The sequence below is a fragment of the Pseudorca crassidens genome, chromosome 1 (assembly GCF_039906515.1).
Source record: "Pseudorca crassidens isolate mPseCra1 chromosome 1, mPseCra1.hap1, whole genome shotgun sequence".
Taxonomy (NCBI): Eukaryota; Metazoa; Chordata; class Mammalia; order Artiodactyla; family Delphinidae; genus Pseudorca; species Pseudorca crassidens.
This window is the reverse complement of record NC_090296.1, coordinates 8240929-8313017: the sequence shown is the minus strand read 5'-3', so window position 1 is coordinate 8313017 and position 72089 is coordinate 8240929.

Here is a 72089-nt window from a genome sequence, read left to right as displayed (position 1 = left end):
GCAGTGGTTGGGAGTCTGCCTGCCAGTGCAGGGGACACGGGTTTGAGCCCTGGTCTGGGAGGATCCCGCATGCCGCGGAGCGACTAAGCCCGTGAGCCACAACTACTGAGCCTGCGTGTCTGGAGCCTGTGCTCCACAACGGGAGAGGCCGTGACAGTGAGAGGCCTGCGCACCGTGATGAAGAATGGCCCCCACTCGCCGCAACTGGAGAAAGCCCTCGCACAGAAGCGAAGACCCAACACAGCCAAAAATAAATAAATAAATTTTTTTAAAAAAAAGATTACTTGGAGGGTCCTATCACCAGTGGAGGAGGCGTCTCTGACACTGATTTTGCTACAGGAATATATCAAAGTAAGCCCAATGCTCAATCTCTATAAACTAATCCCACTTGTATTTTTTTTATTATGTACATTTATGTGACTATAGAAATTGACTACACGTTATGATTTGGGCTGAGTTTCTTCAGAGTTCTTGACTTTAAAAAATGGTTATGATTTCAATTCTAAGCATTGCTCATCTACGGAGGTTAAGGCCTATTTGAAAAATGACCTTAACATGGAAATTTTATTTAGAAAATGGAATTCAAGTGATTTATGACCTCTGGATTTATGAGCACTAAAAAACACACCCAGCAGAAGCTAGACGGTTTCGAGTTGATATCGGACTTGAAATTTAACTTGTGAATCAGCTTGGAGTTCTGAGTTGAAGAACATAATCTTCTATCTTCCTTTTGCAAAGCCATGGGGACTTGACATTAAATCATTTCATCTTCTTATGATTTATGAAAGAACAATCAACTAAAACCTTAAAGAAAATAAAAACGTTTGTGACATTTATACAATTATTGGTCAAACTCAGTTGGATCTTTAATTCAAGGTACGGCTTGGATTCATATATTATAGAAACATGACAATAGTACAAGTATTTGTCAGTAATAAAATGCATTTTAAGACAATATATTGGACCCTTAAGAATATCAAGAGGGCCCGATGTGAGGGGCCGGCACTGGGGGTGGCAGATTTATGTGGTCCCTTGGCTTACATGATGAAGGGGTCAATGTATCAAGGTAATGCCATGAATTGATCCAGGAAGATATTTTCTAGATTATGGAGAGCTTCAGAATCGAGGAGCATAACTCTTTCTTTCAGCAGGTAAAGCAAATGAAACTCAAAATGGGTAGGTGGAATGTCTGGGACTGCACAGATGATTCCAGAAAACGATGTCAAGAGCAGTTTGTCAGACAGCTCATTGTGGTACCCCGTTTAGGAAGATCTAATGCAATTATCTCAATTTATTTTTCCAGACAATACTGAGCACCTACCATGTGCCTAAATGTGCCAGCCTCAGAGGATGCAGAGATAAATGAGCACAGCCACGCCTGATGTCAGGAAGGATGCAATCTGGTTTATTTATGTCCCATACAAAACTTCAAAACAGAAAATATTATTGTGCGTCTGGCTGGTTGGGAGTGCAGTTTGATGGATGAGAGAGTATCTATACTTCTGGAGATAATAGGTTTGCATAAATACAAATTCAGTGCATGTAAACTGGTTTTGAGATGACTCCGAAGGCCAGTGAGGGTTTTGAAAGGAGACACAGGAGTTGATGTTCCTGGGAAAGGACCAGAGAGACCAAAGCACAGAGTTTTCAAATTAAAGACATGAGTTTAAGATGAACCCGTCGTGCTACGTGGGCAAGTGGAGGAGATGCAGAAGCAGCTGGGAAGTGTGGGAATTAATCCTTGATTAACTGGTCCTTGATTGTCATGGTGAAGAGTTTGGATTCATGTATTAGATCAGGGCTGGCAGCTTATGGCTTGTGGCCCAAACCTGGCCCACCACTTGCTTTTATCAATAAAGTTTTATTGGAACACAGACAATCTTGTGAATTTTGGTATTGCCTGTGGCTCTGTTCATGATACAACGGCAGAGTTAAATAGTTGTGATGGAGACTTTGTACCCAACCAAGCCTGAAATGTTTGCTCTCTGGCTTTTTAAGAAAAAGTTTGCTGCCTCCTTTATCAGCCACTGGGGAGCCACGTGGAATTTTTGAGTGGAAAGAAGAATATGGGGTTATTTATGGGGTACACTGGATGGTGAGGGCTCAGGAAACTGTTTTCCTATAACTCTCTTTCCCTTTCTTCTCTCTGGCATCAGTGGTGTGTGTTAAATGTTCAACAATCTGCTCTGTGTTGGCGGGAACCCTAATCTGATTTATAGAGTTTGCTGATTTCTATGGTGTAAATACTCCCACCGCAGCTGATTTTATACTACTAGGATGAGGTCACTGAATGCACATCTGGAAGAGATGTGTGCAGTCAGCCTGAGAGCCACTGTACAGAGGCCCAGTAATTCAGCCAGCAAGCCTGAAAACCCTCACAGAGAAAAGCCACAGAAAACTCTCACTTCCTTGGTGTCCCTAATACAAGCACCAGCACTTTTCTGGTCAGAGAGCCTTTTGCCAGCAACAGACACTGACGCTGATTAATGCAGCAGAAGAAAAGTGTGTTGGAAGTATAAGGAAGGGTCTACAGGGAGGAAGGAAAGGACTAATGTCTGATTTTCTGGAAAGATCAGAAATGGGGTCACACTGGGACCCAATAGACGATCTCTTTGTTTTGTCTTGTTTTAATTTTATTGTAGTATAGTTGATTTACAATGTTGTGTTAGTTTCAGGTGTACAACATAGTGATTCAGTTGTATGTATACATGTATCTGCTCTTTTTCAGATCGTTTTCCCATATAGGTTATCACAGAATATTGAGTATAGTTCCCTGGGCAATACAGTAGTTCCTTCTTGATTATCTATTTTATATATAGTAGTGTGTGTATGTTAATCCCAAGCTTCTGATTTATTCCTCCCCACCACGTTTCCTCTTTGGTAACCATAAATTTGTTTTTGATATCTGTAAGCCTGTTTCTGTTTTGCGAATAAGTTCATTTGTATCATTTAAAAAAATAGATTCCACATATGAGTGATATCATATGATATTTGTTTTTCTCTGTCTGACTTACTTCACTTAGTCTGATCATCCCTGGGTCAGACGGTCTCTTTGTATGAAGGGTCACCAGGTGATGCTGAATACTGCTGCCAGGTGAGAACCTTTGTGCGGGGCTTCGTTTGGGCAGTACCCTGGCTAAGTAACCTGCCAATCTGAGTGCTATGAATGGATTAAGTTAAATCCTCTATCCAAAATTTCTTACAGAAATGCCTACTGTGTGCTGGGCACTGGGATACAAATATAAGTAAAAAAACAAATGGTACCATTAAGACCTTGAAATCTGAGGAAGCAGAGGGGCAAATACACAAGCAACTGTAGTTCAGTGTGCTGGTAGATGGGGTTGTAGGCTGTATGGTCCTGCCAGTGCAGAGCCCAATGTCCTGTGACCTACCCTGCTCACAGACATGCCTTCTGAGAGCTACATTTTCATCAAGACTTCTAATAAAGGATCACATAAAGCATGGATGAAAAATTATATTTCTGCATCTATTGTTGAAGAAAATATTCATCGAATGGCCTACTGCATAGAAAGTCCCATAATCCATTCCCCTAAGATTTTAGGAAAATTTTTCTCTCTTATTGAATGCTGTGCTGAAACTGTTGTCAGACCATGAGACTTTAGTGACTTATCCCGTTTCCCTTTTTGCCTTGACTGCTAGGAAACTCCCACTTAATTAAATGTAGTGCATCACCACCATCACCATATCTGTCCTGAATTTTTAGTGCAATACTCTGTTCTCTATGACTGGATTCTTTTCTGGTTCCCTTATAACTGCATCTTTTAAAACAAACTGGCTGAAATTCTTTCTAGAAACAAATTATATATAATAATTACAGGAATTAAGTTGAGAATTTAGTTCTCATGGCATCATTTTATTCTCCATCTGATGTGATTCTCTCATGTTTAGAACTGAATTTTCCCCACTGGTGAACAGTCTTAAGTGGACAGCCTATACAATTAAATGATGAAAGTATACAAGTGCTTATGCCACAGTCATTGCTGCCCTTCCCCCATCTCTGTAATTAATCCAGCTGTTCTCCAGTTTGCTTGCTTTGATTGCTGTTCGTAACTCCCTCCTCCCCTCTGAGTCCCTTTGGAATATATACCTCAGCACCCAATATTCACCCCAGGCTTCACCTGCCTAATCAATGGTGAACTTGCTGTCCTGACTCTCAGGGGTCTCTCCAGGACACTGTGCTGGTACTTACCACTCAGTTCCTATAGCTGATACTACTGCTTCCTCCTAGGCCTCACACAGAACAAGTGGGCTGGCACTGCTTCCTATCTGTTTTCCCAGCAAGGTTCAGGCAGGAATAGCTCAAGAAATGCTTTGAAATTATAGGAATTCACACTGGAGAGGTAAAACTTGAACTGGTGAATACCTGGCACCAGCCCCATCTTCAGGGCCAGGGGGAGAGTTATCTCCCTGGATAAACATCAGTTCCAGACACCGTGAAAACCTCACAGCAGGCCACAGGAGGAGGACTAGCAGTTTGAAGAGCTTCTTAGGGGCCTAAAGGGGACGTCACATGAAGCCATCAGAAGCCAACCGAGACATGGGGCTATGGGAACTGTCATTTTCCTCTTTCCTTCCTCCTTAGCCACATTTTAATACTTCCTCCTTCAAGGTCACTGTCTCAGCTTTCCTTTGCAAGGTATTTCCCAATGAAGGACAAAGAAGGGCTGATGCATTGTATGGAAAGTTATGTATCTGGTAATTGGACTGCCTGTAGATTTCCTTCCTGTCACACTGGTGTCCACCATCTCCTACCATCAGGGTGATTTTTTGGGCATGGGTCCTCTATGGGTGAAGGAGAAATAGGCAGAAAGTGTTGTCATCAAACTGCAGGTCACTGTGGTTTCTCTGGTTACCTCACTTGGCAATGAAAAACAGGATTGTTATCTAGCAATGATATACCCCCATGCCCTGGGCTCTAAAATATTAAACATATATGCACACACATACATAGACATAAATAAAAGGAAACCTTCGCTTGCCTAAGCCAGAGACACTGCCAATATATAATCAACCAGGAGATTTTTTCCAGGTGATGTTCCCTTCCTTACAAACATCCACCCATATATTACTGCACTGACAGCAGAATTCATATTACAAGCACTTTTATTTTCCGTAACAGTTATCCAAAGAAGTTTCTGCCTTGCTGAGTGGCAGGTTTGCATGCACGGACGTAAGGCCACGGCTGATTCTCTGTTATGACATCCTTCTACCCTGATGAGGAAAGACAGAATATTTCTCTGGTTTCTCTGTCACTGGTGAGTTTTCCTCCCTTCTTTCTCCATGAAGATATATGTCATAACAGAGATCAACAGCCAGGTGATTTCTCTTTCTCTCTGCAAAAGATAAAAACATTGCCAATTGCTGACACAAAGTTGGTACAGAGAGGGCAGAAGATTCCGCTTTCCACCTGTCAGTTGGAAAATGGAGAGCTTGGAGAAGTGCGTGGTCCGCTCAAGCAGCCTTGGTTCCCTTGAACACCTTCCTCATTCCCGCAGGTGGCCGCTGTCCCGAGCTATCCCGTACTCCTCAAGTCCTCTTTCAAATTCCCCCGCTTCTAACAGAGCTTTCACCTCTGATCTATCACCCCATCCACCTGACTTCTTGTTGGTTGTCTATGCTCTCCTTCTTCAGCTCTCCCCATCGTTTCCTTCCTTTCATGCCAAGTCTTGCCCTTGTGTTCTTTTTTTATTATATTTTAAAAATATTATTGAAGTATAGTTGATTTACAATGTGTTAATTTCTGCTATATAGCAGAGCGACTCAGTTATACATATATATTATATATAGAATTATTATTAATAATATATATTATTTATATATATATATATCCTTTTTCATATTCTTTTCCATTATGGTTTATCACAGGGTATTGAATATAGTTCCCTGTGCTATACAGTAAGACCTTGTTGTTTATCCATCCTATACATACTAATTTGCATCTGCTAATCCCAAACTCCCAATCCTTCTCTCCCCCACCCCCTGCCCCTTGGCAACTGTTGAGTCTGTTCTCTATGTCTATGGGTCTGTTTCTGTTTTGTAGACATGTTTATTTGTGCTGTATTTTAGATTCCACATATAAGTGATATCATATGGTATTTGTCTTTTTCTGTCTTACTTCACTTAGTATGATAACATCTAGGTCCATCCATAGTGCTGCAAATGGCACTATTCCATTCTTTTTTATGGCTGAGTAATATTCCATTGCATATATGTACCGCATCTTCTTGATCCATTCATCTGTTGATGGACATTTAGGTTATTTCTATGTCTCAGCTACTGTAAATAGTGCTGCTATGGCCATAGGGGTACATGTATCTTTTTGAATTATAGTTTTGTCTGGGTATATGCCCAGGAGTGGGATTGCTGGATCATATTTGCCCTTGTGTTCCTGATCTAGTCTCTTCATTCATTTCAGCAACTTGCTTCATTCTGTTAAGCCCATTCTTTCCAGCTCACGTAATCTCTCCCAGTTGGTCATCAGTAGGTTCTAGCTGGCAATTCCAATGCGCCTTGTCTCACTAAGGCATCACCACTCCCCCTTTCTCAATAATCAATCTGTACTCACTTATCTTTTTTAGTCATCATCTTACTTTACCTCCCAGTTCATATGCATTTGATATATTTTTCCATGTCCTCCCTTTCTTTGGCTTCTGGGATGTTACCTTCTCCTGTTTCTTGGGGTTTGTTCAGCCGTGGTAAGAATAAAATCAGTTAATATGAAGTGCTTAGTATAATACTACGGGCTGCTCTCAGGAAAAGATAAATAAAGCTTATCAGTTATGGTGATGTTAAAAAAAATTAAAAAATAAAGAGTCAGCCATGGGACACCAAGATGCCATTGGGACAATACCTTATGTATAGTGTTTTAGCAACTATCAAATCTTTGGATGTTAAATGTTGTCAGTGAGTCACATTTGAGGCAAAGATTCCTCACTTCTATTCTTTGAAGCTTCAGAATCCATTGAGTTGAAAAGAATCCTAAGTGTGCAAAGCAGGTTTCCGAAACATCTAACAACCTGTTACGATTTACAACTACTTAATGTGAATCAGAATTTTTCTCGATTACGTGGGGCGGGGGAGGAGGTAAGACAATGATTGATTCATAATCCCTACTTTCATATTTTTTTTTGTGTTAAAATAACCTGACTGTTTACATTGGCTGGCTTCCTGTTATAGGACATATACCATAAATATTAACTGATGACGATCCCGCTTCATCAGCTGGGTAATTGGGGTCGGGTCCAAGCTTTCATGTGAAGAAGGCCAGTTGGCTGTTTACAAAGGATGACACCATTGGCTTGTAAGAGGAAGTCTTTCAAACTTTTGAAACCTCATTTCCCTGCAATTTCTCATATACCCAGAGCGGGGACCATGTGGATAATATTGCCTTTTCCTTTCAAATCTGTGTTTTTCATGCCTGTGCCCTTGCTGTTCCACGGGCCTGGAATGGCCCCACCCTCCTCAGCCCTCCTTAGACTGCAGGGCTCAAAGCCTGTGTTCATCTCTAATGTAGCTTCATCACTTTGTTACTACTTGTATAGTCGCTTCTACCTGTTAAGTTCACCCCCTTAAGGTAAAGGCCACGTTAATTTATTCACATTTATCATTTATTTATCCATTCATCATTTACAAATACAGATGGAGCCCTCACTATGACAAAATAATAATAATAATGTGCAGGAGCTCACAGTTTTGTGGGAGATAAAAACATATTTAAGCAAATACAATATTGCGTTATTATGTTAACAGAGAGTATGGGAAATGGGGTCCTTGCAGTGATGGTAAGGAGAGCAGGAGTGGGGAGGGACCAGGAGATCTAACATTGTCTCGGGAGTGAAAGAGGCTTCCTGCAGGGAAGGAGATTTGAAGGACAACAAGAGTTAGCCAGTGAAAAGCCATGAGTGATTCCTCTCTACATGCCCTAGCATCTATCACTTGCTTGATATATGCTAGGGAATTACTAAATGCTTAGTAAATGCATAGATATGTGGCTGGATGGTTGAGTTGACCAACTGACGGATGGATGGATGGGTGGATGAGTAAACTAAATGAAAGGATAAGCAGATAGATGGATAAATGGAAGGATGGGTGGATATATGGATGGTGGATAGATGACTAGCCTTGACAATTTCCGGTGGAGGAGAGAGCTGTTTGGAAAATATTTTTTCAGCTGTTATGCTATACAAATCCTCATTCCTTTACATATTGAATATTCTCCATATTAATCTGGACAATGCTTTAATAAAGGAAAGAAAGAGAAAGGTTCTATTTATCCCAGAAGCATATTTTGGGCCCTGAGCCCTGGGCAGGTTGCTAACCTCCTCAAGGAGCTCACCTATGAGCAGAACGATGTCAGCACAGGGACAAAGGCCGTGGATTCAGGGAGTCATGGGAGGAGAGAAGCAGGGTCTCTGGCTCCTCCCGCCAGATCTACTCCCCTGATCTAGGGTCGCTTGGCACAATTTCTCCTCTCTCAGGGGTCTTATCCACAGCTGTCACTGTTCTGTTTTGTTGAGCAACTGTCTCCCCCTGTGGATGTTAAGTTCCATGAGGGCAGGCACCGTGTTTGGCTTTGCTCAGCATTTTATCCCCAGCACTAATCACAGTGTCTGACAGATCGTAGGTTTTCAACCAATAAACCATGATGGACTGAATGAATAAAGTGAACAGAAGCTTCCCAGAGATGAGCTGTGTTCTTGCAGATGAAGCGAGGTTATGTGGGTTGGAAAGGTCAGAAATGATTCCCTGGTAGAAGGAGAAGCAGATGCAAAGGTTCAGAGGGATGGTGCAAGCAGCTTGGACGGCCGGGGCACAGGGGGAGAAGGGGGTGATGGGGGGAACAGGGAGGCAGGGCCGGCCCCTAGAGGCCTGACTAAGAACATGGTGTAACCGAAGGCTTTTAAACAGTGGAGTGACAGCCTCTGCTAGTCCTTTTCCGTGGGTCCTTCTGGGCACAGAGAGGAGGAGAGATAGGGCAGATCCTCCCTGGTTATCACAGAGGAACAAACTCTCCATCACGGTAGAAAAAGAGGTGGTCCTTGCTCTGAACTTCTTGAGCAAAGTCCTAAACCAATCTGGGCCTCCGCTGTCCCATATGCAAGTTGAGAGTTTGACTAGACCCCTCTGAGGTCCCGGCAGCTTCGAGCATGCTATGACCTGAGCGTGAAAGCCAGCTCTCTGTGTGGTGGACCCACTAACGTCCCCCTCAAACACCGCCCTCATGGATAATGGTTCTTTTAACACCACTCAGTGCTGCATTGACAGAAATTAAATTAGCCATCAGTGCGAGCAATCAGTGGCTATGGGGCTGTTAAAGGTAATAAAAGGCGATGCTCTTGAACCCCAGTCAATTATGCCCGACACAGTGAGGGGAGGGGACAGCAGCTTCTGACTGGAAAGGCAGCGTGGAGGCCTGACCCCAAGGCACAGGTTCAAACCCCACACCCAGGCTGTCCTTTGTAATAGGGACAGACACTGGGAGTTGATGTGCCCTTGGGGACACTACCCTTTGGAGGGTTGCTAATGGCCTAGTGACTTTAGGGGTACTGGGGTGGAATCAGGAGTCCTTGGCAGTGGTGGGAGCCAGACAGAATCACAGTCTCCCTCAGAACAGGCAGCTGAGGCATGGCGGGGAAATCCATAGGAGTAGAAACTTCTACTCTGCTCCTGGCTGGCCGTGCAACTTAGGGCAAGGGCGGTCACAACTCTGACCTTCAGACTCCTTATTCCCCCAGTAAGCATAATTGAAACTGGGTCACTAGAACCTTTTGACCATTTTGAGATAATTTATGCTGGGTGCCTAGTTCAGTAAGTGTTATTTGGCTTTCCATAATGAGGGGCAGAGGTGGGTGAGGACTTTGGCTCTGACAATGGCTTTGTTCTATCCCCTTGCACTGCTTCTAGACCAGAGGCCTGGGCCCCCTTCCCCATAGTTCTAGGGATCACCCACCTATTCTAGGGTGGATGAGCAAGAAAAGATCTCTGACCCTCTGTTTCCTCCTCTATAAAAAGGCTTGCAGTGAGGATTAAATAAGACGCATACACTCAGTCTTACTTTAAATCTTGTTTTGAAAACACCAACTTGCCCCAATGCAATTGAGCTAGTAGGGAACAGTGGAGGCCAGCTTGGATTTCATGTCTGCATATACTCAATTTCAGCCCTGAGAAACACTCCCTGAGCATTAGGTGAAGCAGAAAACATTCAGGACCCAGTCTGGTGGAGTCACATAGGAGCACGCAGTGCACACGCTCACCCCTTGCGCATCCCCCAGCTCCCTCAGCTCTCCGTGTGTTTACAGTCACATCCATTCACATCTAACTTTCCTGCCAACTCCAGATAACCACACCCACTGCTCCCAGTTACTCAGAAGCCACACCCCTTCTGACACCCATCTCCACAGGCAAACTTCAGGCCAGTTTTCAGAAAAAAACCCATATTTATTGCAGTATTTGTGCATTTCTGAAGGATTTAACATATATAAAGCTGTGCTATGGCTTTTAAGAATTCTTATCTATAAAAAAAAAAGACGAGACAAATATTATAAGATATCGCTTATATGTGGAATCTAAAAACAAAATATGCAAGTGAACTTATATACAAAACAGAAATAGACCCACAGACATGAAAAACAAACTTACGGTTACCAAAGGGGAAAAGGAGGAGAGAGATGAATTAGGAGTTTGGGATTAACATATACACGCTACTATATATAAACTAGATAACCAACAATGACCTACTGTACAGCACAGGGAACTATACTCAATATCTTGTAATAACCTATAAGGGGAAAGAATCTGAAAAATAATATATATATATAATATATATATATATAAATATATATATATATGGTGTATACCTGAAACTAACACAACATTGTAAATCAACTGTACTTCAATAAAAGAATTAAATTAAAAAAATAAAGGCAAGATTCACATAACATGCAGTTAACCATTTTTAAATGTATAATTCCATGGCATTTATTACATTCAAGATGTTGTGCAACCATTACCTATATTAAGTTCCAAAACATTTTCATCACCCCCCCAAATTTCACCTTATCTTTTTATTATGTGTTATTGACAAAATTTGGGGGCCTGCAGCTTTAACCCCCTTTTCTCTGCAAGCCCTGTTGTTTTTATCGTGTGATTTTGTGAAGTATCAATAGATGGTTTTGTAGCAAAACTGATTCTACATAAGGCTGTACCTACATATTTGGTGACACTGACTCTGTTAGACTATTAGTCTACATTCCCTAGAGTAACAGAACCAATAGGGGATAGAAATAGATATATTAAATACTGATAGATTATATATAGTAAATACAATTAATAAAGATCATATATACAATGGTATATTAGCCATGAAAAAGAATGAAATCTTTCCATGTGCGGCAACATGGATGGACCTAGAGATTATCATAATGAGTGAAGTAAGTCAGACAGAGAATGACAAGCATCATATACTATCACTTATATGTGGAATCTGAAAAATAATACAAATGAATTTATTTACAAAACAGACTCACAGACAAAGAAAACAAACCTATGTTTGCCAAAGGGGAACGTGGTAGAGGTGGGGTATAAATTAGGAGTATGGGATTAACAGATGCACACTACTTTATATGAAACATATAAACAATAAGAATTCACTGTATAGCACAGGGAACGATATTCAACACCATGTAATAACCTATAATGGAAAAGATTTTGAAACAAACAAACAAACAAAATATATATATACATAACTGAATCACTTTGCTGTACACCCAAAATTAACAAAATATTGTAAATCAACTATACTTTAATAAAAGAGATTATATTATAATTTTTATTATATTAATTGTATAAATTATTATATACATATATTAAATATTCCTATATCTATCTATCTATCTACTGTAAGGAATTGACTCATGTAATTATGGAGCTGAGACGTCCAAGCTCTGCAGGCTGAAGACCCAGAGGAGCCGACGATGCAGTTCCTTCCAGTCTGAGTCCAGTCTGACGTCCCAGCTTGAAGACGGTCAGAGCGAGAGAATTCCTTCTTAATCAGCCTTTTGTTCTACTCAGACGTTCAGTGGGTTGGATGAGGCCCACCCACAATCTGCTTTACTCAGCACAAGCATTCAAATGTTCATCTCATCCAAAAATACCCACCCAGACACACAGAATCATGTATGGCCAAAAGTCTGGGCACCTCGTGGCCCAGTCAAGTTGCCACAAAAAGTTAACCATCACACTGGCTAGTAACATTTCAACACCAAGGAAAGCACTGCTGTAGATGCCTCTATGAGTGCCCTAAACCCTCAGGCAAAAAAAGGGGAGCAGGCCCTGACTTAATTTCTTGGTGTCTCCCTCGTGCTGCCCTCCCCTGGATGCTGACCTTGAACTCAGGTGCTACCTCTGGTCATCCCTTCCCCTTTCTCTTCAACCCGCCCCAATATGACATCTGCCTCCTCCACTCCTTTGGTATCTGATAACCTCCATGTTGTCACAATAAGTGAGCACTTTTCTATCTTTCCATTGACAAGCACTCTTAGAGTCTGAGGCACCTCAAACCTTGGTGTCCAAAACTGAGCTCATTTTCTCCTTCACCAAACCTGTTATGCTCCATAACAATAATGGTTGTAGATGCGCCACAGTGGGAGCACGGCACTAATCAGGTATTTGGATGTGCTCTGGAAACTCTAAATAACTATTAACAATATGTTTCCTGACAAACACTGAAAGAATTATGCAGCCCCATGGTGACCTGTCTTGTGGTTACTTTGTGTGGTCCTTCATCCTTTTACATTCCAGCAGCCAACCCTGCAGCCACCGTGTTAAAAAAATATATTCTTAGCTTTTATCACCTGGAATAATTTATTCTTTTCAAAGCCACAAAACTCATTTCAAAGTGATCTGGCCCCAAGCTGAGTGTGACCATGGTATTTCCAAAAGGACTAGAGTGGGAAGGAAAGTTCGATTGTTTGGTTCAATTCATTTCCTAATTTGGGCAGAATATTATCATTGCTTGTCTTCCACCACTTGGAGGTAATAGCTTAGATCATAATAATGGTAAAAACATTAACATTAATAATGATTACTATAGGTCAGGCACTATTCTGAGTTCTTTACCTATACTAACTTATTTGATTCTTGTGACAGAGTGATCACTATTATTATGTGCACTTTACAGGACATGAAAGTTGCCTAAAATCACACAAGTGATAGGCGACAGAGCCAGGCTCTGAGCTAGGTGGAGTGAGTGTTCTGAAGCACCATGCTTTGCTGTCCCATTGAAGACCTTCTATTACACACACACGCACACACACACACACATGTTATACACTTGCCTCAGATGCCCCCTTCGATTCCCTGGAAGTTTCCTGGTTGCATCTGCCTCATTCTGTAGCACAAGGCAGAAAGGCAGCATGGTGGCCGTTACCTATCTCTGGGTTTGGGTTTTGACTCAGCCACACCTCATGCATGTGACTTTGGGTGAGTTATTTATCATTTGAGTCTTAGTTTCCTCATGTGTAAAATGAGAATAATGAGGTTGTTGTGAGGGTATATAAAATTAAATGTGGGCACTGCACTTAGCAAGGCGTCTAGTCCACAGTCAACTCTCTATTGATGATGTTAACTATTATGATGGTATTATTGTTGCAGTGTTCACGCTGTGCACTGTCAAGGTCTTATGCCAGTCTTCGCCCTAGGGACCTAGGATAAGACCTAGCATTTTGCAGGCAGTCAATTAAAGGTTTGTTGGATGGAACTGAATATATTTGGGTAAACTCAAACAATCTTTCCATGTCTCATTCAAGGCAGATGACCATCCTTTTCAAAAGACAACGTTAGGTTGGTCATTTCCTTTATAAATGAATGTTAACAACAGTTGAAAATATGTGTTCAATATATTTTTTTGGTGCTGCCAGTTCTTAGTCATCTTTTAATTAAAAGTACTTTTTATTGAATGTTAAATTGTCAAGATTTTGTGTGAAGAGTGGGGAGGTTGCCATGGAGAGGTTCATGTTGCTATGTGACTCGTGTCAGAACCGGAATCAAAATGGTAATGGTCATGTCAGTTCCGATAAAAAATGGATCCCCAACAGCTTCATTAAAAAGGGGAACTTTTATTTCTTCCTTTCTTGTCATTGTGCCAAGAATAACAGAAGGGGAAATATTGGATTTTGTAAAGAGGCAGACAATGGGGCCAGCTGCCCGCACTGTCCATGGTGAGAAGGTTCATACCAATTTGCTGGACGAGTCATGATGGCCCCCTTCTCCAGATCTGCTGCTCCATGGGAGGGCTCTTCCTTTCTTTCATCCTTTCTTTTTTTCTTTCTCCCTCTCTCTTTCCTTCTTTCCATCCTTCCTTCCTTTTGGAACCTGGTTGTTTTTGGCTTTGACCCAACTCTCAGGTGGGTTTAGAGACCATGTCCTTCAGCGCTCCATGTTGGATTCATCCTGCCAAGCAAGGTGCAAGTTCTTATTCAGGTCCTGCAGATTACAAACAAGTGCAGACTCACCTTGGGTGTTCCCAGCTAGCCACCTCTGGACAGAGCCAGAACGTTGCCTCAGAACATGAACTTTTATTTTGTACATGTAGATGCAGGGGCAAAGTGATCATTGTGCTCCGGAGGGTTTTGCTCAACATCTCTATTACTTTCCAGTCAGTGCACCTTGGCATAGGTTCTTTCCTTCTCTAGGAATACTCTCCCTTCTCCTTGCCACCTAAACTTTTTCCAGATTTAGTCTTTAATTATTCCTTGCAGACTAGAATAGTGGTCAAGTGTACAGACCCTGGAGACAGAATGTTTGCACTGCCATGTACCCGCTGAGTGACTTCTCCGTGCCTGGAGGCTCTGAGACCTAGAGGGGGAAGGGAAGGTTGTCATCTCCTCTCTCCATTGCCTGGTCCAGCAGGCTCTCACAAATGCACTGTAGTTTTCCGGGTGCTGCCAGGCTTTATTATTACAGCTTATCAAGGGGTCAGAGGTCAGAGTTTTCGTAGCAAGGGAACAGAGACTAGGTCATCAGATCAGTTGGTGTTCTATGTGGGAAAGTATCATTTGTCCAAATACTGGCTTTTAATAGGACCGCATCTGAAAGGTTACTCTCTTTTGAAAAGGGTTTTGCTCTTAGTTAATATCTCAGACTGCCAGTGTCTCCTGGTCCATCTGGCTGGATAGAATCATTTCTTTTTTTGAAATGGTTTGGAATTGTGTTTCAGTCTTGGCTACCTTAATGGTTAGCTAATTAAGTAAACCTTTGCTAAGGTCCTGTGACATGTCCAGCACACATGTGTTGATAGATCCTGCAAGCTACACGATGAGTATAAAAATGGAGGCAAAGTATTTTGGAGCTTGGGTCCAGCAGGGCAGATGTCATGGGTCAAATTCCGTCCACCCCAAAAATGTCAAAGTCCTAATTCCTGGTACCTGCGAATGTGACCTTATTTGGAAATGGGGTCTCTGCTGATGATTAAGTTATTATGTGGTCATTAGGGTGGGTCCTACTCCAATATGACTCTGTCCTTATAAAAGTCTGAACATAGAGGTAGACACGCACAAGGGGACAATGTCACAGGAAGAGGAAGGCAGAGACCAGGTTGATGTGTCTACAAGCCAAGAAACAGCAGCGATCACCAGCAACACCAGAAGCCAGGGAAGAGGCCTAGGATAGATTCTTCCTCACATACCTCAGAAGGAACCAACCATGTTGACCCCTGGAGCTCAGACTTCCAGACTCCACAACTGAGACAAATTTCTGTTGTTTGAATCACTTGGTTTGCACTACTTGGTTATGGCACCTAAGAAATAATAAGTAAGGCCTCATACAGACCCAGCAAACCCTTATGCAAAGTGGTAGGTGTTAATTACCCTGTGGAATTCAGTGTTCCAAGAGCAGGTGAAAGGACAGGTGACACCCAGGAAGGCTTCCTGGAGGAGGTGGCACTCTGCTGGGCTTCCAAAGATGAGTACGATGGAGATCTGTAGAGATGAAGTGTGGAGTTGAGTGGAAGATATCAGGGCTAAGGATGTGGGTGACAGGACTTTTCAGTCTGGTTTATCTGACGGAATTGCCTTCCTCTGAAGTTATTTGTTGAATTAGGTGACAGTGCCTCATCCAAAAAGAAACTGCCCCTTCCTTCCGGCAACCCCCGCCCCCCACCAGTGAATTCCTTGATACGAGCTAACTCAGTCTTCCCCTGGGAGTTTTTGACTTGAGAAAGCATCCAGTTCAACAGAAAGGTGAGAGTATGCGCATGTATTTCAGGGCTTGAATTCATGGAGTTGCTGGTTCATCTGGAAATTTCACCTCCTGTGGGATGGTTGGAGATTAGTGCTAATGAGGGACCAGGTTCCTCAGTGGAACATTTCACTGGCACACAGTGGCCAGCAACAACAACATCCCAGGCTGTCAATTCTAGGACAGAAGCTTCCGAAGAGATGTCTGGACGCTTGCTTGTTTGGAATGATTAAGTGTGAAATCATTGCATCCTGGGGGTGGGGGTCAAGGGATTCTCATCACAACACTAAAAACCAGAGTCAATACTGCTTCATTGATTGTGACCAGTGGACCATATTAACGTATGAAGTTGATGGCTGGGAGGCTGGCTGGGGGGGACATGAAAACTCTGCAATGTCTCCCCTACTTCTCTCTAAATGAATCTGTTCTGAGATCTAAAGCTCATCCAAAAAGCCAAGAGGCACCTAGACTGTCTTCCCCTCCCCACCTTTCTCCCGCAGCCATGCTTTCCCCGAGCCCCGCTCCCTTGGCCGTGGGTTTGGTAATTTCTGACGCATCCTGGTAATTTTATGTGTCGAAGGCTCTGTTGGTGTGAGTTCCCCACACGCCCGCCGGTACCAGCTGTGTGCACGTGTTGGTGGCGTGTCTGTAAGTTACGTTGATGTGTAACTGCGTATTTGTCTGCAACGATGTATGTGCTGGGCCCGTGTCGTTATATGCACGCAGATAGGCGTTCCCACGTGCAGGAGTGCATGGGGCGTGCGGTGTACTGTGGGGGTCTTAGTGTCGTACCCCTGCTGTGTGCCGGGGTGGAGGCTAGTCTTGTGTGTGTTGGTACATGAAACTTGTGTGTTCCCTGTGTCTATGTGCAGGGGTGTGTGTGTGTGTGTGTTATGTAGCACATCCTGCGTGTGTGTTTGGATATGTCTGTGGGGCATGGGGGATTTGTGTGTGTGCGTGCATGTATGCATGTGTGTGCGTGCATGTGTATGTATGTGCGTGCATGCATGTGTGCATGTATGTGTGTGTGTGCATGTGCGTGTGATCACGTTAGGAGGTGTTAGTCCACCTTCACCTTAGATCATGGTCTTTGAAGCACCACATTTTCCAGATTGTTCCAACCTTCACCCAAACTGAAAATTGCAACTTCATCTTTCTCCCTCTTGTCCTCCTTTTGAGCTGCTGCGTTCCTTTTTCCCCCTTTCCTGTCCATGACATTATCCAAACCCTCAATGAGGGAAAGAGGAAATTAAGAAAAAAAAAAAAGACCTCTCTGGCAACCAAAATACCTTTAAGTGTAGCATAATTACCACTGCTCTGCCCCTTTTCCCTCCCCTGCTGGGACAATTCCACAAACCCTACAACATACACTTAAATCTTCAACTTCTCAGAGACACTACACGCAGATGGGAAAGATTTGATTAAAATTACAGTGCTTTAGGTTCAATTTCACCTATTAAGAAAAAAAAACGCAGATGGGGTGCTGGACTTTTTTTTCCCTTCCCAGAAACAAGTAGGCCACAGTAATTACTCAGGGGCCCGCTGTGCGCCCTCAGAAGCCCCCCTGGTGGTATTTTCCTGCTACCTGTCTTTGTAGAGATGTTGACATCAACACGAACGATAACTATGCCAGTGCGGAGGAGGCTGAGCTCTTTCTTCCTCTCTCTCTTCTTTCTCCTTTCCTCCCTTCCTTCTTTCCTTCCTTCTTTCCTTTTTTTCAAAAAAAAGTATTTATTTATTTTGCGGTACGCGGGCCTCTCACTGCTGTGGCCTCTCCCATTGCGGAGCACAGGCTCCGGACGCGCAGGCTCAGCGGCCATGGCTCATGGGCCCAGCCGCTTCGCGGCATGTGGGATCTTCCCGGATCGGGGCACGAACCCGCGTCCCCTGCATCGGCAGGCGGACTCTCAACCACTGCGCCACCAGGGAAAGCCCCCTTCCTTCCTTTTTAAAAAAGTTCTTTTCTTGTTGGTTTTTTGAAAGTCTTCCCAAAGCAAAGGGGAGGAGGAGGGAAAAGCCAGTGCCTCCCCCGTCTGCATGTTACGTGCATCTCTGTGAGCTGGTGATGCGCTCATGCATCCCAGTACCTTCCTCTCCATCTGGGGCTGCTCCCTGAAAGGGGGTGGCTGCGGGGCCTCCCCTAACCTCAGGGCTGCAGTGCCCACTTCCTACAGGAAGCCCTCCTGAGAGCCCCTCACTCCCTCCTGGGAAGCCCTCAGAGCTTTCCCTGTTCCTGGGGGTTGGCGGGGTAGCGCTCTCTGTTATTTGCTGTTGCCGTTATGTCAGAGCACATCTTCCCTCTGCTCTGGCCTGAGAGCTTTGGGTCTTTGAGAGCTTTTTGGGACAAGACTGTGACTTGTTCACTTTGGAAGCCCTGCATCCTTTGCACACGGCGGGGCTCGGCGGGGTGACTTTAATTAGGTGCAATCTTCACATTGTCTGGGGCAATTTTAGGGGCCCACAGAAATATTTTAATATTCATTTATTTTAAAATGAAAAGAAAAAATAATGACTAATACAATTAATAACATAACATTATACCAACACGGACAAAATATATCTTACAATATGTTTTTATGGAGGAAGGGGCTCAAGGAGGCCCAAGTGCCCACAGCCCATGAATGTTGCATGTGGCCCTGGTGCTCAGTGGTCCTGTGGCCTGGCTGTGTAAACCACACCTCCCCTACCCGCTTCTAGGGTCATCTTCCAGAGCAGGCATTGCTGCCAGTCAGGGACCTCTGTCCAGGCCTCAGAACCTTTCTGTACACAGACCCAGCCCAGCAGGGTTGGTAGATCAGGGTTAGGGTGAGTTCACAACTTTGGGCCTCTCAGGACTCATTGTTCCATTACTTCTTCTATTCACTCAGGCCACCTCTGTTTGGTATCGCACTTGAAGGTCAGTATGAGGTGGGGTGTCCCCAGGTGTGGAGTCAGAGTATGCTTATTCCAGGCCTGGGGCTGTGATTCATTGGCTGGTGATCCTGGGGCTGGCACTCAGTTTCCTCATGTGTCAAATGGGCAGCATCGGTTCTGCCAGTGTTTCACTCCGGGTTACTCTGTAGCCCAGTGGGTTAAGTCTGGGAAGGCCCTGGCTCATAAGAGGCGCTCACTCAGTGCCATGGCGATGGTTTAATGTTTTGTCAAAATGCAAACAGTGGAGACAATTCACGTAAAAATGGGGGAGAGGTTCAGCAAACAGGACCTAAGAGGAATGTGGTCACCCACACCTGGCCCAGGTACCACTCTGGCTGGAACCAATGGGGTCCAAACAACCTTTCAACTGATTTTGGATCTTCTTTCCAATGACCTTGCTAAGCAGCTGCCCATTCAGTGCTTGAATACTCTTACTGATGAGGAACTCACTTCTTGATTGTGTTGCCTTCCCAGTTAAAGCTCTGAAAAGATGAAAAACTTGACTTGTATCCCTGAAAGATAAGGGAAGGGGGATAAACTTGGTTGGAAGGCTTTGAGCTCTGTGTACCTCAGACAGGGCACCTGAGAGTTCTCAGGCAAACAGCACATAGAAATGTCAATGTGAGTCACTAATGACTCTCTTCTGCGCTGGGAAAAGCAGAGCTGTCTTTGAACCACCAAGGAGCAACATGTATTAGCTATGCTTGAACCTCGATCCATTTGACTGAGCTCCCTGAACTTAGCCCTGAGCTGTAACCTCCGTACAGGGGAGCTGAGAATCACCATTCCAGGGGAATTCCTACAAACCAGAATGCATCTTGTTTCTTGATTTTTCTTTCTTTCTTTTTTAACCCCAATGGGAAGTTTTATTTTCCCTTCCCATTTAAGTTTTCTGTAAGTTCTTTTGGACAGAATAAGAAACTACAGGGAACAAAATTGAAATGGACTTTTTTTTTTTTTGTCTTCAAAAAAACAATAACAGAGAGGGAGAAAGAAATGGAAAAAAAAAATAAAGTCCATCTGGATTTGGTTCCAGTTTCAGTAAAGTTTCAGGCCTGTGCTTATTTTAACCAAGCCATTTGTCCCATCCCTATTTATACAACAGGATGCAAAATGAGGTGTTCCTTCCTTGGGTCCTGCTACCTGTCAAAAAGAAATCTGTCTTGGAGGAAAAGCCAGCAGCTCAAACGTCTTTCATTTGGATATGTTTTACTCGCCCCAAAACCCTATTCAACATGGAACTATGGCACCTGGTTGGAGTGCAGGGCAGAGCCCATCTGGTCAGCATGGGGAGAGATAAGCTTGGAGGCAGAAGCCCTGGAAGCCAAGCTCTGTCTCTCTTTGGCTCTGCAATCTTAGTTCAGTTACTTTCCCCAGCCTTCTCCTCTGATAAATGGGAACAACAGCAGTCATAACACCCACCTCTCAAGACTGCAAGTTCAGCAGGATTATATCATAATAGTAATAATCACAAAAACAACCATGACAATAATAGGAGTTACCACTTTTTATGTGGCAGGCACTGTGCTAAAAGTGATCTATGTGTAGTAGCTCATGCAAACCTCATTATAACCTGAGAAGAAGTATTATGATTGTCCCCAGTTTACAAATGAAAAGTTGAGCCACTCAACTTGGCTCTTTCTACAATGTCTAAAAGACACCTTGTAGGTCCCAGAGTTATATTGTGGAGACTTCACCATCACGCATCAAGGATAGCCTCATGTGACAAGAAAAAAAAAAAGTTGCTCGGAAAGTCCAGCCATGTCCCTCAGGGACCAGCGCCAACATCCAAACATGAGTCTCTTCAGTTGACTTGTATTATTTAGGGTATCACTAACTGCCCTAACAGACCCCAACCTTTCAATGGCTAGGACAACAGAAGTTTATTAGAAAAAAGAAACCTCAACAAACACCTTATTGAGTGCTCACAAAACAGACTGGTGTGGGTGTTTGTGCTTGGCAGTGGCTCTCCTCCACTAGGTGGTTCAGGGACCCAGGGTCCTTCCACCTGGTGACTTGGCTCTCCTCCACCCAGCTGGTGGATCAGAAGAGGTAATACAGAAATGCACTGGCTTCCAAACGGCCACTTACACTTCATTGGTTGAAACTGGTCACATGGACCCACCTAGATGCAAAGGAGCCTGGGAAATGTAGTCCTGAGCCAGCCTGTGACAATTCTCAAGTCTGGAAGTAAGTTGATAGACAGCTTATTATCTCCGTCACAACATCTGGACTTCTTCCTGAAGGAAAAACACTGTGGGTCACACATCAAGTTATCTAAAGTCTTGGAACCAGTCCCACATGGACTTCACTGCAGGCATCATGGAAAATTCCAGAACACTCCCTTAGAAGCAAGCAAGCAAACTCCTCCCCCACAAATGATCTTCAGCCTGTGTCCTGAAAGCTCCGCCTTGTGTCTCTCTTCTGTGTCACATTTTATGTAACCTGGTTTTCCTTTTTAGAATTTCACACAAGAATAAAAATGCAGTGCATTCTTCTCACGTCCGCTCCACCTCTGCATTGCTTGGGCCCAAAGATTTTCAGGTGGGATCATTATTTTTGATAGGAGAGCTGTAACTTGGAATGAAGATGACAAATACAGAACATTTTTATTTGCAAAAAGAGGGAAAAAGGGAGAAAAAAAATATCAATCTTAGAAGCAAGATACCTAAAAGGACATCCAATTGGGATATGCTCGGGTGAAAGCATCATTTTGTTTAAAAACAGGGACTTTTTCCCCACAGTCGATATGTAGGGCTCATAGCTACTCATTGAATAAAAGCATAAACTAGATCAAAAAAATTTTTAACTCTCTATCAGAGAGAAAGAGGGAGAACATTTAAGTTACTTACTGATATCTTCATGTTTTCAAATTTTAGAGCCAGTCGCAAATTTCATAATCAACTCAACCATTCCTCTCGTTTTATAGATGAGGAGACTTGCAGTCAGAGCTGTGTCAGAACAGTTTCTAAAATGCTTTCCCCAAGCTATTTTCCACGTGGCTGCCAGATCTATCTTTCTAAAGTAAACATCCAACAAATTGCATCATTGCTTGAAACGTTTCCAATTACCATCACCTACCAGATGACAGCTGACTGCCCTCCGTCAGCTCAACCCTGTCCCCTCTGGCTCCTTCTCATGCCACTCCCCGCCTCCCGGGCTCTTGCGGGGCTGAACTCATCCACCATGCCAGTCAGCTCAGAAGTCAACTCCAGTGAACAGAAGAAATTCCCTTTCCTGGTTCACTGCAATACTACTTAACCAACCCAAGCCCAGAAATTACTGCGTGGTACTGAAACAGGAGGGAAGGGGACAGGGCACAACCTCTAAAAGAATGGCATAGCCATAGGACGTGACAAAAACTGGTTAGAACCAACTAGGTCCAAGATGGCAGAAGATTCAACTTCCAGTGGACCTTGCGCCTCATTATACACTCATTGTAATGCATTAGCTAAACGACACACCCACCAGCACCATGACAGTTCCAAGGATGACCATAAAAGTCCAAAAAGTGGGTGGTGCCTCAGTTCCTGGAAATCTTCACTTTTTCTCCAAAATAGTTGGAATAATCCTCCCACTCATTAGCCTGTGAAATTACCCAGCCCATGAAAACTAACCACCCCAGATTTCGGGGCCTCTCACCTTCTGAGATGGCCCACACTCTGTCTGTGGAGTGTGTATCTCTCTAAATAAATCCACTCTTACCTATCACTTTGTCTCTCACTGAATTCTTTCTGCAATGAGACATCAAGAACCAGAGCTTCAAGTCCTGAGACCAGGTGTGTGATCTCAATTAAAAGACAGTGGGTTCGGGCTTCCCTGATTGAGTGTCCGCCTGCTGATGCAGGGGACATGGGTTCGTGCCCCGGTCCGGAAGGATCCCACGTGCCGTGGAGCGGCTGGGCCCGTGAGCCATGGCCGCTGAGCCTGCGCGTCCGGAGCCTGTGCTCCACAACGGGAGAGGCCACAACAGTGAGAGGCCCGCATACTGCAAAAAAAAAAAAAAAAAGACAGTGAATTCAAGTCCCAGTCTAAGTTGTACAGTTTCAGTACCCAAAAGAAGCTCTTTGTATATTGATGGTTTTTCTACTCATCCTTCTAAGACTTTAAGCCTGCCAGATGCTCTCTTTACATGATGATCCCCTCACTAAACTGTGGGCTCCCGGAAGAAGCAGAAGCTGTGTTTTATTGTTTTATTGATTATTCTCTTTCCAGGGTCTGGTGTAGTACTATGCTCTTACATAGATGTGCCAAAAACACTTGTGTGACTGTTGCCTCTGACTGGGCTACGGTGTCCTATTGGCTAAATCCAGAGCCCCCGTCGAGTGCTCTTTGCTTGCAATTTGCATGACTGGGCTTCCTCATCACCTTGGGGTTTGAAACATCATCCATCAGAATGGCTTTTCCTGACCTCCTGGTCTAAAAAATGTCCATCAGTCTCTGTATCAGTCAGGGTTCTCTGGAGAAACAGAACCAATAGGAAATATAAAATAAGGAATTAGCTCATAGGATTATGGAGGCAGAGAAATCCTACAATCTGCTCTGTAAACTGGAGCCCAAGGAAAGCCAGTGGTATAGATTTGGTCCAAGCCCAAGGCCTGAAAATCAGGACAGCTGATAACAGTCTAAGTCTCAGGCTGAGTGCAGGAGAAAACCAACGTCCCACATACATACACTACTATGTATAAAATAGGGAACTAATGAGAATGTATTGTATAGCACAGGGAACTCTACTCGATGATCTGTGGTGACCTAATGGGAAGGAACTCTAAAAAAGAGTGGATATATGTATATGTATAACTGATTCAGTTTGCCATACAGCAGAAACTAACACAACATTGTAAAGCAACTATACTTCAAAAAAACAAAACAAAACAAACAAAAAAAACACCAACGTCCCAGCTTGAAGACAGGCAGAGAGAACAAATTCTCTCTTCTTCCATTTTCTTTTCTATTCAAACCCTCAGTGGATTGGATGAGGGCCACCCACATTGGGTAGGGCCCTGTGCTTTACTCAGGGTACTGATTCAAATGCTAATCTCCTCCAGAAAAGCCTCTCAGACACACCTGAAATAGTGTTTAACCAAATATTTGGGCTCCCTGGGACCCCATCAAATTGACACTTAAAATTAACCAACACGTTCTCTGACTCTTTAACCTGCTTTGTTTTCTTTGTAGCATTTATCACCATCTAATAGAGTAAATCTGGATTTCTTTACTTATTTATCATCTGTCTTTCCAGCACTGGAATGTGTCATGAGAGCAGACCCTCAGTCTGTTACGTTTGCTGTTCAATTCCCGTGCCTAGAACCAGGCCTGGCACCTAGTAGGTGATCAAGAATTATCTGCAAAGTGAATGGATGAATCATGTAACTAACAAGTATACTAATCCAGGATGGTCTCCCAGAGCAGACCTCTGTTTTTTTCTTTGAAAAAAAGAGAGAGAGAAAAAAAACCCAAAATCAAAAAAAACACACGTTATACTGAATCTTTCCCAAAAGTTTAATGTCTGGGAAATACAAAAACAAACAAAAACAAAATATAAACAGTTGAACCAAAACCTCCCCCAAGCCCCCAGGGATTCCTCACAATACAGCCAACACGAGTCCTTTGAAATCTTACTCAGGAGATATGTGCTGTGGGAAGAAACGAGGAAGAAATAGCAGATTTCTCGGTTTTATTTTTATGACCAACTTGCTAGTTAACAGTGGGAGCAATCAATAAACTTTAATAGAAGGCTATTACTTTAGGGTTGTAGTAAACTGAAGAATAAAGAATAATAGCTTTTCAACCTTTTATCAGTCTGGGGAGCTCATTTAATATGCACGGGAAAATACATTATAATAATTTTTATAACTGTGCAGTCCACACCTCTCTAAAGATTTTCCAGGAAGTAAGTCATGTGCAAAGAATCCAACCCAAATAGATGGTACAGAAACTGTGTGGCTACCGTGGGTGAGGGCAGCCCAGCTAATTCTATCAAGAATTGGATGTTTATATTAAAAACGCCACTGGGTTCTACACTGGCCGGAGCAGCTCACTGCTGACGTGTTAAACCAGTCTTCCTTAACGAAGTGGACGGATCAGTCCCATTTGGAATCATTGAGACTTGTAGACAAACACGTTCAAGCTTTAAGTATATAATTTTTAACCTCTTAGAAAGGTTGCATGATGTGTTATGAAACTATTTCTGTGCGGAGCTCAAATGCAAGGCTCCACAAAGGAGCCCCATTAATCCTAATTTAACGTGCATCTGGTCACCATTTGGAAGAGGAAATAGGCCAAGAACTGAAGAAACAACCTGTGTTCGTGCACAAAAAAGGCTCTGAGTCCATGTCAAGGACCTTCGAGGCTCCTCCAGCCTCTCAGCTCTCTGAGCCCACAGGACTATTCCAGGTACAACCACGTCCTTTGACCCACCTGTCTCTTGTCTCCTTACTGACCATCCTGGCCTACTCTCCACTCTGCTGAGAAAGCGATTGCTGGGGTCTAGAACGAGCTCCCCAAATGAGTCACTTTTGTGTAAGGGTTATAAGGAGAGAAAGGCAATGGAGACCCTGCAGGTTTAAAAGAAACGACTGCCCCTCCCAAACCTAGCTAGAAAAATTTAATTTGGGGAATTGTCCCAGCAGAGAGTTATAACAGGAGATATATTTATCTGAATGGCCCCATCTCCGTGGCAGGGCAAACATCTAATTACCAAATATCTGTTCTTCCTCTTATTGTCCTGTGAATGACCCTCCTGTCCTTGGAAGCCCCAGGCCCCATCCCCTTCCTTAGCTCCGGTTGGCATATAAACCTCATTTTACCTTTCTGTCTCTGACTCTCTCATGTATGGGGGGTTCCTGTACATACAAAATTAAATTTGATTTTCTTTTATTAATCTGTGTTATGTCAATTTAATTCTTAGGTCAGCCGGGAGAACCTAGAAGGATAGAGGAAAGTTTCTTCCTCTCAATATGATCATTCTACACTGACAATCTTGTCTGTGTCTCCCCTGGGACTACCAAAGGTCCACAGAAGAAAGTTCAAGTTCAAGGCCCCAGGGAACAGGGCTGGGACTAGCGTGAGGCAAGGGAGGTATTCTCCTCAGATGCAAAATTTAAGAGGGTGCAGAAAAACCCAGCCATCCAGATAAATAACATTTAACGCACTATGTTTGAAGTTAAACTTAATGCAAAAAAAAATCCATGATGAACAAAAAGATCAACATTTTAAATAAATATGGGATCAGGCCTGCTGGGCTCTATTGGAACCTGAGGCCAAAGGTAAAAAACGAGTACGACTGATCTCGTACATAAGGTCAAGTATGCTTTTGATCTTTTGTTTATCATGGACTTTGCATTCATTTTGAATCTTTAGACAATATTGCATTAAAATATTATTTATCTTAAGGACAGAGTTTCTCAAAGTCCCCTTAACAATTCTGCAGCCAGTGTGGGTGTCTGACTCATCCCGCCCCCGCAATCTTAGCCCTGCCAGAATTAGACCCTTTCGCCTCTGCAGTCCCACTGTCCTTTGTTTTGTCCCGTGACACCAGGGAGGTGGATTGTGGTGTGTGTCTCCTCTCTTACACTGGGAGGACGGGGCTATGATTTCAACTTGTGTTTGCATCTCCCAGGCCTCACCCAGTGCTCTAGGCACCGAGATATTGAACTAGAAGATGCAGGCTGCAGAGGGTGGCATTCGAAAACTTTCATGCTGCCCCATGCCTGTCAAATAGCCTCACAGCTATGCCTTCTCCACCCCCCTTCACCTTTCACACTGGACTGCTCAGTGTTTCTTGATGTCACCCTGAAGCTCGAGACCTTTGCCGATCCTGTTTTCTGTCCCTGGATTTCCCTACGTTTTCTCCCCTGCCACCATGCCAGGAAGAGGCTGCGTGCTGGTGACCCACAGCCTGGATGTACATCTGGATTCTTACCTCTTAGCAGGTGCATAGCCTTGGCAAGCTGTTCAGCCTCCTTGCACCTGAGTTTCCTCATCTGTAAAATAAGACAAGCGTAGTGCCTCCTGGAGAGGGCTTTTGAGGGTTCTATAAATTAATGACTATAAAGCCTTTAGAACCAAGCAGTGTGAAATAAACTAGAGAAACCAGCCAGGTATAGTGCAAGAGCTGGGCCGAGAAATAGTGGGTGTTCCCATGTCTGGGGCAACGAAAGACAATGCTTGGATACCCAGACCCAGGCAGAGTGCTTGTAAGGAAAACACTAGCTTCATAGACAAACTGTGGCATCCTGGGGGATAAATAAGTACCCTGTCCTCCTCTCTTTCTCTTGCTATGGTTCCTCTAACTGGATGCAGGACTGAAACCAAGAAGGACACTGTGGGGCTCCTGGGCATGGAAGCCTTTCTGTCCCCCATTTCTTGTTTGTAGGGAATAGACTACAGCCTCCATGACATTTCCTGAGTTCCAAAGGACAGATTCGAACAGTCGCTAATCAGGGAAGGGAGGGAATGCAGGGAAAAGGGAGGAGCCGCCAAGAAACAATGGTACAGACTTGGAGCAGGGTCCTGGTTCTGCCTCAAGGGGATACACAGTGATATCAATGAAAACCCCAAACAAATGGAAGATGTTAGCATTCTTCATTCCAGATGAAAGGAACCAGAGAGGCTCTGCCAGAAGACTTCCTGAGGCCTGATTAAAGGAACCACAGAAACTCATCAGATTAGCTGAGACCAGATTAAAGGAGTGCAGGTCCTGCACACACACTAATTTTATCAGCAACCCCACCCTTGAACCATTGCTGTAAAACTCCTCACCAAATCCTCCCGGGTTGGGGACACACAGTTCTGGTGTGCAGGAACCTGCTGTGTCCTCCTTTGCCTGGCAAAGAAATAAAGCTATTCTTTTCTACTGCACTCAAATCTCTGTCTCTGGGATTCAATTCGGCACTGGTGCACGGAAGCCGAGTTTTGGCATCAGGACCACAGGGCCAGGGGGCCCACTGAGGCCATCCACGGAGCTCAGCCTGTGGGGCTCAGCACAGAGAAAAGAGGGCTGGTCAGCGGGCTCGGGGGCAATATTCCAATTAGGGTGGCATCTTCCTCTCCTGGGTGTGGGCACCGAATGAACCCAACTTCTTGCTGAACGTGATGTACTCTATACCGCTGTGCACGTGGCAGCAACTTCATCCTGCAAAGAGGCCGTGCCACCCTGCTTGCTCTGGGGTCTCCACAGCCTTCTCAGGTTTCTCTGTTTTTCTAGAGAAAAAAAAGAAAAAAAGAAACCTTGCTCACTGGGGCAGGTTTCCCCAAGCTCTCATGGTTCTGATGATAATAGGTTTGTGTATGCTGGTGAATTAGTCTGCACCCGTCCAACCATCTTTAGCTCACATTAATCACACCCTTTTACTCAAAACACTACAACTCTGATCTAAACCAATTAAGCCTATGCTGTTTAGACAAAGAGATTAATACAGCTCTGGAAAGCATAACCTTTGGCCATAGAGGTGTCTTAAGATAATGAGCTCGGTTCAGTGGGCTGGCTTTGTGGAGAGGTATGTTTTGGGAGAAGATATCTATTTGCAGATTCTAAATCAGCAGGAAAAGAAGTGCACGCCGGCAAACCATTTCTGGTTGTACACAGGCAAGTATAAAGGAGGTGATGGGAGCCTGATTTAGAGCCGATGGCTTGGAAATGCAGATCCTCTTTCCTTTGGAAAATCCAGCTGACTCTGACAAAGGAACAAAATATAAAATCCAGCAAAAGTAATTGCAGCTGTCATATGAGTCTCAAATATATAGCAGGTATGAAGCGTTGCTCGGTGTGTAATCCTTTCTGCTCTCATGGGAATGGATGGAGGACTTCACAGTGGATGTGTGTATGTGTGTGTGTGTGTGTGTGTGTGTGTATGTGTGTGTGTATGTGTGTATGTATGTGTGTGTGTGTGTGTGTGTGTGTGTGTGTGTGTGTGTGTGTGTAGGAAGGAGCACTGGAGTAGGAATCCCATGTGTGGAGGTGGGTTTGGGGTTGAATCCTTGAGAGTTGGTACAGGCTACCGGTCTTGATAGATGCTGAGGATTGAGGGAGAAGTAGAGCCTCGTCCCTGCCTTCAACGTGCATGCCATCCAGTGGGGGACAGGGACCCACGAACAAAAACATCAAGAGTGAGGCTGTGGAGAGGTGAACATGAGGTGCCTGGGAGCCCAAGTTCGGGAAACTGAGTCCACAGGTGGCCAAAGCCTCTGAGATCAAGTAACTTTGCATTGAATCTTCAAAGATACAGAAGTCTCCTGGCTGGAAAGTGTCAGAAGGATTCTAGGCAGGTAGAGAGAGCTGTGGAAGCAAAGGTCTGAAACAGCAAGAAAGGCGTTTGCCATACCTCTGAGCCTCTGGAGCGTGAAGTGTGAGGTTGGGGGAGGATGAAGGTAACACAGGTGAGGCCAGAGCATCCGGGACCATGGTTCCTAAATTAGGATGCTTGGAGATTATTTTCTAAACAATGGAAATAAAAGGAATTTAAGCGTAAGACTCAGTCTGCTCTATTTCTGGAAGGTCACCTTGGTCACACACCCCGTTGGCAGTGAAGCCCTAATCAAGTTATTTCACTTATCTGACCTCAGATTTCCCATTAGTGAAATAGGTATTTGACACTACGGTTTCTGAGGTCCTTATAAGCATGTATTAACCATGCCTTTTTCTTCTTCTTCTTCTTTTTTTTTTTTTTTTGCGGTACGCGGGCCTCTCACTGTTGTGACCTCTCCCGTTGCGGAGCACAGGCTCCGGACGCGCAGGCTCAGCGGCCATGGCCCACAGGCCCAGACGCCCCGTGGCATGTGGGATCTTCCCGGACCGGGGCACGAACCTGTGTCCCCTGCATCGGCAGGCGGACCCCCAATCACTGCGCCACCAGGGAAGCCCTCTTCTTTATGTTTGATGCTTTGATATGTCGGGGCCTAAGGATGCTGCAGGAACTGCCCCTCCCAGGGCTGGCTAATTCCTAGAGATGACCTTTCATATGCAAACCAACCAATCCAGAATACCACCCCAAGCACCTCCTCTATTGGTCCTCACACTCCAGGCCACTATTCCCCTGCCCCAGTCACCCCAGGGCCAGGGACCAGCCAACTAGGGGCAGCCCCTAGGCCCCAGAGCCTACTGAAATTATTCAAACTAGCCCATCCAAAACCTGCTCACCCTGTCACCGTTCCTTCTGTGAAACCACAACGAAAGCTCACTTTCTTCACCTCACTCCCAGCCTCCTGACCTTGGTACTTCCCAGGGGGGTCCCACCATGGAGTGGGGTGCGCCCTCCTCCCGGAATCTGTGAGCATAACAAGCTCTCTTTCAATGACAATTGTTTCCTGGTCTGTTGGCCTAAAATAAATCATAAATAAATAAATAACAATAAAACCTAGATTTTAAAATGATAAATAATAAATAAAATAAAATAATTAAACCTAGATTCTAAAATACAGCAGGATTCTTTTTTTTTTTTGTTCTTTTAATTCATTCATTTATTCATTCGTTCAACAAAAGCTTACTGAGTAATAACCAAGTGGCAAAAAAAACATTCCAGGTTATAGACGATCTAGAGAATTAGACACCAGTTTTTTTCCCCTAAGAATTCATTAACTAATAATAATAAACATTATGGAGTACTTCCATGAACTTTCCTATATAAAATACAACAGGATTCTTTTTTTTTTTTTGGCGGTACACGGGCCTCTCACTGCTGTGGCCTCTCCCGTTGCGGAGCACAGGCTCCGGACGCGCAGGGTTAGCGGCCACGGCTCACGGGCCCAGCTGCTCCGTGGCATGTGGGATCTTCCCGGCCCTCAACCACTGCGCCACCAGGGAAGACCTACAGCAGGATTCTTGAATGGTGAGGACAAGCTGGGGTCCTGGCCAAGCCAGGTCCCAGCAGAGGGGTGAGTGCGTTTCCGGTTTCCGATTTCCACAGAGGCCCCCTGTGTACTAGCAGTAGCCTTGTGTCAAGTCTTTTCAGTTCTTTGAACCTCCGCGTTCTCATTTACAATGACCGCATATTGGGCTAAATGTTGGCTGAGTTTTCCAGATTTGAGATTCTGTGACAGTAGAGTTACTCTCTGGGAGATCTGAGCCGAACCTGTGCTTCAAGTTTGCCAGGTGTCAGCCAGGCCTAAATTCCCCCACTCTGTCCCTCCTGGTCCTACGGACACAGAGTGGGAGAAACTACCTGAAGTGCTTCATAAAGTGTCAAGTGCGGTTCTGCCGGTGGCCTGCTATTAGCCTTATTGTGGAGGATGAACTGGTACCCCGGCTGTAGGTGTGTGAGACATTTAGGGCAGTGGTATACGATTTAGCAAATTATCTCTTCAGTGTGCTAAAGTGTCCGCCAGGAGTTTGCTCGCTGCAGGATCTGGGAACACTAAGGCCTCGCTATATTCAATAACAGTGGCTTAATTATCATGATTATCTCGCGTTTGTATAAAGTCTTTAGTTTCAGGATCTCAAAGTACTTTATAAACATTCAGCCTCCTGGTCCCCCAGGGGAGACATTAAATTGATGCAGAGTTTGCAGGTCTCTCCTCTTCCTGGCTCGGAAGTGGTTTCCTCCCATCCAGGTGGGGAGAAGAGGGAATCTTTGCATCCGTTGTTGTGTACGTTTGACCTGAGAGGCTTAGGTTTTGTGGGTTATGGGCCAAGGTGAAAAGATTGAGCCTGGAAATAACCATGGATGGAGAGTGGACCAGACCCTGGACGTGCATTAGATTCTGTCACAGCAGTACGTACCCCCCACTTCACAGATGGAAACTGTGGCTCAGAGAGGTTGAGTTGCATACCCAAGGTCACACAGCCTGTGAGAGGTAGACACACCTAGGTGGGACCCAGATCTGTAGGTCTCGCGAAGACCAAAATTGCCATTCTTTGCACTGAACTTGCTGTTCCCCTCTCTCGCCGCCATGTGAGGACACAGCAAGAAGGCCGCCGTCTATAAGCCAGGAAGAGAGTTCTCACCAGAGCCCAGCCGCACCTGCCCTGTAATCTTGATCTTCCAGCTTCCGGAACTGTGAGAAAATAAATACCTTTCATTTAAGCCACCCAGTCTATGATATTTTGTTATGGCAGCTGGAGCTGACTAAGACAGAAGCTGTGTAGAGCCTTTTCACATGCACAGTTTCTTTTGCTTCTCAAAAGAGCCCTGTGATGCAGGCAGTTTTACCTGAGTTCACTGAGGCTCAGACAAGGGGCGTGGCTTGGCAAAGTCACACAACCAGTGGGGGGAGAACCCTCAGGAATATCTTTCGTTTTTGAATAGCCATGCCCAGCTCAGGCCAACAGATAAACCTTGGCATGTGAAGAGCCCTTGGTCATTCAGAAAGCGTAGCTCACCAGGATGGAGGACCCACTGAATTATCCCAGCCCTGCAGCCTGGAGGAGGGGAGTCCTTTCATACGTCAGTCAGTCACACTCTCTGAGCCTAGTGTTTTCATTTGTAAAATATAGGCAATAACAGTGACTCACAGGGCAGTACAGAAGCCTGGGGAGGCCAGCATCCATTCACTAGAAGGAAATTAAAAACCTGTTGAATGAATGGGTGAATAGATGGATGGGTTAGGATGGTCTTTCTCTTCATGGGCAGCCAAGTTGTTAATAATTTGGACGCCTTTCTATACAAATAGCTATTTTTGTCATTTTCATCTTTTTTTTTTTCAGAGGAAATGAACCTTATTGGTGATTTATATTTTGATAGCCTTATAGGGATTTTCTGAATTGCTGGAGGGCTGGAGGGGTCCATGAACTTCAGGTGTCTTTTAGCACTAACACTATATTTTTTTAAAATTTTGATCCTATGGTCTACTTCTGAGACTAATGATTTGCTTTTTAGCTTAACTGTATTTATCGATTTGCTCTAAAGACATGATCGTTGTAAGCAGCTTCCATCTGGAGGAGCTGTGAATTCGGAACTCAAGTCTTTGGAAAATACATCCATGTGGCCTCTGTGCTGGGAGGTATCACATGTGCGTTTGTAAATATCACATCTTCATCAACATCCATTTGGTGTCATCCTGGTTTAAGTTAGAGGAGGATTCCATCAGCAAAGTGATTAGCTCCAGGGGGCAGAATTCCTTCCAGTGAATACTGTTTTTCCCATTTGATACATCTCCAAATTGATGTTTCCATCTCATTGTTTTTGTATTTGTTTTTTAACTTTATCTAAAGATTTCTTTAAAATGAGAATTATTTAACAAAAGGAAAACTCTACCCGCTCTCTTATGTAAAGCTAATATGACAATGCAAGTGTCAACAAGGGGGCAAGATCCGTCTCAGGGAAATCTTGAAACCTCTAAGTGGAATTTGCATAAAATAGTTCTGGTATTATTATTCACTATTCTTTCCATGACAGATATGTCAGGGCCTTGAAACCTAAAAGAACAATTATGCTATTGTATCTCTCGGAGGATTCAAGGGGTGTGTCTTTGGTGGAAAAAGTGCTATTAGAGCTTTGAAAGCAGTTAAAAGACAGCCCAAGGGACTCTTTAGCTAGTCATTTTATAAAGAATGCCTCAGCTTTAAGTGTCTTAAAATACGTTTATTCAACTCTTACTTTCGGCTTTAAAAAAAAAAAACCTACTAATAATTAATGGCTCTACTTTTTTTTTAACATTTGCATTAGCTATAAATAAAAACTCTCGATGAAGTTATTGTTGATTAAGTTAAACTCTGATTCTTATGTGATGGGACCCCTATCTTTGTCAAGCTTGCGACGGATTACCTGTAAATTTGTTTTGTTTTTTTTTTTTAATTTACCTAACATTGCAGAAGTCATTGTCTTTGCCAATTATGGACCAAACCGGAAACTCATCAGGAAATCCTTCCCTTGCACAAGCTGGCTTAATGTAACATGTCTGCACATTAAACACCGAAGCATTGATAAGGCAGGTCTCATTGCAGCTGGATGTGGGTGCGGTAGGCGGTGATCCGACTTTAATTTCCTCTGAAACTTGCTGATTACGTTATTCTCCAGTTCGGCTGGGCTTCACTGAGAAAAGGCATGCCAACTTTTGATGGGAATAGTTTTGAAATTCAAGAAAGACACAGAGAAGCACAAAAATACCCCTGTCACATTGGATGATAAGTTGGTATGGAAAATGAAGGAGCTGGGAAAATTTCAGTCAAAATGCTGCAAAGACAGTGGGGTCAGGGGAGTTTTTGTTCAAAGGTACAAGAACTAATATGCACAGGCGTGGATGGGTGATCTGTGTTTTTAACAAGCTGTAACGTGGTGCTCACTTCATACACTTCCTAAAATCAAAAGACAATATACGTTTATTTTTGTTCACACATTCTTTCACTTTGTATTTATTTGGAGCTGGGAGCATCCCTTGAAACCATAGTTTGACTTGTTATTTAATGGATGAGCAAAGGAAGTTTCAGAGTGGGGAAAACTCAGTCCAATCATTCCATCACAAAGGGAGGAAGAGAACTGTATCTTCCAGAGTTGCAGAATTCTGGCTGGCACACGGACACCTTAAATAAAGATCACATTTCCCGTCATCTCATGCAGCCACGGGTGCCCTTGGGATAAGGTTCCTGACCCCATGGAGTACCATGCCCAGATTGGACTCCCTGACACTGTTCCATATGTGAGAGAGAAATAAAGCTCTGTCTGTTTAGGTCACTGTAGTTTTGGGTCTTATCCCTTGCATCCATATTCAATCTTAAACGAATAGAGTTAGTACTACAAATGCTCGCTAGGCTCCAAGCAGTGTGTGCTAAATGGATTATTGAGGCCATTATTAATAGGCCATCCCATTCCAAGCAGGACGGCATCCAATCTGGTTGTCTCGAATACCCTGCTAGACTTGGCACCCCCGTGATGGGTGACTGTGTCATTCACTTAAAAATCTCAAGCACCCAGCACAGAGTCTGACACACTCAGGGGGTGCTCCATAAAGTTTTATAAGCTATCAGCGGACAAATGACACCGTGAAGAGATGAAAAGGAGAAGCTGGTCAGTGCCTCTACCACAGTGTGCCTGGGTATACTCGGTGGAGAAGTACAAGTCTAAGCCTGCTGTTTTGGCCTGACCCTACATTACCATGTATTGTTTGATGACGAAATGATTTCTTAAAATCTCATGGATTTGTCTTTCTCTCTCTGTCTTTTTCCTTTCTGCTACTGTATCTCAACATGATATAAACAGCGTAAATCTTGGCTCTTGCCAACTGCTGTTTGGTTAAAATTGCCTGTATTGTCTTGGCATGTGTTGGCGTCTTTAAATTAGCAGAGGAAAGAATTGATTTTAAAAATGACATTTGCATTAAGGGTTATGAATGGGCAATTCGGGAAGCATGACGATATACATGGGAAGTTATGCACAAATATTATAATGAGCATAGCAGTGGGGTTTTTACTCATGAAATACACATTCTTGTACACCCACCGTGGACATATTTTATGCTGCAGAAAGTGTCTGTGTGGCACAATTCACATATCCAAGTCCAGGTAAGGTCACTCTCAATCTGGACAAGCTATGGAATTTTGGATTCTGGGTGCATTTTAGGCATTTTTTGTTTTTCTTTCAGACTTTTTGAGCTTCTTAATACCATATTTTAAAAAAAAATTCGATCAAATGGATTTAATAAACATATATAAAACATTCCATCCAACAGCAGCACAAACATTCTTCTCAAGGGCACACAAAATATCTCCTAAGATTGATTATATATTAGGCCACAAAACAAGTCTGAACAAATTCCAGCAGATAGCAAGTATAAAAGTAACTTTTTTTTTTTTTAACTTTGTCATCATTTTGGACATCATTTATTTTTATGTGATTCATGTCTGGCCCCTTTAAGGATCTCAACTTAAGCAAATCACACTACACTCCCGGAGAGGAAAGCACGGCTAGGTTCCCAGATTATTAAATCAAAACTGGGACTACCTTTCTCTGATTACTTGACACCTTCATTCTCTCAACCCCCTTGGCTGTTGACCTCTTGCCTCAGCCTCTAACTGTGTGTTTGTTTAAACGCACTGGTGGCCTGATGCCTCTTCTTCTGGCTCAGGAGTTCCCTGGATTCTTAGCAACAAATTTCTTCCCTCAATTATCCATCTGACTATTGTCCACCCATCTGTTTTCTAGGTACTGTGCCAGGTGGGGGACAGAGAGATGAATAGGATGCAATCCTTCCCCTTAGAAGAGCTCACAGTTTGGTGAAGGGCACAGACAGGGAAAGAGGTTAATTCCAATATGGTGGAGTCAGGTTGGTCAAGGGAAGCAAAGAAAACCTTGATGACCTAGTAGTAGTTAGCCAGGGAACGCGTGGGCTCCTGCAGTGAAGGCAAGAGAAAGGGTAGGAATTTCAAGTAGGACACTTTAGAAAAAGTTTCAGGAAAACAAATACTGATTTATACATGCAGATCTCCAAATACTTAGCAAGATGTGTGTTTTTCATTATCATTATCATTGTCATCATCATCATCAACATCATTGGTATGTATCCAGTAAGAGAAACTCACATCTTTGAAGAAGAGCTCAAATGGCTGTTCTGGGTGCACAGAATGTTTATTCCTGGTGATGAGCTTAACATCTATGAGTAGATATGGGGCCTGGATGGGTTGTGGCAAAAGTCAATGATTTATGCTCACAGGTAAGCTGGTTTATTCTCTCCTGTTTTAATCATGCAACTCTAGAAACAAGTTTCTATGTCAAAGAAATTATTAAATTTGAATACGAATCACATGCCAATGTAGAGGCTTAATTCCCTTGATTCTTGCTTCCCGCCTCCCAAATATAAATGTTTCCATTGCATGTTTACCATGATAAGTACAAGCATTGGGAATAATAATAATGACAACACACATAGTTTTTACCTTTTGATAAGTACCACTCCAGGGCTTTTATTGCTCAGTTAGTATTCTCTCCAGCTCTTGGAGATTGGTATCATTGTTATTCCCATTTTACAGATGAGAAAACTGAGGTAGAAGGAGCAAGATCCCCTGCCCAAGTCCACACAGTAAGTGAGGGGCCAAGATTTGAATGCGGGCTTCTGAGTTTGGGGCCGAGCCTCTGACCCCCTGTGTACTGTGGCAGAGAGATGCTCTGATTTTGCACCTCATCTCCGTGTTACAGATGAAGGAACTAAAATCAGCAACTTTGGCCAATAACCGGCCTCTGCTTGTGCATTTGGAGCCAATGTGTGGCTCCAGGTGAAGCCAGAATGATCCTCATTCTCCTTCCCAACTGCGAGCTCCTTGCAATGCCAACAGCACATTATTACATTCACGTTAATACTGCAAATCACCTGGGCAGCTTTTATGTGGGGAGATGGGGAGATGGACTCCCAAATTAGGCTGATATTTTCCACCTGAAAAGTCTGAGGATTTGCCACTGTTGGGGCGTCGTCTGCCCTCTGTCCTCCCCTCCTGTGCTCTGACTCATCTCTGTCACTCTTTCTATTCCCAGCTTCTTTACCCTCCCAGCCCCTTTCAACCACACGACTGGGGACCCATCAGCCATCAGACTCAAGTCCCTTCTCGTTTCACAACGTCCCTTTGACCCTGGGACGTTCCCCCCAGCTCAACTTCTGTTCATCTTTGCTTTTGAAAGCCACATCCCTTCCCGTGGCAGCAGGAGCCTGCAGAATCCCATCCAAGCTGTCCAAGTTCAACTCTGAGCCACGCCAGTCAGACGATGAAGTGTCTGCTATGATGGGAGATTGAAGCTATTGAGTGAAAGGAAAAGAACTCTTAAGTGGGCTGACTGTGAAATTGTTGGAGGAATAAAAAGTGGCAAAGGAGATGGGAAATGGGCAATCTGCTGAGTCTAAGCACCCCCAAACAAAGGGGAAACTGTTTAATAGGGTTTTAGGAAAGAGGTCGACAAATGAGGGATATGGAATGAAAAAGCAAGAATTTTGAGAATATTAACAACTGTGCCACACTTGGGTCGAGCAAACCTCACTGAGTCTGGAGACCTTGCTTCTAGGACAATTTCTGCCTTTACCTGTGTTACGTGGCATCTACATCTTGGCCATGTGGACGAGGTCAAACACAGCTCTTCCCCTCCATGAGCCTCTCTTTTCTTTTCTTTTTTCTTTTTTTGATGTGAACCATTTTTAAGGTCTTTATTGAATTTGTTACAATATTGCTTCTGTTTTACGTTTTTGGGTTTTGGGCTGCGAGGCTTGTGGGATCTTTAGCTCCCCGACCAGAGATCGAACCTGCACCCCCTGCACTGGAAGGTGAAGTCTTAACCACTGACCCGCCAGGGAAGTCCTGAGCCTCTCTTTTCTTATTTGTAAAAGTATAGGATTAGATCAGGTCACCTTTGCAGATGTTACTAAATTCTGTTATTTGGAATAATAGTAGAGCTTGGATGGCTTTAAGAAAGCCCTCCTTATAAGAATCATTTTATGAAAATATTAATTTATTTTTCATTTCTAAAATTTATAGATACTCAAATTTGAAAGTTTAAAATACATTGGAAAGTGGAAAGACGAAGGAAAAAAACTCTGCAAAGACCCACCATGCATTGGTGTATTTTATTCCAATCTTCTATATGTGGTGATCTGTTGTTTAGTAAGCTGTTTCATGCACAGGACACCTTGCGGTGTGTACTTTGCATTCTGTGTACTTCATGTTAATGTGATATCAAGTTCAAGTTATTGTGAACTCTTCCTGTGCACCGTTTGAAGACCGCAGAGCAGGTCATCTAGAAGCCGTGACATAATCACCAGCTCATTCCCGCAGAGATGAACATTTTATGCTATTTCTTTTCTGCCCTCTCCCGTGCCCCTACTTTTACCTATCATGCTGCTTCTGCACTGCGTCCTCCAGCAGGACTGCGAGGGATGCTCTGGAACCTGGGGCAGGTCTGGCAGGCAACTGAAAGAGGTCAGTGGAGGGACTGTTTACCATGACGTGGGCGGAATTCAGAAATCGGCATGAGATGGTGACATGCCCAGGGACCAGTAACTGAGGAGAGCTGGTACCCTGCCAGGACCGAAGGGGTAGAGGAGGCTAAAGCTACTGGAGAGGAGAGGGCACCCCTGGCAGGAGGGAGCCCCCAAATTGCAGTGTGTCCATGAATCTTCCATGAAGATAACTCCTAAGGCTTTTGTTCTGCCTTTTCTTTCCACTGTGGTTCGAAACCAGCCCCGGGATTTAAGACTTATTCTAAAAAAAACAAGAGAAAACAAAAGGAGCTCAAGAATGAGGGCAGGGAACAGATGTGATTCTGTCCCCCCCTGCATTTCTCTCATGCTCCTTCCTTTCTCCTTTGTATTACAAGCTTCTGCTTCTCTCCACCCTCATTTATACAATGGGGCAAGGAATGGGGTTATCGTGGCAAGGATTAAATGTGAAAATAGCTGCTGCAGACAAGGTGGTTCAAGAAGGTAACCTGGCGTTTCTTAAAGGATAAATTCTAAATGAAAAGTTGGAGCGGGGACAGCAATTCTCAACACTCAGCCCTGGACCACCCACCTGATCTGTGGAATTCTACTCAGGAAATGGCATCTTACCAAGCGCTCCCATTTCTCAAGCTTGTCCAGCACAGCCAGTCTGAAAGCCACTGAGACAGAAGCCCAAAGGGGAGAGAGAGATCCTCCAAGGTATATCTGGTGACCTCAAATGACAATAGCCGGTGATCAACAATCCTGGTTTACTCAGGACAGGGTCCCGAGAGTCAGGACTTTCAGTGCTAAAACCAGGAAAGTTCCAGGTAAATGAGCTTGAATTTTTCACCCTGACCCCAGGTCTGCCCAAAGTAACCAAGCCACTATGCCATCATGTCAAGCTACTCTCTGTTCACCATATCTTTAAGGCACTTAGAGCCTCCCCAGGTCTTACCTCCTGTGACCTTCTCAAGATACACAGGGGTTGAGCTCCACCCCCTGCATTTTCCAGGTGAGAAACTGACACATCAGGAGATGTAGAGACCCATCTGAGGTAGGATCAGAATGGGGCCAGTCCTCACTCAGGTGAGCTCCATCCTGACCCCAGCAGCACTGGTCAGTCCTCATGAGATGGTATCCTACTGATCAAGGTCATCTATGCCAAGAGGGGGTTCTCTTTCAACACACACACCAGAATGTGCAGACTCCTTGAATACAGGAGGTGCTCAATGAATAATTGTTGACTCAACAAATGGACGAATAACTCAACAAAGTCTCATGGAATATGCACAAGGGTAGTTATTTTTCTGTATCTGTCTCTCCAGTAGACTGCATGCTACATGTGGGTTTGGGTCATACCTGCCTGTGTCTGACTTACTTCACTTAGTATGATAATGTCTAGGTCCATCCATGTTGCTGCAAATGGCATTATTTCATTCTTTTTTTATGTCTGAGTAATATTCCATTGTGACACACACACACACACACACACACACACACACACACACCCCACATCTTCTTTATCCATTCCTCTGTCGACAGACATTTAGGTTGCTTCCATGTCTTGGCTATTGTAAGTAGTGCTGCAATGAACATTGGGGTGCATGCATCTTCTTGAATTATGGTTTCCTCCAGATATGTGCCCAGGAGTGGGATTGCTGGATCGCCATGGCATTATAATAGTTCACCCTCATGGGAATTTCTTGGAACCCGTGAAACAAAACCCTATTCCCAGACTGACTTTTCACGTGCGGTACTGGGTAGCTCTGAAGAAAATCAGACAGAGATTCCCACAAGGAAAAGGGGTGATCACCCCCTTCAACTGACAAATTTTTGTCCATCTCCTGGGCACAGCTGGGACATTGACTCTTGGGTGCCCATGGCAGTTGACAGCTTGTTGGAGATCCCTGAGAAAGAACCTGCTTTCAGATGCAAGGGAAATGCCCACCTCTGATGCTCCCCAAGGTTTTCCAAACAGATCTGATCTGTTCATCCCCAAGAAGGGGTGCTGGGGCTATACCATCACCTCTATATCTTTAATCTCCATCTCTGGGATAGCTGCTGAGACCCAGATGTCTCAGCAGAGTTGTGAACTTGAACTAATGTGACTTCTGGTTCAAAGATGAGTTGAGAGAGGCAAGCCCAGTTTATGACAAGAGGTGTAGAAAGAGAGGAGCACGATCAAAGCGTTTTCAAGGAGAAAGCCAAGGAGACGTCTTCAGCCGGGTAACATGTTCTCTGAAAAGGAAGCAACTGCTGGCGTGTTCAGAGTTAGAAGATTCCCACGGATGGGACCCTTATCAGCCTGGATGGTTCTGAGCCCTCGTGATATCATGCTGCAAACACAGATGGAAGAGTAAACATGATTTCCTTCTTCCAAGGAAGGCTGGACAATTTGTGTCTTATCGTTAAACTAAAATTGTTGTTTCGGTTTTTTAATGTTTTGTTTTGTTTTGTTTTGTTTTGTTTTTACATCTGGAGATACACAATGAAATTCCAGGGTAGAGCTTTTAGATTTACTTGTTCATATATTTATTTATACACTCATCAAACAGTTATGGTGCCCTCAAGAGGCTATGACCAGGCACGGTCTCAGAGACATCTTTGCCAAAGACATCTTTCTTTGCTGTGAAGAAACCAAGGGCCTGTGAGTGATCACAAAAGAGTGAGGCTTCTTCTTCTATAGAAGGGTGGTTTTCTTCCTGATACCGGCAGGTCCATTGTATGGTTGATTCCCTTGAGTTCTATAAAGGAAGATGAAGTGCAGTCCCTTCTGTGAGCTTGCCAGCCATACCTTTTTCACCACTTAAAATTTCTCCTATACTTGAAATTATACGAAGCCACCCTCTCCTCGGTGTCTATATTTTTGAATTCTCTGCTCCTCTCCTGAAATGCTTTTCCTTCTGAAAAATTGCTATTCATCCTTCAACACCCAGGTCACTTCCTCCATGAAGACTTCTCTGCCTTGCCTTGGTTTGGTACCCAGCTGGATGAGGGCTCACTCTGCATTATTGTTTGGCCTTTTCTCCTTATCTCAAATGTGCTGGTATTGTGCCCCAGGTCCTTTGCACCTGTCATTCCCTCTGCTCTTGGTCATGTGCTCCATCTGAATCCTTCTGACCTGTGTTGATGTCTCAGCTAATAGGTCACATCTGTAGGGGGCTCTCCCTGTAGCCCTCTGAGAACTGGCCTGTTCTGGCTGCTACCTGAGTCTGGATTTTCCCGGGGGGTGAGGGGAAGCCTCTCACGTCGTTGAACTTGCTCCTGCTAAGATGAAGCTGTCTTTAGGCCTCCAGATATGGTATCGTTACGTCACAGGCAATAACTAAATGTGTTTTCACCTTTGCTGAGTCAAGAGCCCCTTTGAAATGTAAACACAAGATCTACCTGAAGATCAGAATTCCTGTTCCCTACACACAGGTCTCTGCTGAAAGCTCCCTTCTCTGAGCATCATTTAACTAGTACTTCATTCTAGGATTGCACCATCTTATATATGTCTGAATGCTATACATCATGTAAAAAAGCATAATAACCAGACACATAATCGGTGTCTTGAGCACCAATTTTGTCAGTCATTCTTCTAAAGAATTCCATGCATACCATCTCTGTTATGCATCATCATAGCCCTGGGAGGGAACTATGAATTTACTGGTTACATAGATCAAGGATGGCCAAACTACAGCTCCTGAGCTGAATCTGGCCCGCCACCTGCTTTAGCAAATCACGTTTTCCTGGAGCACAGGCCACTCCCACTTTTGACATAATGTTTATGGATGCTTTCAAAGTACAGCCCAGAGTTGAGTAGTTGGGAAGGAGACTCAAATATTTACTCTCTGGCTTTTTAAAGAAGTGGTTTGCTACCCTCTGATATAGATGGCAAAGCTGGGCTCAGAGAGGTTATTTACAAACTGTGCTCCGACCAAGTCCACGGCTGGGGGTTATGGCGTTGTATCCTGGATGTCATAGCTATGCTTGGCTTCAATCTGCAATGGATGCAGAGTTTCCCATCTGTTCTTGGGACCTCAGTTTCCCCAGCTGGGAGATGAAGCGGTTGGACTTGATCCAGTGGCCCAGGCAGCATGGAGTAGATTCTGTGGCTGGAGGTCTCGGGGTCTGTGTGTTCGAAGTGCTGGGGATGGTTTAGGGGAATAAGAGGACCAAGCTGGGATTTAAACCCAGGATGCCAAGTGAAGAATTTCCCCCCAAAGGCAGCACCGTCCAGTACTGTTTGCATGTCTGTTCTTGCTGTCTGAAGGAGGGAAGTCTCTGGAATCAGAGCAACAACCATTTATAGGGCCAAGGACTGGAGGGATGCAGGCCACTCTTGGCACTTTCTCACCGTGTGCCTCCCTGCAACACTCAGGGCAATAATTCTCATCTATAAAGTGGGGCAGTGGGATCTGAGTTCTTGGTGAGTGAGGCGCCTGCTGGTCTAGCGAGCAGCTCTCACCACTGGGCAGAGCCTTGAAGCCGCCCCCGTGGATGCTGCCGTCAGCCTGCTCTGGGTCTAGCCTGGATTTAGATCCACTGTGTTCAGGATGACACAGGTCACGCCCCCACCTTTTATCTCCTTTCTCCCCCAGAGGTGGAAGTCCTTTTACTCGGCATCTGCTCCTTTAAGGAGCATTTCTTCAAAAAAATAATAAGTCCGATGCACACACATGCACACAGACACACACAAATGAGAAAAACTGGGGAAATAAGAATATGATGGGTAGATTGTCAATTTCCTGTCTCTGGTTTGATCCATCCTCTAGTGACACAAGATATAGTCACTGGGGGAAAAACCAGGTAGAGGGAACACTGGATTTCTCTGCATTTCTTCTTACAACTGCATGTGAATTTACAATGATCTCAAAATAAAAAGTTTAATTAAAAAAATAAGTTGGTACTTACTGTATATTCCCAGGAGTTGTCATTTTTATTAAGTCAGGATATCAGTGGATAAGTCTGTTTGTCAAAGGAGTCAGTGGGACTTCGGTAGCAGGATCAACATTACATATTTATTGAAGGTTTGATTTCTGTTAATTTGGGGAGAATCATAAATCTCTTTGAGAATCTGTTAAATTCCATGAGCCCTTTCCCCGTCAATTATATACATGTGTGCGTGTGTGTGTGTGCGTGCGTGCAGCTATGTGCGCACGTGGGCACCTGCATGCATGTTCACACGCTCAGATGTAGGTTACCCATGGAGTTCACTCAAGGGCCCCACAGAACAGGGAAACACGGAGCAAGGGGTACTTCTGGAGCCCTGAACAATCGGCCTGCCTTCACTTCCAAGCACGAAAGCCCTGCTTTGATCTGTTTCATATTTTGGATATTTGTTTCCGATTTCATTTGGAAAAGGATTTTCACTGCCTCAAAAACAATTTAGCATTGACGGATATCTTGGGGAGAAAGAGCAGAGGATGAGATGCGGGGAACAGAAGGCCTGCTTCTGAGACCGAGGTCTGTGTAACTGTCATCACTGGGCTTTTGTTTCCTCATCTCCAGATTGGTTTGGGGGGGCAGGTTTTGGGGTACTTCACAGGGGCACTGTGGGGATTCGGTGCCCGTCTTGCCTCCCTCACTGGGTCTGGCCTGTTGATCCTTTGGTGCTGGACAGGACTTTGCTATTTGCCAGAGGGTGTCCGGAAGACAGGTCAGTGGGCATCTCAGAGCTGGCCCACCGGCTGCCTTTCATCTGCGCCAGAAGGAAAGCAATGATCTAGCCCAGCTCCTCTCTCTCTCTCTCTCTCTGTCTCTCTCTCTCTCTGCCACCAAGAAAGAAATGCTGACAAGTGGGGAGGGAAAAAGAATAACACTTGTAAAACTTTCCCTAGTCTAGGGGAATTTACTTTGAAATTTGTGCCGGATAGAGTAATTAGTAAACTTGCTCTTAATAGTGTTTCGAAGACGTAATTTTTTCACACCTTCCCTGACTTTGACACTGCGCTTTTGAAACTTCATTTTGCACTGTGCTTCATTGTTCTTTAATCTGCTACACTCTGCACTGAGTATCACGGAAATTTCGCACTTACTATGTCAATAACATCTGGCAAAATTGCCACCTATTAAGAGTAAGTGTTCTTTTTTCTCCGGTGAGAAATGTGATGGTGTATTATATTGGTTTCCCTTGAGAGGCTAAGAAGACAATTTTAAAGCAGACAAATGCATTAAAGAAATAACCTGAACTCTAAGAAAAGGTTACAGAAAGTCAGAAACTTTTTTTTTCTTTTTCTTCTTGGGTTTATTTATTTATTTGGGGGGTGAGGGTGGGTTTTACTGCAGGGAGACACCTCTCTGATCTCTCCTTTGGGACAGTGTTTCTCCACCCAGCTCCTACTCTAAATCGGAGACCTTTTGCACCAAGCCTTTGCAGGACAGGCCAGTTAAGGGTGCCAGGACCCTGGACCCCCGGGCTACAGTGAAAGAGCTGTGCCGAGCACCCTGACTGGGCTCCACCACCCGGTAGCTGTGTGTTGTTGGGCAACTCACTGAACTTTAGGACCCTTGGTCTCTTCTTATGGGCAATGGAGATCATCAAGGCTGCCTTTTGGTGTTACCCTGAAGATGAGTGGAATTTGTCAGGGTGTCCTGGATAGAGGGGCCGGCAGATAAGTGGTACCTGTTACTGTCATGACTACTTAGCAAGGTTAAAACTCCGTAGGTGTTTATTTCTTTAAAGTCTAAACCATTGGGGGCCACAGATACCTGTGAGTCATAGATCCGTATCCCCAAATAACACGTCGAAATGTCCCATTGTGACTGGAGCAGGCAGGGGATTGTGTGTCCTCTCTCTGCAGGCATCCAGCTTGTCGTCCCAGCAAGAGGGCCGTCAAAGGCAGAGCAGCCTCATTTTCTATAAGCTGTTCACTGGGAACACAGAGTGAAGGAGACCCTGACAGAGACCCTGGTGCCCCTGACAAGGTAACAGTCTTGGGAACTGGAGTAATATCACTCGCCTGGCTACTTTCTGTATCCAGGACTGGCTGGTGTGGCCTGGGCATGCTCTAGGGCAGAGGTAGGTCAGTGCTGACAAAATAGTGACATAATCGTGACAATGGCCATGCAGTACTGGGCACTTGACATACAGCAGGCCCTGTTCTCACTTATCTACTCACGGGGTGGTCACGACAGCCCTGTGAAGTAGGTACTCCAGCTGTCCCCAGTTCACAGCTGGGGAAAAAAAAGGCACAGAACAACTGGGAAACTGGCCTGAATTCTTGTGCATCAATTTCAGAATAAAGTTCACTCTTTCTGGTCTGGCGTTCAAGGCTCATGGCCTGATCCCTATGTCTTTCTGATCTCAAATTCCGTCATTTCCCCATTTGCATCTATAATCTAGCAGTTTCCTGAATACCCATGCTCCCATCTACCTGGCTTTCAGGAGTGCAATTTCCTCTGCCTGGAACCCCTTCCTCGGCTCTGCTGTCTGACTCATTGATTCATTGATTCATTTTTTCATGGAGAAGGATGTGGAAACACAGGGACATGTTTATCAACCTCTGGGCACTTCAAAGTCCCCATCTCTACAATTAACTTTTGTAGAAAATCAAGGATGATAATGCAGACACAACTGGTAAAGTTCCTAGGACTTAATAAATCAGAAGTTACAAACTGGCAGCCCCTGAGCCACAAATAAACCACAGATCCATATTGCTGAGCCTTCATAGGGTGTTAAAAAATGGAATCAGTTGCTGACATATACAAGTTGGGAGATTTCATAAGACAAATGTAGACTTTTAACTTCTATTCAATAAATTGAGAGCTTTGGCCACCCTGAGCCCACATTGGCGCGTGGAAGCCACAGGCTCTGTTCTTAGGGGGTGTGTGCTCTGCAGGTTGCCACAGTCTCCACCCCTCCCTGGCACCTCATATCTGATCTCTTTACTCATTAAAGATACCATTTTGGCCTCTGGAGCCATTTGAGTTACAGCCCTTTTGCAAATAGTAACTTGAATCCTCAAGTGTTCATCTCTTCATACGTACTATATTTTGAGCACACCCGTCTGGTGCCAGGCCTGTGCTAGATGCCAGGCATAAAGAAGCAGATGAGCTCAATCATCAAGACTCCTTTCCGATGTGATCTCTTCCAGGAAGACTTCCTTGATACATCTGACTGGATTGGAGGCCCAGGCCAAGTCCTCCTGGAGCCTTGGGTTTACCTGTCTTTATAGTCATCACTCAAATGGAAATGGTCAGTTTGTCTGTTTCTCACAGTAGATGTGCAGTCCTCAATCACAGGATCTGTGTCTTATTTGTCTTTGAATTCCCAGCCCTTCCTCAGGGCCTGGTGAAGAGGCGGGCCTCTGGGCTTGTTTATCTCATGCATGGATGGATGAACAAATAAACAAACACAAAAACTGAACCTACCGGACCCTCTACCGCTCATCTTTGAACAAAGAAGACTGAGCAAGGTATGTCTTAAGCTGCTTCCTGCTGGAAAACTCCAAGTCTCAGTTAAAAAACATCAATATTTAGATGGCTATATTTTCTTTCCAAATGCCCACAATATTTTACATCCTGATAATATTTACGGGTTGTCCTCAGAGATAACTAATTGGATTTGCCATCCAGCTCTCAGGGAAAACGTATGGAGGATGGTCCCTCATTACTCACACAGGAAGGTGATAGCTCACTCCCCAAACTTATATCGCCGTGATTCAGAGAACACAAACGGGACGGGAAGGAATAATGTCCCTGCTGTCACCCCGTCTTTCTCATGCATTTACCACTTGGACAGAGTTATTTGCATCTGAATTGAACCTGCGTTAAAATTTCGAGTTTATGTACTGCCGGTTATAAACAAAGAAGTTCCAGAAAGGAGGTTGGGCTGCAGAAGCTGATCCTCATTTTCCGAGGGCTGCCTTTCTCGCTGACCCCACGGTTCTGAAGTCACCCATCTTTGGTGCCCTTGAGGCCAAGGGCACATTCCCTGTGAGGGGCAGGGCCCGCACTTGGTGAGATGCAAAGGTAGAATTACAGAGCTTCCATCATCCCATTTCTCTCTGCATTCACTCCCTCTCCCCAGTTTTCATCCTTGTTCCTTGACCTTCCTTGTTTCTTTCTAAGCTTCTAAGTTCTTTTTTCTTTTCGGGGGAGTGGGGATAAAATCTAAAGTGCTGTGTGGAAGTAGTCCTTTGATTCTGTTTCCCTCACTGGACTTCATCTCTCTAAGGGAAGGGCCTGTGCCTAATTCACTTTCATTTTCCCGGTGTGTCTAGCCGAGTATGGCAATGTGATCAACAAAAGAAAGAAGGAAGGAAGGAATGATGGAAATCTGACCTTGGCCATTGACCAGGTGTCTGTATGAGCCAAGCACCACACTAGTCTTGCTGCATCTATGATTTCTTTTAATCCTCACAACACTCTGTAGCGATCTTGTTGTTATTATTGTTACTGTTACCATTGCTATTTTATAAATAGGGAAACTGAAGTGCAGAGAGGTTAAGTGACTTTCCCAAGGTCAATAAGAGGAGTCAGGACTCAAACCCAGAAAAAAGTCATCAGTGCTCATTATAGAAATGTTAGCATCCCATTGTGTGTGTGAACGTGTGTGTGTGTGTGTGTGTGTGTGTGTGTCTAGAGCAATTGGCCATAACTTGAATGATATAAAGCCAGGATCTCTCTGACTCCAAAGCCAGTTATATCATGGAACTGCTCACTTTCTATGTGGCCATCAGAGTAGACACACCATCGGGGCTGGTACTGGCACATCTAGAGCACTGTGGTGCAGGGACCTTGTGTGATGTGGTCCACTGCTCCAAGAACCACATTTACTGATACCTGTTTCTCGGGTGTCCCATGTTATCTCTACCTGTTGACCTTTTCCCCTAAACTCCTGCTAAGATCTATCATGCTCTGGGGTTTGCTGCTTGGGGAGCAGAATGACCTTTCCTTCAGGCTAGAAATGCTCCATGTCCAATTTCTGTCAAACTCTGATGGGAAAAGACAAAGGGAAAAAATCTTTTAAAAATGTAAAAAAAATGATTTACATTTGGAGGTGCAAATACCCTTTGGCCTCAAACATAAAACTTTCACAAAGCAACTCTTGGCTAAGTGAAGCGGGGTTCTGCATCACTCTACATAGTGAGGACGGTGGTGGGCAGCGCTCTAAGATGTCCTCCCTCCCCCCAGTTCCTGCCCCTGGTGTACACACATTTCATAATCCCATCCTCTTGAATACGATGGATGTCACGCCCATGGTCAGGTCACATGTAATATATTTTTTGCAGATGCAATTAAGGTTCCCAATCAGTTGACTATGAGTTAGTCCAAAGGGAGATTATCCTGCATGGGCTTGACCTGGTCAGGTGAGCTTTTAAAAGCAGAGAGATTCTCCTGCTGATCTATTTCCGTATTGTGATAGAAACTATGGATGAGGGCATGTGACGAAGATCTGATAGAAGCCCCACAAACAGAAGGAACTGCATTCTGCCAACAACCAGTGAGCCTGGAAAAGGACGTCAAGCCTGAGATGAGATTGTAGCTCCAGCCAATACCTTGATTTCAACTTGGTGAGACTGTGAAAAGGTCTAGCTAGTTGGTACCCAGATTCCTGACCCAGGGAAACTGTGAGTAATTAATTTATATGGTTTTAAGCCTCTAGGTTTATGATAATTTGTTACATACCAGTAAAAAAGTAATTCAGGGATGCATCAGTTAGTTGTTACCACAGTAACGCTGAGAAACAAGCAACCACAAGCCCTTATGATTTACAACAATAAGTATTTACTGCTTATGCATCTGTTGGCTGGGACAGCCCTGCTCCTTTCCTCCGGGACACATATGGTCCTCTCTTTGTAGTGGCAGAAGAGTAAAAGGACAAGTGGGAACACACAAGGTCCCTGGGGCCCAGACTCAGAATGGACACTGTCACTTCTGCTCATACAATATTGGCCAAAACAAATCTGATGGCCAAGACCAAAGTCAAAGGCAGACAAATCCATCCTACCCTTGATAAGGCCGTAGAAGGAGGGAGGGCAAAGAATCGCAGCCAACAATGCAATCTAGCACAGCAAAGAAATGGCAATGGTGACAGACATATTTATTGGTGATGGTAAACAAGGCCAACGGCCCCAGGACTTGTCCACTCAAACACTAAAGATGACGGGAAACTGCATTTTGCTAGGACAGGATTTAGTTAACACCAGTGCCACTCACCCAGATGACACTTTCCTCCACCTCCTCGATAATCTAATTCTAATTTATAATCGAATGTGGGAGTTTGACTTTTAAGGAGCATGATTGTCATGCCATTTCCTTGATTTACATAGAGTGTTCATCACGCTGGCGATCCAGGGAGGATGTCTCATCCAGGGACAGGGCTTTGGCTGCTCTCCAAATTCCAGGAGGCTGCAGGTCAAAGAACACATCTCAGCCTCTACTTTGATATCTTAGGATGAGGACAGACCGGTTCAGGGTGGCTCATCCAGATGGCATCTTTGTTGAAGCACGATTGCATTCATTCATTCCTGGAAATATTTACTGAGCACATAGTATATGTCAAGCAGTGAACTGTCCCCGGGGATGGAGATGCAAACAAGACATCATCGGGGTCCTTGAGGGATCACCCTCTGGACCAGAGGGCTATGTGCCAGGTCCCGGGACCACTCAGAGAAGGAAGGGAGGGCAGGAACAGTTTCATGGACAGAAATACTTGGTCTTGGAAAATGAGGAGCATCTTTAGGGGAGGAGGTGGGACTGTCTTGACCAGCAAAGGAAGTAATGTCTACGGATGCTCTTAATGTTTTGGACATCACAGACATTGGAGCATCTGTTGAAAACTATAGCTCCTCTCCCAGGACCGGGGATGCTTATAAGTCTGAGAACATAAATGCTTGTCTACAATTTCAGAGCATTTCTCAAACTGTCAGCAAGAGTGTTCTCTTTGGAGATGCTCTTAGAATTTCCATTCATTCTATATTCTTGTCAGTAGAGCCTCGTCCACCCTGGGAGCCCTGGGCAGAGCCTGGGCATACCCCAGCACCCAGGGGAGGATGCAGCCTGCTGTCTCCTGATTGGCTGGGCGTGGCCCACACCTGCCAGGATGCTGGCTTAAGTGCCAGGTATTCCCAGGGGCCTCGAGGGTGAGGCAGGGTTCCCTCCAAAGTTTCTCAGCCCAGGCATGTCAGCCTCTGAGATGCGGGGGAGGCAGACTCCGTGTCACCTCCTGAGGGACATGAGGTTGACTCTCCAAGCACCAGCTCAGGGGCGTACACCATGCTGTCAGTCACGGGTGCCTTCATATATATCCTGCGATTACTTTTCTCTTAATTTGTCTGAATCTCTCTCTCCCTGTCTGTCTGCTGATTGCTCAGTTTCTGCCAAGCAGGAGAGACGAGCCCGGAATGAACTCAGAACTTCTGCGATGGAAAGCAGGAACTTAATTTAACTGGTCTCAGAAGAATCCTGACAGCAGGCCCATTACTTAGAGGCTCCGTCAAGGGTATGGGAGCAGGTTCCTGGGTTACAATGCTGACCTGAGTCTGCCCCAGAGTCGTCCTTGTCTCCCCTCCACCAAATGGCCCAAATTTCACCACAGGACTTCTTTTATTCTCCATAGCACAGAAGAGATCAGGCTCATCACCGACAGCAACAAGCACAGCAAAAATTGATGAAGGCTGGGGAAGGTGACTGTGAAAAGAAGAAGAGTAATTCTACAACCTGACATCCCAAGCTTGCTCTTGCCTTAAAACCTGTGTACTTGCTGCCCCCAGCCCAGAACTCTAACCCCTGATCTCCACTTGCCAGGATCCTCCTTGACGCCTGGGTCTCCCCTCCAAAGCCACTGTTGCCCATCCCTGGGGCTAAATTCATCCCAGCTGCTCCATGGCCGACCCCAAATCACCCTGCATCACTCCCCTCCTAGCGCTTCCTGCACACTGAAACAGTCTTGTGCTTTGATCTGTTTGAATCTTTATTTTCTCTCTTCTTCCAAATAGAACGTAAGTCTGTCTTGTAGCATGCGTGCGAGACCATCAAGAATAATTTACTGGGAAAAAATGGTGTGTGTTCTGGGCTGCTCTCTGGGGCTCAGAGGCCCCAGACTGGCCTTAGGATTTTCTTATTTAATTTCTCAGTACTTACCTCCCTACTTTTTAACTTGGCCTCTCTTTTCTACACACAGACCCCCACATACAAATGTGCATATATGTGTATCCACACATTACATGCACACATAAACACACACTCTCACTCATCCAGAGGAGGGCACCTTCACCATTTTTATCAAGAATTATGTCAGAGAGCGACTGCCCCGCAAGGACCTGAACTGGGGAAAGTGGTGGATGGTGGGGTGGGGAAACACTCTCGCAGAGCCAACGGGTCAGGGACACTTAAAGACAAAACCCAAGTCAACTTCTTGAGGTTCCCTGGCAATAATGATAACCTAAGACCTCAGTATTTTGGCCCGGAAATTATGGTAGAAATAAAACCCATGTCATGTGCCAACCTTCTTACTTTGCTATGAATGGAAGAGGCTGGACTGAAGCATGATGAGCAAGAGTGTTTCAGATGAACTTCCAAGGTTTAGAGGCGCCATAACGATCTGTTTATCCATCTCTACCAGCCTCCTAATAGGCAACTAGGGGGCCAAGGCTTGAGCCTTTGACATCCCATTATGTGTCCTGGTCATTATTGCTTAATTACACCTTCTTTGTCTTCGAGTGACTTTATGAGGCCATAAGAGGAGCCTTTAGGAACTCCTTGGTCATGGAGGGTCCTGCCTTTGTGAAGCCTGGCACCAGTCCTGCCCTGACAGTAGCTGCAGTGGGCAGAGTTGGGGGACGTGGGGCAGCCAGGAGGAGCCAGTGGCGTTTAATCTCTTTCACAATTGGGCAGAAACTCTCTCATCCGTGTGGCTCTGGTGGTTTTCAGAATGGCTTTTTCGAGTGACTCTTTTCAGGATTTCCATCTCATATTACCTCTTTCCAAGTGTTTCCTGTGTGCGTTGTTTTCCTGTGTGGTGGGATGGTGTCTGAAAGGAGGGCTGAATGGGCACCCACATCACTGCACCTGTCTGTGCCTCAGTTTCCCCAGATATGAAAGCAGGACAGTGAACCTTACCCTGCCTTCGTCGTGAGCCCTGCAGATGGCTGAACGATATCACTGGTGTGCAAATATTTGTGGGTTACATTTTGATGAAAGTCAAAAAAAATAGCATTCACTCTTTGTAGTCGATATACACCATTGTGTTTGCACTTGTCTCCCTGGGAGGGCACAAATACTTGCCCTTTCCTACTCTCCTGACCCTTTCACACACAGACTCTCACCGCCTGCACACCTAGCTCTCTCTGATTGATGACACTAGACTGACTACTTGATCACATGCTTGGCTACTGATCCCCCACGGGACCCTGTGCTCCTGAGGGCAAGGACTGAGTCTCACTCACCTCTGTATCCTCAGGGTCCAGCAGAGGGTCTGAAACTTACCACGTGCACTGTGATGTGTGGAATTGTGTGCCGCCTACATCCGTATGTTGACGTCCTAACCCCCAGGATCTCAGAACGTGACTGCATTGGGAGATAGGGTCTTTACAGAGGTCATTAAGGTAACGTGAGGTCATTAGGGTGAGCCCTAATCCGATAGGACTGGTGTCCTTATAAGAGGAACTTTGGACACAGACATGTATAGAAGGAAGACCTTCCAAGGAGAAGATAAAGGGAGAAGACGGCCACCCGCAAGTCCAGGAGAGAGACCTCAGAAGGAAAGAATGAACCAACACCCCACCTGCCCTCCCTGACCCAACACCTTGTCTTGGACATCTGGCTTCCAGAATTGTGAGAAAATAAACTTTTCTTTAAGCCACCCAGTTTGTGGTATGTTATGGCAGGCCTCGCAGACTAATACATGCACCGTTTTGCTACAAAAGAACCACCTAAAAAAAGGGAATTCCCTGGTTGTCCAGTGGTTAGGACTCCATTCTTCCACTTCAGGGGGCACTGGTTCAATCCCTGGTCCTGGAACTAAGATCCCACAAATGGCCAAAAAAAAAAAAAAAAAAAAAGAACCACCTGCATGCATGGGTGCGTTGGATTGTGGGGGAAGGAGGAGGGGAAGAGATAGCACCGTGTTTGGAGCACCTACTATGCGCCACTGGGCCCTATACTATGGTTTTACATCATCGCCTTCTGAGTTATTTCTTTCATTTCACAGAGGAGAAAACTGAGTGAGGAAGATTGAGTAACTTCTCCAGGTACCTATGAGTACCTACCTAGCTCTCTTCCAAATACCACCCTCCTCTAGACAGCTGCTTCTTCATGTGAATTCCTGTGGATTTCTCAAGGGAACTTTAAGATTATCATGTCCAAAAGTGAACTGTTTGTCTCTGCTGCCCTTCACCTCCAGCTTCTCCTGCTACCTTAAAATGGGATCTCCATCCACCTGGCATTCTTTCATGGCAGATTCCTCACCTTCGGTGCCCAGTACCGAAGTCCACCCACTCCTCTCCACCTGAACTGCCTCACACTCACCCAGGCCGCCAGCATCACTTCCCTGGGCTCAGATATCCTGCCTCCTCCCTGGCCACCCGCCCATCCCTCACTCATACCACAGTGATGTTTTCAGAGCATAAATCAGGTTAAGTACTTTCCTTGATCACGTAAAACCATTCTTCCCACAGATCATTCTTCTTGATCTTTTCCCATCTGGCATGTCCCACGTCACTCTTCACCCTGCTAATGCCACCAGCCACTCCGATCCTTTCTCCTTTCCCTGCCTCACTTCTTCCTGAGCTGTTTTGCTAACTGATGCTATTCCTCACTCTTCAGTGTCATTTCCCTCTATCAGTAATTTCAGAATTAGGAAAGACTTTTTACATAGGACACGAGATCCAGAAGCCATTAAGGTAAAGATGGATACATTTTACTTTTTATAAATTTAAAACTCCAGTTTACATCACGTGTGATATAGCTTAGACTAATTTCCTTAATATATAAAGAGCTCCTGCAAATCATTAATATAGAAGAATTATCCAGTGAAAAAATAGAGAAAGAAAATTAGACAATTTTTAAGAAAAGGAAACACATGGGACTATTAAATATAGTTTCTCAACTTATTCATAATAAACAAAATGCAAAATGCAAATGAGAATGGGGAAAAGCACTGTGCATACATGATCCACGTGCGTGGTAAATCAGTACATCCTCTTTGTACGACAAGTTGGCTGTATGTATCAAACTTAACATGATTCACACTCTTTCAGTTGAAAGTTCCACTTTAGCCATTTATCTTTCAGGTGCATTGACACATATTCACAAAAATATGCTCTTTGTGGCTTTGTTTGGGGTAGTGATTAGAAACAACCCAACTTAGATTTTTACATTAAATGAAATATAAAATACCTTTACAATTCAATACCACACAACCATTAAAAAGAAAGAAGCAAGTCTATATATCTGTTGATATGGAATGACCAGTATGTACTGTTCATCAATAAGAAGAATCATTTCTTTTTTGGAGGAAAAATGGTAGCGATAGGGGAAGACTTTGTTTTGGTATTGCTGATTTTTTAACAATATATGTGATTTACTTATATAAAAAAATTAAAATTGGTACTAATTTTATAGTAATATATTCAGTGATGTAAATCTGCATTGGATTTATATGTAAGCATATTTCTTTTTTTTTTTTTTTTTGCGGTACGTGGGCTTCTCACTGTTGTGGCCTCTCCCGTTGCGGAGCACAGGCTCCGGACGCGCAGGCTCAGCGGCCATGGCTCACGGGCCCAGCCGCTCCGTGGCATGTGGGATCTTCCCGGACCGGGGCACGAACCCATGTCCCCTGCATCGGCAGGCGGACTCTCAACCACTGCACCACCAGGGAAGCCCTGTAAGCATATTTCTATGACCATATAAAATAATTTGTAATTCTATTATATATTATATCTATAATGTGACATAACTATGGCTATGTTATGCTGTAATCATTCATCCAGCCCCAACTAGGTACCAAGCTCCTCAAAAATCCAAAATGGTTCTTTAAGAGCACAGAATAAGTATCACGCCAGTTTCTTTTTTTTTTTTTTTAATCTCTCACCTTGTTCCTGGGACAGTACATGTGGAGAGTCAGCCTTGGATAAAATGGAAGAAAGATAAAGCAAGTTGCTAGCTTATGCACGGTTAGTAAGCTCAATGGGTCTCAAATTCTTGTAGGTTAATGAATTAGGAAACATCGGTTTCTTGGTGCAAATATGCTCCCAGCTTAGTGAAGAGGTTCTTCAGTTTGAATTTGTTTGGATGAAAACAAGATGGTTCCAAATTTCTGTGTAAATCTGAAACCAGAGAAGTTTCACACAGTTGCACATTTCAAAAAAAAAAAAAAAGTTCTGCTCCCGTTTGGTAAGTATTCTGTGTATCTGAAAGGAGAAAAAAAAAAAAATCCCCTCGTATTTTCCAATTGCAAAATGATTCTTGATATCCTCTCCAAAGCCCTTTTTAGTGCAGTGAGCTTGGGAGTGTAGACTGGCTTCCTGGTATGTGTGCACGATTCTGGGACGCCGAGAGTCACTTTTGTGACATGTCAGCTCCAAGGAACACCATGGAACCTGTGGGAGCATTCATTCCATGTCAAGACAAAATGCTCTTTCTAACCCGTGTGACCAGAAACCTTGATATGAGGCTTAAAGCACCAGGCCTATCTGAACCTGGGTGTTCTGAGCTGTTTCTCCACACACACACATACACATTTCTTTATCTTTCTGTCATTCTCTGCATTAACCACATTCTTTTTTTTTTTTTTTTTTTGTTCTGTACGCAGGCCTCTCACTGTCGTGGCCTCTCCCGTTGCGGAGCACAGGCTCCGGACGCTCAGGCTCAGTGGCCATGGCTCACAGGCCCAGCCGCTCTGCGGCATGTGGGATCTTCCCGGACCAGGGCACGAACTTGTGTCCACTGCATCGGCAGGTGGACTCTCAACCACTGCGCCACCAGGGAAGCCCAACCACATTCTTAAAACCTGCAGGAATGCCAATTATTTTTTCTGCAAAAAGAAAAAAATGCAAAAGTTTTTCGGTCATTGAAATTCATGACAAATTACAGACAGTCGTTGTCTTCCTCTTTTTTAGAACCACTTGTTCCTAGAAAAGTAAAATGGAGAAGTGTGAGAGCCAAGTGTGTCTGTGGTCCTGGGGTACTGTGATGTCGTGACTTGTGGCCGCCCTGGGCTGAAAAGAGCCAGGATCTGGCCTCTGTGTTCCAGGAAGATGAGGGCCGGATGCTAGGTGCCGTGGCTATAATAGGAAGCAGGTGGCCCTTTTGTCATGCACCTGTGTTCTTTTGCTGTCAGCAAGGTGGGCCCAGGTAGAGCCAGCGGTGTGAACCTGGTCGAAGTGTCCTTGGTTTTAGTTGATTACTTATTCCAGCAAGAAGATGTGCTCTGTTCACAGCCCAATGTGGTGGCCTCTGCCAATGTATCCCCCAGGCAAATTTCAAGGACACCCTGAAGTCTCATATAATCTGTGGTTTACTATCCAAGACAAGGTTTTGTGTATTTATTTTGCTAGAATGTTCGCTTTTGGACTGATATTACCATTGCTTTTAATAAGTTCCTTTGATACATTTTCTCCTCGCAAGAGATGTCTTTTTCTTTTCAAGGCCACGCCGAGAATATAACTTTGGCTTATTAATGGAAACCTGGTGTCTTCTGGCTCCTGGTTAATTCGTTACTGCAACGCACAATTTTAAAGGTGTGACTTTTGGGTATTAATATCTTTGCATGTATGTTTGTGTCCACGTGAGAGCATTTCTCCACCTCAGTGAAACATAGGAGAGTCCTTGTAGAATATTAGACTTTCACCTTCTTCTCATGCCCGTTAAATTCGTAAGTAAATATGTATAAATTGGGGGATAATTATACTATTTCTAGTTTTCTAATTTCTTTCCTCCAGACTGCCTTAGGAATATGGCAGAGATATTGTAAAGCCACCTGGCAGGGCTGTAACTAGAATAAGGCAAGTGAGGCAAGCACCTCGGGCGGGGGTGGGTGGGGGTGGTTGGGGGGGTGGGGGGGCGGAATTTTAAGGGGTGCCCAAAATTCAGCAATCAAGAGAAATAATCATTTAATTCAATGTTTAAAAAAAGAATAAAAAATGAATGCACACAAATGTAAGATGAACAAAATCCCTCAATTTATCATAAAGCACCTGGTCCCGCTCACTGATATTAGAAGAATGAAATTTATGTGTGGGTTTCTGATAACTCATCCATGATTTGGGAAAGCACATTGCAGGGAAACTATATCACAGATTTTTATTTTAGGATCAAATGTGACAAGCCCAGGGGTAAGTTCTGAAAATCAAATTCCTTCCTCCTTCCTCTTGAGGTTACCAGATCAGAAGCTCAAGCATTCGTAGCTGAATCTGTTTTCCAGTCCTGGACAAATACTTTTTATTTCTTAAAGAATCTCGCAGGGGGAGCTAGGGAGTAGCACGCTGCTGAAAGGAGCTCTTTATAAAGGGACTTTTTTGTTGTTGTAGCTGAATTTTGATAGCAACTTTTGAGCAGGGCCCAGATGGGTGGATGGTTAGTAAAGGTCATTGTCAAGGACGTGGGTTCAATTAGTATGCAGATCAGAGCCAGGGAGTTCAAAGGTATTGTTCCAATTCAATCCCATTAGCCAGGGCAGAAATGAACAAACAGCTTGACCTTAATCACCAAGCCTTACCCATTCATCGTGTGTGTGTGTGTGTGTGTGTGTGTGTGTGTGTGTGTGTGTGTGAGAGAGAGAGAGAGAGAGAGAGAGAGAGAGAGAGAGAGAGAGAGAGACGTGTGAGAGAGAGAGAGAGACATGTAAGGTCTGGTTGACTGTGTGAAGATATGAGAAAGCCCTACCCCTTATTATTTGTGAAATATAATATGTATATTTCCTTCTGCGTATATTTCAGGGATGATTTAATTGAAGGTGAACAAACTGGATCTGTTTTTCAATGCATACCTTCACACATACCCAGACACATTAAAACGCCTTGGGGGAAAAAAAAAAGTCTCACTCACAAAATGCCAAGGTAAGTTTTTTTCCCCCTTACTTGCAGACAATCCTATTCAAAATGTACAGAATTCTTTCAAGTCCCGCAAGTGAGAGGACTTGAAATTCCACATTCTCAAAAACAATCTCTGCAGCCTAAATATACCTTTCAACTGTGTGGTAAGAGCGATCATGGAGATAAATGAGGAAATTTTGAATTTTTAAAACATCACAGGAAGAAGAATTTTTTCCCCCCACTCTTCTCAAAGGAAAACCCAATTATTTTCCTGATTTGCTGGTGTTCCACTTTGGGATGTGGGCAAACCAATAGACGCCACGCACTTCCCATGTCCTTAAAAACATACAGCAGGGGAGGACAGGAACGCAGATGCATAATGTGAATAAGGTGAGCGTCCCATCTATAATTATATCTATAGCACACTCGAGATACTTTTATGGTTTGGGTGGAAAGGAGGACCGACCTGGGGATTAGCCTCTTACAAAGTGTGACATTTAAACAGGTTCACCTAGTTCTGAGACACTTTGGCCTCCGAATTGCTGTTTATCTGCGTTCACGTGTAAGTTTGCTGCATAAATTTGGTTAAACATTTGCTAAACTCAAGCATGACTTCGGTGGGAGAGGATTCCCTGGAAGCTAGAGGCTGCAGTGGCGGAGAGTGCTGTCTCCGTATCTCCATTTCCATCTCAAATCAAACATGATTCCTAACTAAGGTTTTCCGAATCCAGTCTCTGCCCCGCACCTCCGGCCCTGGGAAGACAGTTAATCATAGCTCAGGAAGATGAAAGACGTGCAGAGAAACGCAACTCTTGCAGGCAAAGCTGCACCCCAGGGGGTCATGAATACTGGGGGAGGGACCATGATTCCTCCCTGCAATAACATATTGAGACACTTTCCGTTTTACACTCACTCTCAAGTAAATACAGGACATCTCACCCATGAAGGGTGATTATCGCTCCTGAATTGAGGAAACGATTTATTAAAATCTTGTTCGGGGAGGAAAAAAAAGATAAGAATCATTATTGCTAGAAACAAACAATCCGGGATTTTCCCTACGGAAATATATTTCCTCTTAAAGCTGCTTTGGTAGTTGGGTTATTATTATTACTGTTATTAATTTTGGTCTGAAATGGACTGTGTTTCCAAAGCAGTGAAAGAAAGTGGAGGTTTCAAAGGATGCTATTCCCATGGCATCTCTCATCATGTATTTTTGGTAGTACTTTTTATCTGCTACACAATTAAAGACTTTTAAAAATGTAAATCTTCCAGTCCCATAAAAAATATTCATTCACTGTTTGGTATTTTCTTTGAAACTATAAGCCACTGAAATACACCAAAAATCAAAATTAAAACATGATTCTTAAAGCCCAGCGTTTACACAATTATTCACAGAGGCACCGTTTCTCCTTTGATCCTACTATTGTGATGTTCTCCCTGAATTTTGATCTAAGATAAGGTATTTTCCTCTTTTTTTCCTTTCTTCTAAACAAGGTCATAGATTTCTCCCCCGTAAATGAGAACCAGAAGCCCCCCGTACAAGATTAAGTAAGTCCTTATAGTGTTATAAAAGTGAGTGCTTCCTTCCTATAATAAAAGGTGTTTAAAAGGTTCGCTACAGCTTTAAACAGAATTACAATTTACTTCTTTCAAGTGTCCAGGCCATAAATTCTTCTCAATTCCCTCTCTCTCTCCTTGTCGGAATTAATGAGATCAGATCTGATCAGGGCGCTGATGTGTTCAGCGCCAAATCACACAACAGCGCGCGCACCGTAATGGAATTTGCATCTAATGCATACATAAATCAAACATCTTTCTGGACATTTTCATATGCATAATGTCATTTCATCCAGTTCTCTCTGTGCAGAGGGGGAGATTTTTCTCTCTGAGAGAATGACTTTCTTTAATGCTTTCATTTTATTTTCGCTGACTGCAGTCCCGGAGAATGCGCTTGGTCGGAGAATCTTTCGGGGCGCGGTTGACAGTTCCTTTTCCAAGAGGGGTCCTTCACATTTATCATGCCTCTTCCTCAGGGGCTTTGTTATGCAAATGTAGCTGAAATTGATAATTCCAAAGTGCTTCATTTCGGCTCCTCGGCGGTTGGAGATGGTAGATAAAAAGAAACTGACAAGACACACTGATTGCCCTCAATGCATGTAACTCTCTTGCTAACAAGGCTGGATATTGTTAAAAATTCCTATTGTTATGAGGGTGGCGCTCCCATTATGCAGGCCTCGCAAATTTCTGATTTGAATATTAACCCTTAATCACCCAACCCCCATAGCCCCTCCAAAAAAATATCAATTGCTATCAAATGGCTTAAGGACCCCAAACATCAAATTATTCATCTATTATGGTGAACAGCTGGGATACATTGAAAACACTTCATTAATCATTTGTTCCCAAGGTAAACTTTACCGTTTATTTTCAAATGCAAAGAGAGGGGGTTATCTTAAGCAAAGGGGGACTCCCCCCCACCCCCCAGTGCTAGTAAAGATGTTGAGACTGTATCTCCTTGAGGGTGGACAAAGGATGGGAAATTAATAATTGAGAACAACAGTTTGTAAAAGGAATCTGGCCTTTTCTCCCACTTCTGATCTTCTGCAGACAGCATGATCAGTATTTTAACTTGCCCACACTCCTGCTTTTCTGTTCAGACCAAAGAAAGCCTTAGGGAGGGGATCTTTGGTCACTGAGCTAAGTATATTTTACCTGTCTGACCAGACAGAGGAAAAAAAAAATCTCGCATACTCATCCTACCTCGGGACTGGGAAATCGGAATAACATTTCCAGGAAGGAATTGCAAATTGAGGCAGCTCTGGGCATTAGCATCCCAATAAGGTGCTAGGGGCACGGGGGGTGTGTGAGGGAGCGCTGTGAGCTTTGGGCCGAGGGCTGGGACTGCCACAGGGGCCAAAACGCAGCGCTGGGACATTTCTGCTCAAAACCAAGGCGGAGCCCTTCCTGTACCAAGACCAGAAACCAATGTCCTCAAAGGTCTCCTGTTTCCACACAAACACACACACGCACACACACACACATACACACGCACACGCACACAGTTACAATTTCCCCAGAAAGTGATCAGACCCAGTCACAGCTTCTCTGATTGAAAAACAGAAATCGAACAGGAATTTGTCAGCTAATTAAAATTTTGCCATTAGCATTTTTTCAGCAGCTTTCCCATGGTGGCTGTGTCCCCAGAAATGTCCACCAGGTCATGGGCCTGGCTGTTAAACCTTGGAGCCATTTAGAATTCCGTTCTCTTTTGGAAATGTTGCTAGTTTAGGGAAAGATAACCTGCTGATTGGTGAGTTACACTTAAAAAAATATTTTCCCCCTCTCAAACGAGCCCCCCCCCCCCAGCTTGGAAGAGAAAGTGTCTTGGGGCTTAGAGGCTAGAATTACCCTGATGGTGCCCTGTACCCGACGCTCATTAGAGGCTGCATCAGAGTGATGCATCTTTTCAGTTCTGCAGCCTCGCAGAGCACTACCTGCCAAATTATGGCAAATAAAAGGGATGCCGGACACAACAGGCCCTTCTTACTCCCTGGACTTAGGAGGGAACACGCAGGGCAGGAAGGAGGTTTGCAGCACGACCCACCTCCTGCACACCCAGATGCAGACACATGGATGCCCTTGCAGAGGTGCAGAGACATGACACCGAGGACATTCCCTGGGACCACGCAGCCGTGCACGACCCAAAACACATACAGCCCGGGCCCGCTCTCAGGAGCCCTGGTCCCTCTCCCTGGCAGCCCTCGCCTGCCTGTCAGTCCAGGTAGGAAGACAAATTAAACCACTGTCACAGCGCCCCTGCACAAGGTCTCTTTCCTGCCAGTACGTTTTTCCTTATCACCTGCAAACACTAAGCTACATTTTAATGCCTTGTCATTGTGAGTACCAGCACCCTGGCCGCACCTTAAACATTAAAAGAAAAAACAACAACAACATATTTTTTACTGTAGAAGCAGGTTTTGGTAAAGTGGTGAAATCCAGAATCATCCTCCCATTTAGAGTGTCCAGCTGGGCCCACTGACTTGAGTGTCTCTTCCTGCTTCAATTACGTGTTTCTGTCAAGTCCGGATATTTACCGCTAGCTGTTAATATTAGGAGCGCGCGGCCCCGTTTGCTTAATTAAGACTGCAGCCTGCACTCCCTAAACTTAGCATGAGTCATTAAATCAGCAGCTTTTAGTCATAGTTGCAGTCGAAACAATGCTTATTCATTAATATCTGCTACACACATCAGCACCTGATAATCGGGGAGGTGGCTGAAACTGCACTGTCCAATTCCTGCCCCCGGAGGATCAACTGGATTTTAAAAGCTTACACTTTCCTAGGAAAAGAGAAGCCTTATCTTTAGTTTCAGAAGAAGATTTTAGGATGCAAGATTTAAATGCGCCTGTATGCATTTAATGTCTATTTTATTTTCAATTACACTTCGCAGGGGATCTGAATACCTCACGTTATCTGTAGATTGCGTGATATCGCTGGGCACTTGAAAGCGAGTTTTCCTGAGTCTATTTGATTTGAGAGTATTCTTTGCATCTATCGGCAGAGTGGTTCTCCCTACCCGCCACCCCTGTTTCTTTTTAATAAGAAAACTTGGTAGTTGATTTCCATCCTTGCAATGCCTACTGCCCAGAAGGCACTGGGGTGTAATGACCTAGATGGGAGGGGCGTGGACACCGGGCCTGGGTTCCTCCCCGAGCATCCCCTCTGCCTGGGTGCGGGGCCAGGATGCTGCTTTGTGCGTGCAGAGGAAGGTGTAGGAATGTCCTTGCTCGCTGGCATTGAACTTACCAGTTGCCTCTGAGCTGGGGCTTTGGCAGGTTCTGCTGGAATCTGAAAGACAGCCTGTCATACCGAGGGCCTGCTGCCGATGACTGAAATTGAGAAACTTGGCAGTTATGCAAACAGTAACTGGGTTTGAGTTGTTTTGATTACAAGTTAAACAGAGAGTCATTGGCAGGGCCAACGTGTATCTGCTGAGGTTCTCACTCTCTCCTCTTTCTTTCTCTTCTTTCTTTTTCATTCTCCCTCTTGGCAAAATGAATGGACCAGCTGGTAATTTCCGCAGGGTCCGGTAACACCCTGGCTCTGACCAGCTGGGGTTTTCGTGGGATGAGAAGAAAGGGTCAGTTTCTCCCTTTGGACTCGTGTTCTGCTGTGTTCAGAATAGGGTTAATAACATCCCAAGTCTTGGATTCGGAGCCTTCAGCACATTCAGAATTTCCTCTCTAGGTGGTCTTCGGTGACAGAGCACAGTAGTTCGAAATCTTGCAATACTTAGGGCTGCATGGAGGTTTTTCAGATCTAAGAACTATATGAGAGGGCTTTCTACAATAAGCTTTGTTTCAAATGTTCACCAGGAGAGAAACAGAGAGAAGGGGAGGAGTCTGCTGTAGCCATGTTTCACTTTCATTTATCAAGTTTGGACTTTCAGCCCCTTCCTTCCATACAGCGTGTTTGGGCCAATGAACGTTTTTACTCATGGGATGGGATGTCTTGCCTCCCTGGTGCCTGTGTGTGAGGGGAAAAAAGAAAGAATGAAAAGTAAGAAATCTCCACTGGCATGGTGGAGGTGAGGGAGAGGCATCAGCCCTTCCTCTGCATCTCCTGTTATCAGACGCCTCTGTCCATTTCAGCCTGGGATTTGCTTCACACCCCTTCTTGGCCTGAGCTGCCCTAGCAATTTTAAGGCAAAACCGTGTTGATTCTGGAGTGAGGGCAAGATTACATCAAATTGTCCCTACCATTGTCTTGGGCTGGCTGGCTAGAGGCAGATTTCCGGGAGAGGCTGTTTTCACGTGGCAAAAAACCCCGTTGATTTCCAGGAATGAGAGACCCTTTCTTTCCCCTTACAAGTGGAAAGCTGAACACTGTGACAGAGTTCTTGGAAAGAGCCCAAATATATCAAATCCGAGGTTTTTTTTTTTTAATCCACCAATTTGACCACAAAAAAACTTTATTGAAACACATTAAAAAAAATGCCAACCAACACTGGGCTCAGTAATGTGTATAAAGAGACAGAGTTCTGAAAGGGCCTCATTTGGACAAAGTTAATTACCGCACAATAATTGCATTTTAAATTCAGTTTCTTTTAGATGCAGTAAATTGTAAAGCTCCCTGATTTGGGGGAAAAGTAAGTTCCTGCCCATACAACTTGTTAATTGCCTTTGTCAGAAACTGACATCCCACTATTTCTTCTCCCCTTGAAGAAATCAAACTTCCTGAGTTTTTAGGAATGCAGGCCCTGGAGGCAAGGAGCTGCTTCAGGATTCTGGACCAGAAACACTCAGCACTGTCCTTGCCAGTGAGGCCAGGTTCGTGGCCAGCATCACAGGGCAGCCCTGAGCATGTGCCATGTGGATTGGATGAAAAGGGGAAGAACATTCAGGCTTAGCTGAGTGTCACCTCTTTGTCACTCTCTTTTACATGAACTCTGTCGTTTAATCCTTCCTGAACCCGGTGTGTTAGCTATCATTAAAGCTTCTGTTATTTGTTTGTTTTTATTTTTTTATTGCATTATAACATACGTATAACATACAATTTACCATCCTAACCAATTTTAAATGTACAATTTAGTGTCATTAACGACAGTGATTTTCTCTTCCAAGCTCGGGGTGGGGGGGGGCTTTAATCTTGTGAAACCATCATCATTATCTGTTTCCAAAAATTTTTGTTACCTCCCAAAAATTCCATACCCTGTTGAGCCGTAAGTCGCCATTCCCCTCTGCCCCTGGTAACCTCTAGTGTACCTTCTGTCCCTATGAATTTGCTTTTTCTGGATATTTCATGAAAGCGGAACCATACACCATTTATCCTTTTGTGTCTGGCTTACTTCACTTAGCCTAATGTTTTCAAGGTTCATCCCTGTTGTGGCCTGTATCAGAACTTCATTCATTTTCATGGTTGAATAATATTCCATTGTTTGGAGACATCACATTTTGTTTATCTGTTCATCTGTTGCTGGATGCTTGGGTTGTTTCTGCCTTCCGGTATTGTGAGTAGTGCTGCTGTGAACATGGGTGTACAAGTATCTGTTTGCCTCTCTGTTCTCAATTCTTTTGGATCTATACCTAGGAGTGGAATTGCTGGGTCATATGGTAATTCTAGGTTTAACTTTTTGAAGAGCCTTGCAGTCTTATTTACATGAGGCGTAGAGAAATTAAGTGACTGGTCTATTACATGTAAGTGGCCAGTTGCAGAGCTAAGGTTTCAACTGGGATTTGTCTGATGTTGAAGCTCAGATTCTTTCTCTCTGTCATACTTCCTCCTCAAAGATTAAAGTTCCCTTTTGACTCTCAAGATGACTCCCATCAGTTGCAAGGCGAGAAGTTTACCTGCTGTCCTTTGACAGCCAGATCACTGGACCGGGACTTATGGTCCCTGGGCATTTCTAGTCCCGTCGGACAAGTCATCTGAACAATCTGAGCCTTTATTCAAGGAGATACAGATGCCCTTTATTGGTGGTATTATATACAGCATATGCCAAGCCTTAAGTAACTGGTACAAAAAGACCACATTGATATTTATTTTTGGTAAGGGGAGTGCAAGGGGACATATGAATACTAGTGAACTAAAATGATTTGGGGATTTCCAACATTTTTTCATCTTTTCCAGTCTCTGATGTTACTCTTCTTTCCGGTGAGCACAAATCCCAGGCGTTCCTGCAGAGCATCTATCGTTCTATTCTTGTCTGTGTTTTCTGTGTGTTGGGCTGGGGAGATCTAAGTGCACAGCATCATGTGTCTGTGTATATGGACAGCTAGAGACCATGCATTTTATAACTAATGTCCTAAGTGCTTAAAAGTTATTTCTTTGCTGATTTAACATGGAAAGGGTCCAGGTAGATTAATTTTATGGCCTCTTTTTATGGGGGTAACATTTCAAAAGCCTGCTTCTGGATCAGTTTCATCAGATTTCATGGGCAACTTTGTCTTCATCATTCACTGGTTTAAGGCAGAAATTAGGTCTGATTTTTAAAAATTTTACTGTAATCTCTTGTGTAATTGATCTGACTTTTTTCTTTCAGTTCAGGCTTTTATACGATTGCTATTTTCAGCCTTTTTAAAGTCCATATTAGCCAAGGCAAATTTTTTTTGTTTTGACGCTCACCCAGAACACTCAGAATTGTTATTAAAATAGATTGGGTCAACCAAATCCATTCTTTTCAGGAAGTAAAATTAAAAACACAGCTCATTTTATACGAGGTGATATTAAACATTGTGAATCCCTGGGAAACATTGCACTTGGATGCTGAGGACTATTCCTTTTTTTTTTTTTGAGAGTAAAAACCTCTGCTAAAGGTACATTTTCTTCCATTGGGGTAACCCTCTTTGTTAAACAAAATATTTTCTTCAGGTCTGTAATCTTTTTCGGGGTTATTATTTTTTCCAGTCCACTTCCTCTGTGGCCTTTGCCCCAACCCAAAAGGAATTCCTGATTTTCTTCCTTCTAGGGTTACTCACTTGACCCAGTTGGCCTGGGACTTTCCCAACTTTGGTACTGAAAGTCTCATGACTTTAGTTCCAGGCAAACTGGGATGGTTGGCCTTTCTACCCCATCATCCTTTTTCCCTACACTTAAATACTTGAATTTTACTTCCAGACTCATTAGTAAGCAGGTCTTACTAATATGTTAGTGGATTGGTTAAGCTGTGTATGTTTGAAGAAAACACATTATTTCTAGCCTGTAGTCACAGCCCATGCCATTATGGCTCTGATATATTAATAACAGTGTGGACTTTCTGTGATTGATATGACAGAAGGAATGTGTTTACCTGTGCATTACTCTTCGGGCATATTCGCCACGTGCATAATAGATCCTACACACGGTCATGTGCTTGTACAGTAGTGTACGTTTGTGCGTTCCCGCATTACGGAAACATTATCCAATGTTCATGAGCCAGACACAGCATGGAAATGAACCCCTGTACAGTTGTTGATACTAATGTGTAAGTCTCTATACCTTGACTGTTTTACCCTTTATCTTTTTTCTTTATATATGCCAAAGAGGCTAGTCTGTACTATGGACTAATGGCCTGCAAAATTGTTTTTTGCAAAATGAAGGCACTTTAGGTCTCCATGAATTCATAGAAATAGGCATTCGAAATGTATTGATGCTTACATGTCTATCAACTGACTTGTTACAGGCTTTGTAAAGAATAGTTACCAAGGGTGTTAAATTTGTCCCCTTTAAAACTGTGAAAACATTTTTATTTGAAAAAGTGGGTTCCCGATCATGGAGTTGAAAAAAAAAACCAAACCCTTTAACTATCCAGGCTCCTACAATAAAGAAGGGCACTGGGAGGAAAGGATTCAAAGTGTGAGAGAATGATGATTTCCTTAGTGGCAATAAAACTGCATGAATTAGGGGTACGTACATTCTGAGTGATTTATAACACTTGAAATTTATTCAAAAAATGGTTTCGTGTAAGGAAATAACAAAAGCTGGTTGTTATTCATAGAATGGATAAAAGAACATGAATCTAAATATGGATCAGAACAGCTGTCTCTTAAAAGGATCTTATTATACCATTTATTTAAATTATTTCCTTAAATTTGTCTTTTAGACCGTGCACTTAATCCTGCAAAGTGGCATTATGTATTTGTTTATATTTGAACTTCATCAGTGTTCTCCCTCTTCACACTTTCTCTGTTGGTATAACTCTTGGTCTCAACTTAGCAATAAAGTATCTAATAACTGCACTTATTTTCACTTGCCTTATATTATTAACTCTTTGTAACAAGTACAAAGACCATTGATTTAAAAGGGGTTTATTATTCTGAGGCTAAAAATACCTTGTTAAATTGCATAAACTTAACAATTATGTATTTTTCCTCAAATGAAAAAAAGTCAGAATTTATTAGAAAGCCTGCCTAAATGGATGTCACCTTTGGTTTTAAAAGCATTAAAATTGGCTTTAATGCCTCACTAACTCATTTAACATTGATTAACACATGGAGGATGAATAGTTAGAAAGCAATAGAACACCTTGTTATAAAATACACTTTCGTCGTCATGATTAGAAAGAAAAGCAAGGCACCGTACTTGGAATATTAACTGATGTGGAACAGAGAGTGGTATATTTTTCATGAATTAAAAACTGAATCAAGTAAATTGAGTTTATTTCCAGCTACTGTCTAGATTTGAAAGCCCCATGTTGTTGAGAGCTATCGAAAGAACTCCTCTTGTAGGGCTGCCTGTGGTTAAAAAATGAGAGTTGATGGTGTCCTCTGATGTCTTTGACCCCATGTGTTGACAAACCTGAAGTTTATCCGATTTTACTTCCCTGGCATGGAGCAGTGCCCCAGGATTGGCTGTGGGTTCATATACTCAGCTATCTTTAATTTTCCCCTAGGGAGAAGAGTCAACTCCTGAAGCCTGTCTTCATCTGTAAAATGGGATTGATAACGCAGTTGGTTCAAGACATGTATGCCAATTTGAATAATGCAGATTTAGATAGTGTCATAGAAAATACGAATAAGGCTCCCTATGTCTCAATATGAGATCTTGTGAATCAGAAAAAAAAAAAAGTTGAAATGTAAAGTAAGGGATTTTGAATTTGCCCCAAGAGAATTGTACACTGTAGGGTGCTATAGCGACATCACACCCCCTTCTTAATCTGCAAAAATGACCTGTCTGCCCTCTTTTGTCAGAATTAGGCACCCGATGTGAGTTTTGAATTAGGTAAATTCATCAGGAATGAGGACCTTCAGAAATCCTTTGGGGAAAGTGGGAACCTCCCATATTGGCAAGAATGGCTGTGAAATGGTTTGCGCATGCCTGGCACTCTGCAGAGCCACATGCGGCCAGTATTTCCTGGGGCCACTGAGCAGTAGTACCCTTAGCAACCAGTGCCTTGGTTTCCCTGTGGAGAATGTGGGGATTCTCTTCTCATCAGGCAGTCACGTAAGTTCTGTTTCCTTTCAAAGGTCAAGAATCCTGCTGTTTTGCGAGCAGAGTGTAAAGAACATTATGCTCTCTGCAGTAAACCAGAACGAATGAATGAATGATTCGCCTCCATGTTCATCATAGTTATTTCTATAGTTACCTGGTCTTAGAGACTAATTAGAAACATTTAGAAATTAAAACATGAATGTTTTCCAAAGTCTAGCTTCTAACTGCTTTTGAAAAATTAATGAATGGTTCGTCGTGCCTTTCACAGAAATTGCACAAATAAAATCAAGTTTCTCCGGATTGGAAAGGATCATAATTTCAGTTATATTAAAGATAGTTAATGGGCACTCTAAGATGAAATCCAATCGGTTGGAATTTGGGGGACAATATGACATACCTAAGATATATTTCCAGAATCAAATTTTATAATGTGATTTTCATCCTCCTATGCCAGTATACCTGAAAAGGAGATTTCTGGTCTGAAATTCAGGGTGGATCTAGATGTGCTGATTCTATCTAGTTTCCTAGGCAGAAACATAGGGAAGCTGAGAATTTCAGGGTTAATGAAGTCAGAAGCCTGAGGCTGGTTTGGAGGAGGTGAGGGCTTTTATAAGAATAGGTGAAACAAAATTGTAGACACACATTTGAGGAGTATGTTTTTTGTGTATGTGATGTATGTTTTGAGAGAGAGAGAGAGAGAGAGGGAACACTTCAGACCTTGAGAATCAAATTGTTTTCAAATTTGCGCCCTGCAAATGTTCTTTATTGTAAAAAATGTTTCCAGGCTGTGCCTGATGTCGTTGTGAGCTTCTTGTTATTATAACCCTTGTCTTCATCTATGATGTGTTAGATTATTTTGGAATGTTAATACTTGGTCTATCACAGGAAAAATACTCGGAAAGTATTTATAAAGTAAATAAGCTTTAATTAAATATCATTGTCAAGCATTAATCATTAGATCGCTGCTCCCTGTGGAAATAAAGGTGGATATTCAGTTTGTTTTGATTATGTATGAATTTTAACAGAAGCCCTGTTTGTCTGTTGCTGTGATACTCACTGCAGAGCCGTTGTGCCTCTCCTTCCAGGAACCAGGAAGGAGGGCGCTTTCTGCTTCGATTCAGAATGAGAATCAGGACGTTTTTATTGTGTACAGTGTCGTGATAAATATTTGGGAAAACAGAAAGAATCTCTATACACAAGCACTGCCGTCAGAGATGGAGGGAGGTCTGTCTCAGTCCACACTTCCACACGTACAGGTGCTAATATTTTTATTCCAAAGCAGTGAGATTGGGAAAATTTCATCAGAATATGAAAGAGGCACAAACATGCTGCCAGTTGTCAATGACAGAATCTTTTTCGAGAACTCCTACTACCTGAACTTACCAGGTAATTTTTAGTGGAAAATGGCAATCAGTTCTAGATGAGTTCAGGTTTCCCCAGTGACGACCATGTCATGTCCTCCTTTATCAATCCACTGTTTTTGGTGCTTCCCTCTCACCCAGGAATGTTTTTTGATAAACATTCCGTGCTGAAAACCCCTTAAAATGGGCTGATAATTGAAACGAGATTGAGTGTGATGTGTGCAGTGGGGAAAAGGGAATTAGCATTTTTTAAACTCCTACTATGTGCCAGGCACTTCCTTTGCATTCTCCCCTCTGATGCTCACAGCGAAATGGAAAGTAATTTGCATGCTTTTTGTTTTCCAGATCATGAACAGAAGATGGGAGGATTAGGGGACAGAGTCAAGGTGGCATGTTTCCTGGAGCAGGACCCAAAGTGTCTTGGCTCCAAATCAATGCTCTTTCCACTAAAGACTCTCCTTTCTTCTTCCTTCTTTCCTTCCTCCCTCCCTCCTTCCCTTTTTCCCTTTCTTTCTCCCTTCCTTTTTTTCTCTCTCTCTTTCTTTCTTTTTCTTTCTTTCTTTCTTTCTTTCTTTCTTTCTTTCTTTCTTTCTTTCTTCTTTCTTTCTTTCTTTCTTTCTTTCTTTCTTTCTTTCTTTCTTTCTTTCTTTCTTTCTTCTTTCTTTCTTTCTTTCTTTCTTTCTTTCTTTCTTTCTTTCTTTCTTTCTTTCTTTCTTTCTATTCTCTCTCTTTCTTTCTTTCTTTTCTCTCTCTTTCTTTCTTTCTCCCCTTCCTTCCTTTCTTCTTTCTTATTTTTTAATTTAATTTTTATTTTATATTGGAGTATAGTTGATTTACAATGTTGTGTTAGTTTCAGGTATACA